Below are 65,525 nucleotides of genomic sequence, written 5' to 3' on the forward strand. Positions count from 1 at the left end.
TGAAAATTATATTAATTTCTAAACTGTAAAATTTAAACTTAAACGAAAGATATGTTCTCCACAAGTTCCCTACTCTCGCCCTTTTGACCCCTAATCAAGCTGGGCTTCGGGCTCTACAAATCCAACCCAAAATAAAAGGAAACAAAACAGAAGTAATGGCTCTGGGCCTCATGTACATTGGGTTCAAAAGTATAACTTAAGTCCAAACGTCAAAATAAATTTCCAGCAAAACAAGTCCATCTTGGGCTCCAGTTTCGACCATCTTCCCGTCCGAATTGGGCTTCAGTAGCTGAAATATCGATTGTAGCCCGATTTGTTAGCTGCAAAATGCAACAAGAATGGAGTCAATCGGACATTGAGATATGGTCAAAATATGAAAGTAGTGTAAATCTGGAAAATTATGACGTAAATCAATTAAACCCAATTAAAATCTAGAATTCTAATTTGACCCAAAAGACCTTTATTTAATTCAAATAAATCATAAAAATACCACCCAAGAATAATAAATAAGTGTAACAAAATATGTGTTATCACACATCCTCAGCCTACATAAACCCTCCTCCCTCCCCCTATTCCCCCCACCCCAGACTTCTCTCCCTCTCACTCTAACTCTCACTCTTTTCTTTTTCCCTCTCATTCTCTATCTCTCTCTACATTAGCAGGTTTAGTAATTTAAATATTATTTTTTTGCAATTTTTTAATGTTAGTTATTTGATTTTACTTATTTATAAGATGAAACCTTAGGTTAGAAGATTAATTTTATTATTGAGACAATCGGATAGAATATATATGTTAATGTTATTAGGTTTAGTATTTTATATTTATACATTATTTAATAATATTAATTGTTGAATATTATTTATAGGTAGAAAATTTAGGTTATAAGAATTTTATGTTAATCTTGTTAAATTTAGTATTAAATAATTTTTTAATTAAGAATTATTTAGTAATATTAATTGTGCCATTTTATTTAGTTATAGGTTGAAAACTTAGGTTAGAAGAATTTTATATTGATGTTGTTAAAGTTTGTATTTAATAATTTTTTGATTATGCATTATTTAATAATATTAATTGTGCCATATTATTTAGTTATAAGTTGAAAACTTAGGTTAGAAGAATTTTATATTAATGTTGTTAAAGCTTGTATTTAATAATTTATTGATTATACGTTATTTAATAATATTAATTGTGTCATCTTATTTATTTATAGGTAGACAACTTATGTTAGAAGAATTATTAATTTTTTCAGACCGTAGGTTAGAAGCTATGTATATTAATGTTGTTATTTCTTAGTGTTTAATATTTATTTATTTATGCATTATATAGTAATATTAATTTTTTGATATTTTTTAATTTATAGGTATAAACTTTAGGTTAGAAAAATTTTGTTTTTATTTTAATAATTACGATTTTAGGTCTCTTAGGTAATAGAATATGTTTAAAATATTGTTCTCATCTCTTACGATACCGTCTATGTTTACATATAATCTTATTGTAATTTATAAGGTTAAAATGTTGTAACTGTAATGTAACTTTTTTATACTGTTTGTGTAATATTTAGATAAAAAAAAATTAGTGAACAGTGACATTTTGGTCACTATTCCAAAAAATTATACACTCTGAAAATATAAAGCAAGATAGAGCCATTCATGTATATATTTTTAAAAGTAGAATGTCATATAAATAAGTATTTATTATCTATTTTTTTTCTGAATCCATGTTGTCTGTAATGCAATCGCATGCATCTTAATTGATCTGTAGCCCTTTAGTATTCAGTATAAGTATAACGCGAATGCAGCGGCTGGAATCGTTCAATTTTCGGTGCGAGCGGCAATAAAATTTTGTGGCTAATAAAATTATATATTTCTTTGAAATTATGGAGCAAGATAGATAGCAATATAATTCATGTGTATATATTTAAAAGTAGTATGTCATATGAATAAGTATTTAATATCAAAACTTTTATTCTGATCACTGAATCCGTACGTCTTTAATGCAATCGCATGCGTAGTGTAAGTGTAATTAACGCGGATGCAGCGACTGGTATCGTTCAATGTACCATTGGTTTTCGGTGCGAGCTGCTTGTTTTGCGCTAGAGTTTTTCAATGGGCGTCGTTTGTTCTTGTTGTACAAATTGGACTGTTACTGCACACGTAAGGAAATATGAACTTTTTTCACAAATAACTTTACACAAAAATATTTATGCAATTATTACAGATAAGTTATTTATATTTATTTTCAAAATGATATTATTTAGAGATTGAAAGATTAAAAATTATAGTTATAAAGACTATAATAATCTTGAAATAAATTAAAATTACAAAAATACCATAATTTTTGTCCAAAATGATGCTGTATAATAACTTATCTACGGTGACGGCAGAAAAAAAACAACCCATAACTTTATCATAGAAGGCACAACTCAACTTGTGTTTTTTTAAGTAATTTATTTTGAAATTAAAACTTTTTTTTATATTTATCTAAAAGGAGTTTTAAAAATAATTTATTTTATGGAATAAGATATTATGCCTATCTTTTTTAATATATATTTTAGTTACTCATCTCTAATATAGTTAGATTTAAAAAAAAAAAAATCAATATCATTAGATATAATCTCAATTAATCTTCACCATTTATCTCACCTCTTGAGATTCAAAATAATAATATCAAAAAGGAATATGTAGACTAGTCATAAAAAACGATAGATATAAATACTACTAATTAATTAGTTTATTATATGGGATTAGTGTGTCATAAGAAATAATTTTATTTCATACACACATTTTTCTCTTTTTTCTTTTCATATGGATCCACATAGTCCTTGCTATTTAATATGTATATAAGAAATAATTTTATCTCCTGAGATATATTAAACGCTTACTATATATCACATTATCTGATGAGAACAGTTTAGAGCCTTTTTTGAGTTTTTCTTCTTCTTGAAAAAGTTTTATGTTTTAAAAACGTTTATTACTTTTATCACCAATTTAATTATCGTTGATTTTTGTTAATTTAACGATTACAATTTATTGAACTTATTAGGAATTAATAATTAATTAATAAATGAAATCCAATAATTTTCAATAAATTATAATCGTTAGATTGACGAAAATCAACGTTAATTAAGTTAGTTGGAACGGTGATAAACTTTTGTGGTGGTAAGTATATCCTTCTCCTTTTTATATAATTGTTTATAAAATTTAGTCTGCATACTTTATTTTTAGAATAGAAAAATAAAAATACAATTCAGTTTTTTTTTCTTTTCTTTTCTTTATTTTAAGTAATTTTCTATCCTCAATTTAAACCACTATCGTCACGAACCTTGCCCCCAAAACCGCCTCCATCACCACTACTGTTAATAAAGTATCATGAATCAAATATTTAAAACTTTCTCAAAATAAAGTCTATCAAACAAGGTTTTTTATATTTTTGTTCTTTAAAATAATTTTCAAAAACAATTTTACTAAATAATGAAAAAAATCAAATATGACCTTAATTTCCTGTGAGACATCTACGTCTCTTTCTTTATCCCTCATTCTCTCCTTTTGAAAGAGAAAAAAAAAATACTGTTTTGTACTTTGCCTTCTATATATAATGTTTACACTGTTTTATTACAGGAAGAATATACTTACCACCAAAAAGTTTATCACATTTACAACTAATTTAATCACCATTGATTTTCGTCAATCTATCGGTTATAATTTATAGAAATTAATAATTAATTAATAAACACGACTCAATAATTTCTAATAAATTATAACTGTTAAATTGATGAAAATCAATGATGATTAGATTAATTGTAAAGATTATAAACTTTTTTGGTGACAAGTATATAATTCATTTTATTATATAAAAAAACTAATAATTAAATATGAATACCGCTTGAAATTTGAATGCAACGTGGCAGAAACCCTCTGCGAAAGAGTCGGCATAGGATGTCGGCCACGTGGAGAAATTTTATTTTCTAGTCGGAAAAGAATAGTTTGAGAGATAATACTTTATGAATGAAAAAATTTATGACTAATACTTTATGAATGAAAAATTTATGACTGGCTGCTATGCCTTTGTTGAGTGAGTTGGCGTTTAGAATTAGGACCTGAGATTAAATTGCATAGCAGTTTGAAGATGTGAGAGACAGTGTAGTGTGGTACGTGGGGGGGGGGGGGGGGGGGGGGACCTCAAGGATATCGGGGATGCAAAGTTGTGGGGGCCTCATTCTTTTCCAAACGTGGGTCCTACCTAAGAGAGTTTTGGTCCTTTTGGAGCTTCTGCTTTGTAATTGTAACTATAAATCAAAGCCAGGGGCTGTGTCTCTTCCCCCACACATACTCTCTCTCTCTCTCTCTCTCGATCTCTCCATTTCTATTATTCCTTTCTTTTCTTCTTTTTTTCTCCCTTCTTGTTATGCTCTGATCTATTGCTTCTCTGCTCCTTCATTTTGTTCTGTTCTTTCTCTTCAATAAAACCACGCAACTATAACAAATCATAATTAGTTTGCTTTACTCCTTCGGGATCCTTAAGGTTTAATATCTTACCTTTTCCTTAACATTCTCGGATTATGTATATGCCTACTCTGTATGCCTCGATAACATGATAACCGTTAGATTGGGTTTGTTCTGCAGCGAAGATGACTCAGCAGAATGTGGTAGTGTCCGAGACGAAATCTGGGATCAACTGGGCTATAACTGCTGCACAAAAGCCACCGGCGGGGCCAGGTGGGTACATTCTCATTCCAAGGAGGAGGATTTTGAAGAACCTTGAAATCAATGGAGGACAAAGAATCAATGCATGGATTGACTCCATGAAAGCCTCTTCTCCAACCCATGTCAAATCCACTCCTTCTTTGGCCGAAGAACAAAACTCTTGGATTGTGAGAACCATTCTCAGTCTCGTACATCTCATCAATCAATAAAAACTATACAAATTTTGAACAAGTAATGGATCTTGATTTTGCTCTAACGTATAAGCAACTTATGTTCTTTGTCAAACAGCTTCGCCACCCATCAGCATTAGACATGTTTGAGGAAATTATGGATTCATCGAAGGGAAAGAAAATTGTAATCTTCCTAGACTACGATGGTACCTTGTCGCCTATAGTAGAGGACCCCGACCGTGCTTTCATGTCGGATTCGGTTAGTGTACTAATGCTTACAATTATGTCATATCATATCATAAATATAATATATTGGTTGCTAACATATTCTAATGTCCCACATATCAGATGAGAAAAACAGTAAGGAAACTCGCAAGGTGTTTTCCCACTGCAATAGTTAGCGGCAGAAGCAGAGACAAGGTACACTTTCAATTTAAATTCTGCCCTTTTCATTCATTTTTTATTCTTTCAAAATGAAAAAAGGATTAAATTCATGTGTTATTTTGCAAACTATAGGTATACAATTTTGTTCGCCTGGCAGAGCTATATTATGCTGGAAGCCATGGTATGGATATTAAAGGCCCAACAAGAAGCTCAAAATACAACAAAGTGAGTGAACTAGTTATATAGTGTATTAGTAAGGCCGTAACGTTTTCTAATTCTAAGAAATATATTAATATTACATCGATTATGCTCTGCAGAACAATAAAGCAGAGGCAGTTCTTTTTCAACCTGCCAGTGAATTTCTTCCCATGATAGATGAGGTTCGTCAATTTTTCCCTTTACACGCCCTCCTCATCTTAATATATATTTTTATTTTAAAAATTATAATAAGTAAAAATAAACGTTTTTTTATTTTCTTTGTACCAATTTTCAGGTGTACCAACAATTAGTTGAGAAAACGAAATCAACTCCTGGAGCCAGGGTCGAGAACAACAAGTTCTGCGTGTCTGTTCATTTTCGCTGCGTCGATGAAAAGGTACATAAAACAAGCCATCCATGTTTTTGCTGCCACAAAATTCTTATTTAGATTATTGCTACTTTCGTGAAAAGAGTTTAACTCAGTCTCCAATGCACGATTCCCAGAAATGGAGTGAACTGGCACACCAAGTGAGATCAGTGTTAAAGGAATACCCGAAGCTTCGTCTTAGCCAAGGAAGAAAGGTGGGCCTTGGTTCTTTTGTTATCTTCTTTATCTCTCTGGTGGGGTATTTGATTCAGTTTGAAGGTGCCTCTGGGAGGAAGATTAAGAATAACAAATGAGAGATATCTCACATTTAATGCCATTTGTTTAATACAGGTACTAGAGATTCGTCCCACTATTAAATGGGACAAAGGGAAGGCCCTGGAATTTTTGTTAGAGTCACTCGGTGAGTTTTAATCTAATACATTCGATTTTGGTTCTTGGTTTTATCTGTCACAGTTAAACATGCAATATATATATATATATATATCATTGAACAAAATAATTTCACTAAGTCATGTATAAGTCACTACTCATGATCAGTTAGTTGTTGGATAACTCTTCCAAGTGTTTGACCATTTCAAACAATTAAGAGGAAACCCACGCCCTGTGGGATTAATTTATTCAATGAAGATTTTTTATATCTGTGGGATTCTCAATATATAGTAATTTTTTAATTATCCATCGATATCTAAATCATAAATCGTTTTCAACAGGATTTGCCAACTGTAATGATGTCTTTCCTGTTTATATTGGTGATGACAGAACCGATGAAGATGCATTCAAGGTATCCAATGATCTTAATTGATATATATATATATATTCCAATTGTTATTTCTCTAAAAAATTACTGCTCCGTTAATTTGGAGACCAAGTATGTTTGTTAGTTGATTGTCCGGGATAATTTGAACTAACTAATTGTTTTATTATAAGCAGAAATTAAGAGACAGAGGACAAGGTTTTGGTATTCTTGTCTCGAAATTTCCGAAGGAAACAACTGCATCATACTCTTTACAGGAACCCAATGAGGCAAGTATAATTTCATCTATTTTTGCACCGTTGTATTGTATTTGTATGCCTAAAATATATCTGTTTATTTATTTATTTATATATTTATTTTATGCAGGTTATGGACTTCCTTCAACGTTTGGTGGAGTGGAAACAAGTATCCCTGCGAGCACGTTCCTGGGTGTAAATGAATAGAATGACATTATACATACCTACGCTGCCGTAAAAATGAAATTCGCTAGGGTAGGATATAGGACCCTTTTTTTTCTCTGTTTTGTTCAGATTAGAACAAAGAACAAAAATGTATGGAAAAAAGAAAGAGAAAAGTGCCTTTCTGAGTTTGAAAGCAAGTCCGCGTTTCTGTAATTAGCCAAGTAGTACATGTAGTACAGGGAAAAGTCTATGTAACATCAGATTTAATTCTGATTAAATCCATGCTCTTCCTATTATAATTAAATATTTTAAGTTACGCGTATCAAAAAATGTATATTATAATTAAGTTCTCAGTCGTGACATGCTTAGTGTCTTACCATCTACTTTGGGAGCTCGTACGAACTTTATTTTATTTTATTTTATATAAATATGAATTGAATACATAAGTTAATATAATTTACCCAAACTCTTCACCAATGGATCAAAATTAGGGGGAAAATTTTAGTGTTCCAAGGCCCATGTGATTCTTTTATTCAGGAGGCAACATTTCCATAAATTTTTCTTTTTCATTTCTCTCTCCTCAATAGTTGGTGGATTTTGATTGATCGAACCATCGAAATTCTTCTCCAAATCTAGTTGCTTTGCTCGTACGAATTGGCTTCTTGTTTTGTGGTAAAGAGAACATTGAAAACACCGTCGTTAACACTGCTGCTTGTTCCAGAACTAAGAAAAAACTTGGCTGTACTTTTACGATACACTACATGGGCAAAGAACTAAATGGATTATGACATCTTGAATAAGCGTATGAAGTGATATTGTTTTGGCCTTTGGGAAAAGAAGTGTTCGTTTCACATCTATCATATCAGCTGATTTTATTATATTTTAGTTTTTAAAAAAAATATAGGAAGGGAGAAGAGGCATAAGTAAATCGAAGCTGCTCTTTTATTGGCAATTAATTGTTCAGCCTATAATGCTGTTTGTAATTCTTGATTTAATTGCAATAATTGGTTTCCTTCTCTGCTTTATATCTGGTTTCTTGGTGAAGGTTACACAAATATTAATAGACATTCTTCTTTTGGATAACAATTAATTATGCTAATTATATTTATTGTGGATAAAAGTCTATAATATTTGATTCATTGTATAGGCTATAATATGCACACCCATGTCAGAAAGAAAGCCTCTACCCCTACAATCATCCACTTGTATGGTGCTTAGGCCCACTGGTTATATGCAATAACAGGGAAAACGGAATTCCCATCTCAGTAAAATATCCTTAATGTTGAGATAAGATCATCATAACCATCAACGATCGGATACTTTAAGATTCGGGTAATATGACTAACAGGACCCCTTATGGACTGGTTTATTAGAATATTTCTATCCTGAATCTGAAGCTGACTCAAAAGTAATAGTTGTGGGCAAGAATTTTTTGGTGCTCAAAAATCTCAATCCTATGCTATGTCATTATTCAACGTGTGAATCAATGTTTCTTTGTCCATGCCTGATGCACTCCCACAGCTTTCGCTCTGTCATGCAGTATACTGACATTTCTACACTCCTTTTGAGCATTGGAAAATTACATCATGGATTCATATATTGCCATAAACCCAAACAGAGAGATAAGCTTCAGAAAAGGGACAAAAAATGGTATAGTCAGAAAGTTGAAAACCTCTTGTTACGCCACCAAGATGTCTGTACACTAAATATATATGTTCTTTGATTCTGTATCAATAATTGTTGAAGCAAGAGAATATTTAAGCAATGATTTAGAAATTTTGGTTAGTTTAGCTATAACACCAATAAAGAAAGATCTTTGATTGATTCTAAATCAATAATTTTTTACTATATATGTAGTATATATGTTGAATGTGAGCAAGTAGGCATTTACTGATTATTAATTTATATATAGATGGTAGGTTAGATAAAGTAGGCATTTACTGATTATTTATACATAGATGGAAGGTTAGATAATTAAGTTCTATAATCACATGCAACATGGCGATATATAAAATATGAAAGGAGGTTTCCAGTCCCATGCATAGAAAAGGAGTTTCATATTGAAAAATGAAACAGATGCTCATCTTTTCTAAAGGAAAGGGAAGAAAGGTTTTAGATATTTCCATTATAATTCTGTGTCCACTTTCTTGTGAACCAAATGCCTGCTTTGTTTAAGTAGAAACGTGAGGGGGCGCCATATATAATATTACATGGCCGAGTCTAATATAAAAATCTCAAACACTTACAAATCATGTGAAATGACCACAGATATTATACACATCCAAAAAGCTGTGCCCCGTGTTCTTGAAACAAGAAACATACACAAAAGCTACTAGTCCATAATGTAATGATCGAGACTGTAAGGTTATTGCTTAGATTCTGCGTGTTATGCACATAGCAAAGTTGGCAAAAGAAAAAGAAGAGATAAACAGGGACTGGCAGAATAATGGGTGCTTAAGTTCGAAGGAACCCACTTCTCTCTCTCTCTCTCTCTTTTGGGCCATGAAGTAACCCTCCTCTTCAGGTAGAAAGCGAATCTGCTAAATGAGAGAGGGCTTTCAAATTAAATTTTGTGTTTGTAATGAGGACGAGGAAGGTTAAACTTTTGGTTAGGTTAGTGAAAGTGAAACTCAACACTGGGTTAGGGAATCTATATGGTTGAATAAGGAGTTGGAATCCACTCAAAAGGAGATGTTTGATGTGAGGAATAACATAGATATTTGGAATAGAGACACCAACATGGCTCCAACCTTTGACAACACTCAGCTGTTAATTTGTGTCGGACGTGGAAAGATGAGTCCACCAGATTTATCTATGAATTAAACTAAGCTTTTTAAAGTTTCAATTATTGGCGAGAAGGAAAAGTCGAACACCATTTCTCTGCCAATTGTCTTCTTTCTTTTACACTAACCATAGCTTTGTAATATATTCCCCTTCTCCATCTCCTCTCATTGTACAATGTTCATTGGCTCGTGATCTTAGGTGGATAAAAAGAAAATGGGTAGAATATTTCTATTGAATATGCTCCCATTTTAATAAATTATTTTTTGAAAAAAACTACATATATTACTTTGAGGTAGCTGGCAGTCTCACTATTCACTCTTGGTCACCCATCATATAAGCTGCTCCTCTTGCTCCCACCAAACCCAACCTTGGAATTAAAAATTGTAAAAATTAATGCCGAAGTACTATAATCATGGGAACAAAATCTACAAGAGGATCATATCAAACCCATATATATGACCAATTATTGTAAATCCGGATCGCACGTTGTAATGGGACTCATAAAGAGCATGGTGAAGATTAGGAAATAATAGGAACCTCTTACCTTAATCTTTGGCATTGGCATTTAAGGTGTCAGAAGCTGTGTAGGTTATTAATGGTCCTTAAGTACACGTGTATGGTTCTTGACAAAGGAGAGATGCAAAGTTGTTACACGTGTGTTGGTTTGGGAAATCGGTCCCCACTTTGAGGGTCGAGCCCACAGAAGAGTGCTGCCATGGTTTTGTGTTAGGAATCCTAGAGCATGTAAATGTACATGCACTATATTGTATATTAGGAATAAATTAAGCTACAGAGTAGGTTTTATAGGTTGTGGAGTGAGGACTGCACTTGTTAGATACGCTAAACTCCTTGGCCACATGGGTCTCCATGTGACCCCAAGATGCCCTGGTATTGGGGAGCAAGGAAATAATAATGTTGTTTTTGTTGATGGGTCAGTACCGGTTATGAACTAGTTAACATGTTCTGAAGTCTGTCAGATACTTATGGTTGAGGTGGATTGGTGGTGTACCAATACCTTGTATCTCGTGCACGAAACATTTCTCTTACCCCCCCCTCCCCTCCTTCCCCTCTTATGACACGTGTTTGATTATAACATGAACAACGCATATATATATACAATGTTTCTCTACCCTTAACCACGAATAAATTTGAGAAGAGAAAACAAATCAAGTTAAACGGGAGCGTGGGGAGACCACCAACTCACGGTTTGGGAGAAAAAGAAAATGCATGTGTATATGCACTGTATTAATATTTGTGGTAATAATAAGCCCATAATTGATGGCAACAAGTGTGCTGATGCCATACTGTTTTCCGGGGACCACACATTTTTTTTCATCATAGTCTTAAGTAGCTACAATTACAACATGTTGCATAACACTCAAAACAGAAAATAAGGGATATCATTAAACAGGACTTGTATTTATTTTTTTCGTGGTAATATAACTTGTATCCTTTGTGATTGATAAAATTTGCATTTCTGCTGTGAAAGATCATCCAATTATCGTAACTCGGAATGATATTATATATTAAATATATAAACATATATATAATGGAACTGGATACAAATGTGAAGCCAAGAGGAGGGTTGAACAATAATTCCAAGGGAAAAGGAAAAAACATTGGACATGTTTGATTGATTGTGTTTTTTTCTTAAAATTATTTTGTAGAGTAATCAATGAAATGAGTGTTTCCTATATATATATATATATATATTTTAAAAAAATTAAAAATTAAAAATAATACAAAACAGAAATAACTTAAATATGTTCTTTAAATTTGATTCAAAAAATCAAGAAGTAGATATAATTTTCAATTTTTTTTTTTACAGAATAGATATAATCAAACAGATTTTTTTAAAGAAAAAATAAAAATTATTTTTAAAAACAGAATTTAAACATACTCATTATTCCAAGTTCGCTTCCGATCACTATCAATTATCCTTCTTAATTGAGAGAAGGGGGAAAAAAAAGTTTTTCCCAACTAATTATATGTGCTTGTTCTAGTAGTGCACATAACCAAAAAGGTATATAGGAGGTCCCTTTGCCAGAAGAAAGCAGGTCTATTTTAATTAAAGTTTTAATTAATAGCTCAACTTTCAAAATAATTACAGTAATTTAAACTTTAAAGTGCTCCCCCTTTTGCGATTTACTGGCCTGCCCGGAAGGAAACTAAATATTTCTTTATAATCAAAACTCCCCCACCTCATTTATGTGCTTTGGCCTACGGCCCTTTTCCTTTTTGTTTTTTCGAGTACACATACATGCAATTAAATTCATGCTTATAACTTATAAGTAACCACCAAAAAAAAAAAAAAAACATGCTCATAAGTTATAATGATGTTGATGCTTGCATTAAAAGAGGGTATAATGCTTTGGTGGTTTTTATTTTTTGGGATTACCATTATGAAATCAAATAATAACTAAAGAAATTACAACTTGTGAACAATGGTAGTAAATTTTAATAGGTTAGTGCAAATTAAAAGTGAACTGCATTAGTTTCAAATAAATATATTTAATTGTACATATTGTTTTGCACAGATGGTAAAAATATTTGGGATCAAATTTCACCTTTATCATTAAAAATGATTAAAATAATATATAAAAGGTTCTATATAAAAAGAAAAAAAAGAATAATTAGTGCATTGTGTGTTTAGAAAAATTGCATTGCGTTTTATTTATTTTTATAATATAATGGAACTATACAGCAGGAGATAAGCTGAAAGGGAAAAGAAATAAAAAAAAGAGGAAAGCTACCTTCTTCTTTATTTGAAAAAGAGAAAAATGTTTGTCCTTTTAAATGACACAACTTATATCTTTTCACTCTCACAAAGAGGTGAGACCCATACCTTTATATTTTTCTGTCCACTCTCTCTCCTCCTTTATCTATCTCTTTCTCTCACTTAAAATGACACAACATTACATCCTTTAAAATGATTCACATTTTTTCCTTTGAAAAATGATCAAAGCAACTAAACAGAACCTTGTAAGGTAATTCAACAACAACAAACCCCCTACCCCTCCCCCTCTTCTATATATATATATATATATATATATATATATAACAAATGATTTCTTTACAAAAAAAATTTATAAATTTTTAATATAGTTTGTAAGAGTTTATAAACAAAAAATTTGTAAATATAACTCTCCGGCCCCTATATATATATATATATATATATATATATATATATATATATATATATATACTTTACTTTTCTCCAACCGCTTAACTGTTGAGATATTCAAGTGTGATGAGTCTCACATTGGTTGGTAATGAGCTAAGTGAAGAGTATATAAGTGAAAGGACCCATGAACCCAATACCTTAAGGTTTTGGGTTGAGACATGGTGTCGGATCCACTTGCTACGGTTGGTGTAGCCTTAGCTCATTGATGGTGGCCCCCCGCCACGAGCTTCCCCTGGACCCGCTTGACATTGGAGTTTGAGGGAACGAATTTTCCAACAGTGGTATCAGAGTCGGATTGGGCTCGAGCTAGCCTAATGATTGGCTAGGAGGCGGGTCGAGTACTTTGCGCTTCGGGTACTCGGTTGAGGGGGAGCATACCAATGGTGGGTTTCACACTTGAGGGGGAGATTGTTGAGATATTCAAGTGTGATGAGTCCCACATTGGTTGGTAATGAGCTAAGTGAAGAGTATATAAGTGAAAGGACCCATGAACCCAATGCCTTAAGGTTTTGGGTTGAGACATGGTGTCGGATCCACTTGCTATGGTTGGTGTAGCCTTAGCTCATTGGTGGTGGCCCCCCGCGACGAGCACCCGCTTGACATTGGAGTTTGAGGGAACGAATTTCCCAACATTAACGTCCTGTAAATAAATTCTAAGAATCATAATCATACAAAAGTGGGTGAAAATATTAAATGCGAGAATCATAATCAATTTTACCTATATACATGAGAAGTTATATTTACAAATTTTTTGTTTATAAATATATATATATATATATATATATAGACACACACACACGCCAATTATATATGGGATATATTTTCTTATGTTGTAGGAAAAAAGTTACCTAATGTTGTAGAAATAAAAGTATAAGTGTGATTCACAGGTAAGAGGAGAGAGAAAAAAGAGTGGTAGGACCCAATCTCTTTTTGTGTGTGTAGAAAAATTGTTTATCTCATGTAAAATGAGATAAACATAACCCATTATCTCAAGTTTCAAAATAAATTCTTCCTGAACTTTGGTCGAAAAATGTATAAGATATACCTTAGAAAGTTTAACTATTTTTATTTATTTTTTTGGTTTTTCTAGGGAAGTTATGCATATGATTTTGATCAATTTTAATTCTACAAAACAAATTAACGGCTTAAAAAATCCCTACATTTCTAAAAGCTACTAAAATGGAACTGAAATTATCTATTTATTTTTACACGTGATATTTCAAGTTCATAAAAATATTATTTGTTTGACAAACAAGCTAGCGTCTTTATATGTGCCTAAGATTATCCTCTTTTTAGTGTTTCAACGGAGGGCTTCAGTCTTATGTTAAATTAGAAAAAAAATCTTATGTCATAAACATATAATAGTGGGGTTTATTATCTAAAAAAAAAAAATATTTGCACAATTATCGAAAAAAATATAGGAAGAAAAATTTATCTCAGGAGAATAATTGTTTCCTTTAATAAAATGTTCTCAGATGTACTAGAGCGAGATTAACTCCATATATACGGTCGCAACTGGTTACTGATTTGGATGTCCTCTCGAAAAATTTCAAATTTTATGCATTTATTTTTATGGAAAAACACATGTCCTTTTAAAAGATATAACCATATATATTTATTTTTAGGGTTATGTTTATCTCATTTTACATGAGATAAACATCTCTCCTACACACACAAAAGAGGTTGGGTCCCACCACTTTTTTTTTCTCTCTCCTCTTACACGTGGGTCTCACTTATACTTTTATTTCTACAACATGAGGTAATTCTTTTCCTACAACATAAGAAAAATATATCCCTTATTTTTATTATGAAAATAGTAGTGCTTGTTGAAAACGACAATTGGATGTTGAACTTTCGGCATGATGAAAATGACGCTGATTTGTTTTTGAATTAATTAAATGGATGTACTCTCATGTCCCTGTTTGACAAATGCATTTCAATTAAGAAAAAGTTCCAAAAAGCATCATGAACAATATCGTCTAATATATCCATTACCCTGAACAAAAAGAAAGGGGGAATAAAAACAAAACAAATCTTGCTAGTGATTTGTTGAAGAAGTGTCCGCACAAAATCTTTACTTAATGTAGTATATCTAACCTTTTATGGTTTTAATTCTTGATTTGGATTATTCTTCAGTGAAGGGCCAAATTTTTCCAGGTCTGGCAATTCTCGCAGACTATGGTCTTGGCAGCCCCTGCTTCAATTTACGTCAAATTCAGTCGAGTATCATGACACACACCTTGTATCCTTAGATTGATTTGGACTAATTAAAATAGTTTTAGTGAGGAATATGTTATGACTGAAAAAAACATATACATTTAAAATAGCAGATCAATTACGTCATCCAAGTTTTCAGAATGTTCATCAAATAAGACAGTCTTCTTCACAACACAAACTTAATCTGAACATTTTTCTTCGTTTGCGGCTTATTTAGTAGTTGGATGAGTTTTAAATATTCAACACTATTTGTTATGAACATATGGTTTATATCGAAAAATAAATAAAAAGGAACCGGCCACATAAGGGAAGGAGCAAAATTCCCACTAAAATGATGCAGCAAGTTGGCCTTTGATCATTAATGCCACATATAAAGTTGATGGAGCAGTAGCCATATCTCTCAAGAAACATATTCTATGGGACCACAATACTAATCGATCTTTGCTAATTTTAATCTTAGCAACTAAATAGCAAGTGAGAGTTTAATCAATGGGATGCGCCATCTCTAAGTTTCTGTCATTTTATGGAAAGTACTGTAACCGGGTAACTTTTTAAGGAATATGCCATACCATATAACTATTCCTCAATTTTAAAAATTAGGATAAAGATGGGAAACTATAACATGGCTTGTTGCATATTCATATATATACTACGTAGATATCATGTCATGATATCACTAATCTGTTTAATATATACGATTTCTGTAAGTTTGGGCAAGGTGAGGTGACTCTGATAGCATTTATCATGTATTCATCACCGGGAATTAATTACTAAAATAACAGTTAGACCTAAATCACTATAATATTTTGTACTTTACATTATTATATCCTTGAAATCATTCATTATTCTTTCCAGAATTAACATATATGCAGGATTTCTACGTACATATACTTCGTCAATTTTGCACATTCCTTCAGCCGAAGTTCTGCAATGACATCAAACAATATTATGATGTTTATTTTAATTATGGGCCCAAGCCCAAAGAAAAATTACTTTTCTCGTGCAGCATATCTGTCACAAAAAAGTATGAAAATTGTGATCGCTTGCAATACTGTAACACAATTTTTTTTTTTTTCAAAAAGTCTAAATAATAGTAATATTAATATAGTTTGGCCATTCTAAGACTTAATAAACTGATTGTATAATTTCTTTTGGGTTTAATATTTTTCATATTGTAGTAAATAAAATTATCTCTTGTACAAAAATATATAGGGCCCAGTCATAAGAAACATTAATCTCTTTGTTTTTAACTCATTAATTAACAAAAACAAAACCAGAACCACGATGACCGTAATACTAATAAATAATAACTGTGTATTGCTTGAACGGGCTTGGCCCAGTTTTATTTAAACATGCTTAGCCCATTTATTTTCTAAAACAGGGCCTACTCTAAGCATTCGCTATAACTTGTGGGCCGTATTGCATCCGAGAAGGAATTTAACGCTCTTGCCTCTTGAATATTAGATCGAGTCTTCCATGTATTAATCCGTATATTCTATCTATATATAATATAAAAATTCTTTCAGGCCAAACATATATATATATATGGGAAAAGTGTGTATAATTTTGAAGGATGTAAAGTTGTGTCATTTTAAGAGAGAGAAAGAGATAGATAAAGGAGGAGAGAGAGTTGACAAAAAAAAATAAAGTTGTGGGTCCCACCTCTTTGTGAGAGTGAAAGGATGTAAGTTGTGTAATTTAAAAGTATAGACATTTTTCCCTATATATATATATATATATATGAATAGCTACTTTTATGTATTATCAACCAAGTGAAATTTAGCTTGCAGCACTAATGTTTTATCTAAATTTTAATATGTATCATAATATTCTTGTGACATGTTGTGCACAGTAATTTATTATAAAAATGGAAAGATTTATTATTATCTTATTACGAATAATTAAAATTCAAAATATTTATTAATATCTCATTTATGTAAGTAATTCTTTAATATTTTATTACATAAATCAAATTTTCAAATTAAAGTTGTGCAGTTTCATAATTTCATTTTGTTCAACTTACACGTGCATGGCTTAAGCTTAGAGACAAGCATATGACTACTGGTAGGATCAACCAGATAGAATCTGTTCATGACATTGTACCACGAGTCAATTAATCGATCCTACTCCTGCCTCCGATTCATGGAATAAGTAAAATAACATTAAAAATAGTGGCATTTACCCAAGAGTGGTGGCTCAGTTGGTAGCATGGGGACTGAGTGGTGGAGAGGACCTCGGTTCGAATACCACCAACACTATCTGGGGAGGGGCATAAGTACCGTAATCCTTGGACTCGCACCCGAACTCTGGATTAGTCTCATAGGCGGATCCGTGGGGATACCGGAGGGTTCTGATTCGCCTCAAAGAGGTAATTATCACCAGTTTCAAAAAAAAAAAAATAGTGACATTTCACTTTAGGTGTTTCCAACTTTCACTTATCCAAGTAATTGAAAATTTAAATATTTGTTAGTATTTTTTATGAAAAAAACTCATTAATATTTTATTACACGGCTTGAATTTTAAAATTCTTAATTCTCTTTTTTATACAATTATGTTCATCGCATTATTGTTAATCTAATAGATATAAAATTATGATGATGGATTAAAAAAATGAACTCGTCAACATGGCGTGGGAGGAAGACAGACATCCACCTAATTCCACTATCATAAAAATTTAAAACAAACCGGAAATAAAAAGAAAAAAGAAAAAAGAAACGAAACAATCTTTAGGTGGCCAAGACTACAGTCTACAGGCATCAACCTAGTCCTTCAATTCTTTTTTATTTAAAACTTTAGACAAAAAAAAAAGGCTGGGAAAAATGGGATAATCACGCCATAAAAAATGCAGCTTCTGGATATCATATATACTTGTCGCAGGTGAGATTTTCACATAGGCTAATTTGTCACTGTACATTATCGGGTCAAGATCGTGTCCAACGAATCTGCAATAACTGGTGCGTGTGTTCATGACTTCATGTGATGTTCTTTGATTATTCTCTAACAGTATACTGCACAGGCTGATCGTTCTCTTGGTCAAAAGATAGTATCTCATCTGAACTTGAGGCCAAGCATCTAAAAGTATATACGGCACAAATGTCCCTAGCTTAATTGTAAGAGTTGCAGTTGTGTTAGGAATGTGATAAGTCTGTGGGTCTGGACCAATTGACAGGATTAATATATGTAATTTGGCCGTTTGCATTTGGTAGTTCTTCATTTGGCTTCTTATCCTCTGTTGTCACTCAAAGTGATGTTGTTTATGTAGGAACGCGTGTTTCGTCCTTTTACTTATTTTCAAACATTTAAATATATGGTTTATCCTTTTATATAAAAGTAAATTTAAAAACTAACAATATATGAGGAAATCTCATTGGAGCTTTTAATTTTACTTTATTTCTTATTTCTTCATACTTAATTTTCGAGCTAATTGTAAAACTTTTTTTCTTATTTGATTTCTCACACTAACACATGTCATTATATTTATTTGTACACTTCATTAACATCTTTAATTATATATTTTATTCAACTATTTAATTTCTGGCCTCATCAAGTTCTGGTGAAATAATATTTTGATGAAATTAACAAGTAATCTTGACATCTTGAATTCTTTATTATTCTGGATCACGTTGCCTTTTTTTTTTTTTTTTTTTGCATCACATTGCCTTCCTTTTTTTCCCCTTCTTTGTCACAATACAATTTAATTTTCATTTCTATGTTTAAAATGAAGAAATACAACAGCTAGAACTGGAGCCCGTAAGGCTTTAGGTTAAAAGAATTCAATAAGAAAAGACACCGAGCTGGGAAGAAGAGATCAAGCAATAATCGAAACGACCCAAAATTAGAGAAAGAAAAGAAAAGAGGGATCGATCACTTTAAAGTTTAATTGATGTGGTTGCCATGATTTCATCACCCAATCACTGCATCGACGACAATAATATATTATATACCATCCCATCCTAATCAATCTTCAATATTGCTTGAATTTGGCATCGCATTCTTGTGACAAGACTCGCGTGTTGTTCACGAGACTGTTGACCTCAACCTTACACATCACATGAGACTTCATAACCCATGACTTGAGTCCCGCAGCTTCGATCCTCATCCCAAGTTTCATATCCAAATCCAAAGCAACGCGTGTGTTGGCTTTCTCCTTAGGCAATGGTCCATTAGATCCTGTTAGCTCAACCTTGACCTGCTTCGAAGAATCTCGACCTTGTTCCAACATTGGGAACATGCCCGTTGCAACCTTTTTTTCCTCGAACAGCAGGGAAACCTCAGCCTTCTCGTATTCAATTCCCAACCTTTCATTAGGGTTCCTCGCCCTCAACCCAATTTGGTACTGTGGTCGCGGGTTCCTATTCCCAGGCCCAGGTTTCACAACCACAACATCGGTGACAGAGAATGAAGGTGCCGTAGGGTTGAAGATGAAGAACAAGATGGCAAAAGTAATGCCAAGTATAGCAATGATGGAAACGAGAATTAGAGCAATGGTGAGCAAGAGGCGAGAGCCACAACAACAGGAACCATTGCTTCTTTTCACGTCTGGTGGTTTGCGGTATCTTTCCATGATCAAGGCATTCTCACGTGGTGGCACACGGTAGACTTGGTCCTTTGGGAATTGGATGATGTACATTTCATTGCGGGCGTGGCCAGGAGGAGGCGGCAACGCTGGTACTGTCTCGGAGGAGGCGGTGCGGTCGACGTCTTTGACCTCGCTGGTGCCGTTCTGTGGGGCCCGCCCTTCCATGGGCGATCGCAGAAGGGGCTGCAGCTACGTTCACGGAGAATGTGAACGAGGCAGCTTCAACTTCTACAATTGCATGCATGGGAATAGGAGTTAGTTTGGGAGGATTAGATAACGTTAGAAGGAGATAGATAATAGGGTGGTGACAGCTTGGATAACACAAGAAAACAGCTCATTGGGTCGTTGTTTTGGTATTGGTTTCATGCATGCAGTGTCGTTTTGGAGGGGGATATTATTATTACTGTAAGACCCCTAATTCAAGATTGTTAAAGTTGTTATTAGAAACACTGACACAATTAGTTTTTTTAACTCGTCTATTATTAGTGTGTTTAAAGAATTACTTGGCTCAACTCTACTTCGGGTAGAATAATGACATATTATTCCTTGGGCCATTAGAATTATTTGGGGTTGAGAAATGTTTTTACTATTAACTAAGAGATATAGTTTTAAGAAAATTAAAATAGGGTTTTCCATACAAAAAAAAAATAGAGTTTTATTTATCTTATGTCACTTAAAGAGAAATCTTGTCTCCTACACATAAAACAAATGGTTGGAGTGTGGGACCCATATATTTTACTTACAAAATAATTCTTCAGCCGCTTGAGATAAGTTTATCTTAAGCTATCCATTTTAACTATGTATGTACTACAATAAGTATATACTTATAATGTTAAAGTTACTTTTTTCTCTCTCTCCATGTTAGTAGACAAGTTCTAAAAAGCGACAGAGGAGAGACAAAAAAAAATTTTAACGTTATAATTATATACTACTCATGGTACATAGTTAAAAGCAGTGTTTTAAAACACGAATTGACCCGGCTAGGTCGACCCGGGTCACAGTGGCGCGATGAGGGAATCGATTCAAATGGCAATTTGGACTTATCATGCACTTGACTCGGTTTAGACCGGTGGACCTATTTAGTTGAAATCGTGGTCCCTTACAAATTTTAAAAAGATCCATATTAGTCCTCAAAATAACTAAAATGGGTCCATTTTGAATTTCTTAGGGACCACGATGGGCCTTTTTATTTGATAGGGACTAAAGCGGGCATCGTAAAATTTGCTGAGGACCAAAAATGATATTTGCTCCATTTCTTTATTGTGCAATTCTTGTCCACTATTTTGTGGATCACGATGATGTCAACCACAAAATAAAATTGACTTATAACCAAAAAATATTATATATAAATTTATCAAATACGAGCCGTTGATCACAACTGCACGTGCGAGACGATCCATTTTTAGAACAGTGATCAAAATATCACTGTTTATTAAGTTTTTTATCCAAATGTCACGTGAACAGTGTTATTTTCTAATATGCCACGCGGGTAAGTTCGCTACAGTGCCCAGCGAACTTGGTAGCCAATGATTTCGTTACACGTGGCACATTTTCGTAAGAAAAGTTGATTGCCACGCGCGTGTCCAATTTCGCTACGACGGGTAGCGAACTTGGTAGCCAATGATTTCATGACACGTGTAGCGAACTTGGTGTGCTATCCAGCACAATCTCGTTGCCCGATCAGAATTAATGTTCCAATCATAATAAAAAAATAGAATACGAAAGAAAATGACAATTAATTGTAATGAATGTATTAATCACAATTAATTTATCAATCATCAATCATAATTAATGTATCAATCACCATTCACAATCAATTTTGATCACAATTAATGTATCAATCATCAATCACAACTAATGTATCAATCGCAATTGTCATTGAGTAGATAAAATATGTCAAATGATGTGTCATTAAGTAAATCTCAAAAAATTATGTAAAATAAAATAAAAATATCTTATTTGGATAACCGAATTAAAAGTTATGGCCCTCCGAAGTGATTGGTGATTTCTACATTAATTATGATTGATACAGTCAAAAGTTAATCCCATTGGTATGCTAATTGTGATTAGTGATTGGTACATTAATTGTGATTGGTGATTAGTACATTAATTTTGATTGGTACATTAATTAAAGAAAAATAATGTTTCTGCAGTTAATGCAGATAAGTTATCTGCATTTATTTCCAAAACGATATCGTTTTGGTATTGAAATCTTAAAAAATTATAAATATAAAGACTATTATCTGAAATAAATTAAAATTACAAAAACACCATGATTTTCGCCCCCAAAACGACATCGTATTGGGCTTACTGCAGATAAATTATATGCAGTAACTGCAGAAAAAGCGAACCCTTAATTAAATAGCCATTTTCCTTCGTTTTCTTTTTTTGACTGTGATTGGTACATTAATTCTGATCGGGCAACGAGATTGTGCCACTTAGCGCACCAAGTTCGCTGCCCCGGTAGCGAACTTCGTCCAATCAGCTTTTTCTGCAAAAGTGTGTCACGTGTCACGAAATTATTGGGTACCAAGTTCGCTACTAATAGTAGCGAACTTGGACACGTGGCAATCAACTTTTTCTGCGAAAATGTGCCACGTGTAACGAAATTATTGACTACCAAGTTTGTTGGGCATTGTAACGAACTTATACCCGTGTGGCATATTGAAAATACACTGTTCGAGTGGTATTTGGATAAAAAACTTAATAAACAGTGATATTTTGGTCACTGTTCCTCCATTTCCTTATTTTATAACTAACACGTGTTCTATAACGCGTTCTGTCTTGATCTGCTCATTCGCTGTTCCTGACCCCAGATCAACCATGAACACATGCTCTATCTAAAGTGTGTCGCTGCAAATATATATATATATATATATATATATATATATATATATATATATATATATATATATATATTTTAATTTAAACTGAGTTAAAATCAAACTTTTTGTATTGGTACAAGTGGTAAGAAATTTATATACCTTAATCAATAATTTTAAATTCGAATCTTATGAATGAAAAAAATAATCTTAGAAGAGCTACTCCACATAATAGGTTTTTTGACCCTTATAACCTTTTATTAATAATTAATTATCAAATTGACCTTCATTCTAAACTATTTCAAAAATTTAACCCCCTCCAAAAACATAACACCAATCTGTCCCTGTTTGACCGTTGACCACCAAGCCTACCCGGGTATTTTTTGAAATTTTTTGCCTACCCGGATAAGGAGGGGTGTACCCGGGTATTTTTCTTGGCACCTGAGAAATTGTTTGAATTATTTACCTGGGTAGGGAGGGGTGTACCCGGGTAAATAATTGAAATACCGGACTGTTGTTCTTAAAGGAGTAGACATCTCCAGTAAGCTTAGTATACAGAATTAAGGAATCCCAGATAGGAGTATGAATTCTTGATCACTTATACCCACATAGGAAACTCGTCTTTAGTAAAACACCAAGGATTGTTAATCTGAATGAACATTACCAATATATCATTTCTCTAGCATAAGAACGAAACTTTGATATACAAATCAACTATGAGAAAAATAATGGATCTTTCTGTCTATGTTCATTGAAGGTATTATTGACATTTAATAAGCCAAAGAGAAACTTATTTCAAAAGTTCGCCAACTTTTAATGTTTTGTTTAGGACAGGAAGACTTTCTGATGTCTATTTGAAGTAAAACCTCGAGCCTATTATGCATCTTTTCCTTTTCTTTGCAAGGTAGAGGGGATATGTTTTTATGAGTGTATGAGATAAAACCACTTGTGGATCTCCACCTAAATACTTAAACAGTTAGGATGACTGGTTCCTTGACAAGGTAACAAAGCCTTGATCACTTTGTGATAAAGGGTTCAATGCTTGGTTGAATTTCACTATTTAAGGTTTCAGCACAAGTTATTGACAACTTCTATTTTATCCACCCTTCAAGCCATTAGGGTTTTCATGTGAGGGGCGTGAGAGCTAAAGAATAAAAATCATTGTTGAACCTCAACTCAACAAGTTCAGCTTTTAGAATGACTGAAATAGTAAACATTATTAGGATAGAAAGTCATTCAAAATTCCTAAACGAAGAAGAACAATAGTGCAGTCCATATTTCAATTATTTACCCGGATACACCCCTCCCTACCCGGGTAAATAATTCAAACAATTTCTCAGGTGTCAAGAAAAATACCCGGGTACACACCTCCCTACCCGGGTAGGCAAAAATTTCAAAAAATACCCGGGTAAGGAGGGGTGTACCCGGGTAGGCTTGGTGGTCAACGGTCAAACATGGGCAGATTGGTGTTATGTTTTTGGAGGGGGTTAAATTTTTGAAATGGTTTAAAATGAAGGTCAATTTGATAATTAATTATTAATAAAAGGTTATAAGGGTCAAAAAGCTCCACATAATATATAAAATATTATTCAATTATATATACACAATCAAATCAAGGGACATTATTATTTAAGTAAGAGATTACTACTCACCTAAAAATAATAATAATAAATTAAGACATTACAAGTTAAGGGAATGTGATAATTGTATAAAAAAGTACAACACAAAAAAGTTAAAGGTTGTTTATCAAAATAAAAATAAAAATTCACTTCCTTATTTTTCCTAAGTTAAATTACCATGAAAGCCTCTCTACTTGACCTTTTTATTTATTTATTTTTTCATTCCTTCACGGGTACGTGCTGTATTTTATTAGTTTGGCAAGGAAAAGGTGGCCAAAAAGATAATCAAAATAAGAATAAACAACATAAAGTACATCTCTAATTTTTTTTTAAAAAGTCAGATATTCTGTTTTTTTAAAAAGATCTATTTGAGTATTGAGTATTATTTTAAAGGAAATAGTTGTGTTATGTCACATAAGACAACTATCTTTTGTTGTACACTCATGAAATCTTGAGCCCATTTTTTCTTTTTCTTTTTTATTTTTTAAAAGTATGGACTCTACAATTTTATTTCACCCACGTAAAATATCTATCTTATGCAAAGTAAAATTAATAATTCCCTTTTAACAATTACCATAAGGTGAATCCAGCAACCATGTGTCCCTCGCCCTATTTATCAATGTCTATGGCACTGACCTTCCCTCACTCCCAGTTTGATGCAAATGGCAACCACAACAGTGTTTCTCTCTCTCATCTTTCTGCTCTCGCTCTGCTTCATCGGAAACGTTAGATCTGTAAGAATGCTCTTCTCTCTCTCTCTCTGCTACTCCTCCATCTTCAAATCATTACTCATGAATTTCTTAATCTCATTTGTATCTCACTCAACTCTGAAATTCAATGCAGGAACCTGATTGCGTGTACACGGTCTACGCTCGAACCGGTTCGGTCTTGAAGGGCGGAACCGACTCGAAGATCGGGCTCAAGTTATTCGACAAGTACGGCTACTACATCTACATCAAGGACCTCGAGTCATGGGGCGGGTTAATGGGTCCCCGTTACGACTACTTCGAGCGTGGCAACCTTGACATCTTCAGCGGAAGGGGACCCTGTCTTGACGGATCCGTTTGCGCCGTCAACGTTACTTCGGACGGGTTGGGTTCCCATCATGGCTGGTACTGCAACTACGTGGAGGTCACCACCACTGGGCCCCACCAATCATGCGACAAGGAGCAGTTCACGGTGGAGCAGTGGCTCGCTCTTGACACTTCACCCTACAAGCTATGGGCCGTCAGTAACCACTGCCGTTACAGCTTGGATCAGGCCCGGCCCATTTCCGGCCCTAAATCTGAGTTCTCTATTTTGAATGCCCACGCGTGAGAAAGGTTTCGAGTTAGTGGTGTTTGTTGAATCTACTATAATGTGTTAGTGTGGCGTGGTTCGATTGTTGTTGTTAACCTATTTGTTATGGTTAATAGCATTTAGTATCGAGTTAGGGTTGGGGCGTGTTCCATGCCTTGGCTTGGTTGTTCCAGATCGCCAAACTTTTAATTGGGCATTGGGTTCCGGCGTCAATGAACCTTTTGTCTTTGTAGTATTTAATAATAATCAGGGCTATATGTATCAATGCCTAGGTGTTCTGGATAATTCCATGGTTAATGGTACCCGACTATTTATTCTCCTATTATATCTTTTCCAAAATATTAAACACTTTTATGGTCTTATTGATATTAAATTGGTTGCTCGATGATAATTATTAATTATTGCCATCGATTAATTCGTTGTTTTAAGGTTAATCTGATTAATTTGATGTTGTATATTTATTTGTAAGATTAATTTCATGCTCTTACAATTGGAGGGTGATCTCGCTTATATATTTGAAGGATGAAAATAAATATATAGTTTTTCTTCATAAAATATTATGATTACCTTTTTAAGCATAACTAGGAGAGATTGCAGTTAATGAACTTAAATGACGAGTTACAACAAATGAATTTGACATTGCATTTTATATATTCTTGCTTAGTTTATTTTTAATTATCACTCACATATAAATTTTTAATAGGTTTGAAAGGAAATGGAAAACAAAGAAAGCCAATTTTTATGCTTTCTCATTTGAAATTATTAATAGCAAAATTCAAATAATAATGGGCTATAAAAATTTTATGTTGAAGGAAGAATAATGATTTTCCTGCAGAGATAAAGACATGTGATTCACACATTATTTTTTTCTTTCCTCATCTTATTTTCTCTTCTTTTCACTGTATCTATAGGAAAATTATATTGTGGTCCTTCAACATAAGATTTATATAACTCAATACTAATAATAATAATAATATTTTTCTCATTATATTATTATTAATAATATAGGTAATGAAAATTAACTTAATTAATATAATCAAACATAGATTGATATTTTGTTGTGGATAAGTTATTAAAAAAGTACTATGCTCGATTTTTTCTATATCAAAATAAATGCATATAACAGGAAGAATGATAATGCATTCTGGAGAAATAATATAGTAGCAACATAAATAAAAATAATTTAATTTTTCCTTAGAATGGCTAACACAAATTTAGGCAGGACTATGTAAAAAATTTTGGCATAATTTGCATAAAATTTATTAACTTTGTATAGAAATCGTCTTTTCTTCTTATTACAGCGTTGGTGTATTTAGTATTTTTTTTTCCTTTTTTTTTTTAGCTATTCCAATAATTTTATCATTTTGTGATTAGTTTGATTTAAAGCGGGTCTTGAAATTAAGATTTTAAATTTCTCTTAAAAATAATAAAAAAGAAAATTGAATATATATTTTCAGCTCACCTTATCACTTGCCGGTATTTCTTTGATTAAAACTTGTTACAACCCTAATATAGTAGCCGCATAGTTTATTCATTTAAGTAGACTTTCATCATTTCATGATAAGTCACGTGACGAGCTCAGGTATTTCTGGCAACATTGAAGGGATATGCCTTCCGTGACTCTATGAAAGAACAAAAGAGGAGAGAGACATAAAAATTAGGATTTTATTAATCGAGAGAAAATAGATGGGTCCTACCATTATAAAAAAGAAGAAGATGTGATATGAAAATCGAAGTGAGAGAACAATGAGGCCTAGTGTATCATAATATTTTTAAGCGATAGGATGAAAGTAGATATCTTATGTAAAAGAAAAATAATATTTGCCTAAAAAACATCTGTACAAAGTACAAACTATTGTAGATGCACAAGCTCGATTATTATTAAAAAATTTACAATGAGATCAAAATACTATCTAATAATTTATGGGAAAAATAAGAATTATGTTACATGAAAAAAATTGACATCATGCAATCACTACGACAACACAAAGTCAAACACAAAGTCTTTCAATTCAATGTATTTGTCACTTTCTTTATTATCATCTAGTTTGTCGTTTTCTTTGTAGGAATTTTTTTTTTTTATTTCGATAACAGGACAAAACCAAAGCCCACAATTTATATGTTAAAAGATTGCATTAGTGTAGTGAAATTTTTTTTTATTTCATATCACTCTCTCAGCACGTGTATGCACAAATCTGATGTGCACTTAAGCTCTTTACAAACAAGTTCCATTATGTTTCTTCTAAAAGAAAATAAAAAGAAGAAAAGAGATTAAGAGTAAACGCATACAAAGTTTTACTATACATTACCGTAGGACTTTCTTTTTGCCCACAAACAATGGGGCCTAGTGTTTCTGAAGTGGACATCAATCATCCTCCACACAATTCCTCCATAACATGCTTTATCTTCTTTTTCAAAGGAATTGATCATTGATCATTGACCATTCCATGTGTTTGTCGTCTTTGTTAGCGCAGATAAGACTTAAGAGCTCTTTTCCCTGTTCTCACCTTTGTCACATTTAAATTTTTTATTTTTTATTTTTTTTATTCTTCACCATATTCCGTGTCTAACTATAAGTTAACTCCACCATACTTTTGTGTCCTTAATTCACCTCACTATTTTTGAAGCTGTTCTTTGGCCTCCAACAGAGCTCTGCTTACTTCTTCATCATCTGGTGTCTCTTTTAGCAAGATTTCATAGTCTTGTATTGATGCTTCCCATCTTTTCAACTACAATTTTATCATAAATATAACACAAATCACATAACTAGAAAATGCAAACAACATTTTGAGTTCTACCACATATATTTACCAAATTGCATCATGAAGTAGATATTATAAAAATGTACAAAATTTCTCTTCTTTGTTCAAAATGCGTTGCATTATGTAAAGCAAACAAAGTAAGCTTAGGTGGTTCACCTTGGCATTACAATCGGCTCTTCTCAATCTAGCCTTGCTGTAAGATGGGCGCAAGTTAAGAGCAGCAGTGCAATCTTCCACAGCTTTCTCAAATTGGCCTAATTTTGATCTACATGCAGCTCGGTTGCATAACAAAACCGAGTTATATGGATCATGCTCAAGACCCTCTCCATAGGCAACACATGCCTCAGAGAATTTCGATGCCTTGAAAAGCTCATTTCCATTTGATCTAGCACTGGCCACAGCTCTAGCCTTCCTCATCATCTTGTTCACCTCTTTATTATTAGAGTCTAGCCTAGTTGCTCTCTGAAGTGCATCCAAAGCATCTTCATATCTGCCAACAGTAAACAATGTATATAAAGCATACATTAAAAAATAAATTCAACCCAAAACCTTAAACGGTTAGGTGAAGGTGAAAATTATATTAATGATTTTATATTTTATTTAAGAAAAAAGTATTTCTTCAGTCATTGGAGATAAAGTTATCTCTAGTGAGTTCAAAACGACGTCATTTCGGGTTATAAGATTAAAAAATTATAATGATAAAGACTAAAATAACCCTGCAATATATTATAATTACAAAAATACCTTGATTTTCGTCCTAAAAATGTTGTTTTGGACTCACTGGAGATAACTTATCTCGAGAAATCCTTTACCCTTTATTTAAATTGGAAACTAGGCACTAACCTGCCAGCAGCCAAATGAACCTGAGCCCGAGTCACCAACAAATTTGCATTACCTATAGGCCCAAAGAACTTAGTGCACTCATCCACATCAAAATTAGGTCCCTTTGACATTGCTTCGTCTGCATCTTGGTGCTTTCGGAGCTTTAAAAATGCTTCGGCTTGCAATGCAAATATCTTCAAGTAAGACCACAACTAGAGTCATATCAGTGAAATTGGCATGCATATGTGTGAATTTTGTAAAAGGGGCCACTAGCTCACCTGTGGAGCAGAATCTGCACCAGATGATATAGCATAGTTGGTCTCCATGATGAGGGTGTTCCAATCTCCTAACCTACGAGCCTCGGTGCACTTGTTTAGATGTAACTGAATATTCTTTACTTTAGCAATCTCATCCGGGTCTGCCTCTGGTCCTGCATTTTTACAATGATATAGGGCCTTATCTGTTTCTCCTAATCTGTAGGCAAAGGTACAGTGACAGTAACATAGAAACAATTAGTGACTACACCCAAAAAAGAAAGAAAGAAAAGAAAAGAAAAAGATACAAGAGTAAGAGATTCAAGTTGATCTCTACCTCATGTTCAAGTTTCCCAATCGATGATGAGCTCTGTGATAATGAGGCTCTATTCGAATGGCTTCTCTGCATTCGAACACAGCCTCAAGAAGCCTTCCGAGAGCAGTTAACGCTGCACTTCTGTTGCTCCTAAAGGAAGCTTTATTAGGATCAAGTGCAATTGCAGCATCATAAAGAGCCAAGGCTTCAGCAAATCTTCCATTCTTATAATCCTCATTGCCCATTATCTTCAATTGCTCGGGGTCCATTCTAGTAGACAGTGCCCTGCATAGAGAACCTGATTCTTCGTTGCTTCCTTTATCTACATGTTCCACCTTATGGTTTGTGTATCTTCCATTTGCAACTGGGTTTTCCTCCCTTTGTTTGGCATGGTAATCCACCACGTTGTGAGAATTGGTATTCCCTCCTTGCCTCAGGTTACCTAAATTACCATACAGCATCACGTTGCTGGATGAAGCTCGAACAAGGGTGCTGCTTCCCTTGGATTTTTGGTGATCGGCGATCATGCTTTCAAGCTCACCAGAAATGCTAACGGCTTCTTTAGGAACCCTTCTAACATGGTTGGCATAACCCACGGTTGGTGACACTTTGGACGTGCCTCCTGCTGTTTCTCTGGGATGGTTCATTTGCTGGTTTTGGTTCACAATAGGGGTTGGCTTGTGGATAGGCTTGGAGTTAGAATGAGATGAAGAATCTTTGGCTTTATTAGATGAAGCTGTTCCTAAAGAAGCTGCATCTTCAGATTCACCTTTTAATCTTTTTGTGTCAGGGGTGTTTGAAGCCTTTCCAAAATCATTGCCATTGTTGTTGTTGGGAGCAGAACTTGCCAATGTCCCTCTGCGTGGCCGGAATACTGCAGCTATTAAGCCACAGCCACATTTTGCATGTGGCGAATTGTTTTCCATCTTCTAATTTTTTTTATTTATTTATTTATTTCTGCTTATGTTGAAGGATGATTTATTATGTTGTTGTTGATGATGAAAACAATAAATGACTGCTATTTTCCTAAGCTAACCAAAACAAGATTGTACGGGCTGCTTAAATCTCTTGGTTTACAAGTCCAGAAATGAAAATTCATGGAATATGAACAATGGTACAAATAAAGATTGATTCTATAGAATGATGACTTCAAACATCTCCAACCAAACCATGTGAAATCGAACATCACAAATTGAAACACACCACCACCTAGGAGCCCAAACGAGGGTGAATGCCTAAACTAGGAAACAAAAATCTCTTGCTTTTCTGTTCCTTGCAGTTGGAGAGGTCAAATGAAATGGCATTATCAAGAGAGGAAATTGCAGGAAATGAGAAAAGTGATGGAAAAATAAGTTGTTTTTGTTGAAAAACAATATTGCAATAGTTGGCTTTCAGTTTTTTTTTCTCTTCCATATTCTTTTTTGTTTCAGTTTTTGTTTGATAGAAACAGGAAGCCAGAGACCCGGTCATGGGTGGAATAAGGATCTCTACAATTTTGGAAATTACGAGACTTCCATATGTACCCTTCTTTGTTTCTTACATATCCTTCTTAACTGCCAAGACACTTAAGCATCGCATGTTACACGCTAGCTGTAACATATTTGCAAACAAATGTATAACCTTGTTTTTGTTATCAACGATGGCACTGGAAGAACTGCGGCATGTCAAGTTATTTAATTTTATACAAATAATTAAGATTAAAAATAATTAATCTTAATTATTACATGATCATTGAAAAAATTCATATGGGTTTGTGCTCTATTCTTATATTTATATTATAAGATTTATGTGCCTCTTTCATTCAGATAATAAATCAGGCCTTACTTGATATGCTCCTTTAAAAAATTTACAAATATATTTCACCTTTCTTTTCCTCAAGTATAATTATTTTAAAAATATTACAATAAGGAGAAAATATTTAAATCTAAGCCCTTCTCTAAATTATTGACATCCCTCACTACTAGCGTGCTTAATGGCTTTGTCAAATATGGATTCACCACCAACAAAGTCCAGTACAGTTGGTAGATAGCTGAGTCCTTTAAGCATATTGATAGGGATTCAATTCCTGGCCGTGTATATAGAAAAGGCTTTGTTAGGAGATGTTGTACCCACGGTCGCGTAATTTATCCTAATCGAGGGGATTAGTCCTTGACTTTTGGCTGGGAGATACCTTTGGAACAATTTTCAAAAAAAAAAATATGGATTCACCTTCTTCACAAAAAATATTAAGGAAAGGAAAATCCAAGTTATATGACGTAGACTAGCTTGGTTAATCAGACACAAAAAACCGCATTGTGACACACAGGAGTTGATATGATACTCTCCTCTCTCTAACAAGTTTTTTCACCAACTCAATTAAAATCAAGTTTTTTCACCAAGCTATAGTATGCAATTTTATCATAATTTTACAAAATAAAAAATGTTCCAAATATGTAAGCAATAAATTTGTATAATTGTATAAAATCTAAAATTTTAATATGTGGTATATACGAAGTGCAGGAGAGGCACTAGCAACGAGAGAGGTAACAGCAAGAATTAAATCACAGTGTTATATATATATATATATATATATATATATATATAAACACAGAGTGCTTGTAGATGAAGGCGGATATGAAAACATCCAGGTATAAATTTTTTATCCAAAATGGTACCCAACAAAGAAAATTATCCAGGAAACCTCAAATGAAGCTCAGATTGCAAATACATTTTTCCGCATGCTACTCTAATTGATAATAAAGCAAAGCTCAAATCAATCCTCCAACGCCAAAGTTACTTCGTCATACATAAATGATTATGTGACCCCACCAGAAAAAAAAAAAATATTGAGTATAGATAAATAGTAATGTGGGGCTGCATTCTGCAATCTAAAGCATCAAGAGGCGTTTCTGTTCAGCTCTTTCCATATTGCTTCTGATAACTCCTCCGCATTATACTCGGTTCCAAAGCATCTCACAACCTCCATTTTAGGGTTCAACAAATACCTGATTGTTTTAACACAGCTTATATCCATGTTAAGTGCAACCACGCAGAACTACACAAGAATACATAAAGGTAAAACAAGGGCTTACATGTTATGGGAACAGTCAACAAGATAATCACTACCATCCTCTTCTACTTTTTTAAAATAAACACGGTACTCTTGTGCCATCTGTCTAATAGCTGCAACAGGTCCAGTTAATCCTATGATTCTTGAGTCAAACTCTGCAGAACATCACAGGGAAAGAGAGAAGAGAAAATTTAATAGGGCAAAATTCACTGACGGGGAAGGCAAGGGTATCACATAAAGTATTATTGACCAAAGCCAAAAGTTTCAGTAATTACAATCTAACCTTGAAGGTATGCACGAAGTTGTGAGGGAGTATCACGCTGAGGATCAATGGTAACAAACACGGGTAGAATCTTAAGTTTCTGTTTTGATTCTTGATGCAAATAAAATACATAATGTTAAGACTGATCCAAGAAAGAAACTTGTAATACAGTAAACTGAGATAGAGGTGTCAAACCTAATGTATCAATTGCCTTGGCCATAATTTGGACTTGCTCAGGCCCAAGATCAGGGGATGAGGTATAGCCAAAGTAGAGGAGGACCCAATTTCCAAGAAAATTACATTCTGTAACTGTTTGTTTATCAGAATTAATTAGTGTAAAGGGACCCCCAATTATGGGTCCATTGACAACATTTCTACTGCAGTCATTACCCAGATGACCTGAGCCAACAAATAGAGAAATTAGGATAATGAAAATACAACACTCTTTCATATCAGGAAGCATCACAACATAAAGCAGTGGAACTCATATTTATCCCTAGCTCTAGTTTCAAGCCCTGAATAGGAGTGCATATTTTGTAAAGTAGTAGATTCAAGAAAAGAAATGATAGAATTTTAGGGAAAAAAAAATGGATCTACAATATGGAGTAGCAACTAATGATGTCATGGACACTTCCTGTATGTATATTTGATTATACTATGTCATAATCCCTAGGAATAATCTAATAACGAAAATGCAACAGATTAAGATATGCACCTGACATTCTACTTTAATGATTTGTTCTTCATATACTAGATATTGTCATCAAAGCATATGCAGATCATTGATAACTGGCTGCTACATATGAAGAACAAAAGTAACAACATTTTATTTATTTTTTTATTTTTGATATACCGACTCTAATTACCTCTTTGAGGTTAGTCGGTCCCCCAATATCCCCACAAACTTCAACTCTTTGAGCCGGTTATGAGACTAATCCCGAGTCGAGGCTTAATCACATTTAAAACTCTTCGCCCCTCCCCAAATGTTTATTTGATGGGAATCGAATCCAAGTTCTCTCCCTTCCTATTCATCCTGTGTTGCCAATTAAGCTACACCCATTGGATAAGAACATTTTATTTCTGAGACCTAAATTTGAAGTTTCTTCGACAGCAAGAAACCAAGCTGTATTACACTAATAAACCAAGTAATGTGTTTGTCTAGAAAATTAGCAAAAGAAAAAAAAAAAAAAACCCTCCTCGAACACATATATAGGCTCACTTTAGTAATCATCACATGGACTAAAAGTGAATAGAGTAGATTTGGCACATTGTCATGATTCAAAACTTAATGTTTGTAACATAACTAAATGAAGAATGAACCAAATTGCAGACACTTTTGCCACTCAACGTCTGTAATGCCAAAGATGTACTGTGAAAGTTTTCCATCTGCAAAGTGTTTGGCATGCTTGTATGGATGGCTTTAATAGAGAGACGTAATTCCAAAACAATTGGGCCATACTTTCAAAATTAGTTTCAACAACCTATGAACTCCACCGTTACAAGTTGATGCAGGAGCAAAATATTAAGTTTGATTAGAGAAGATCATATGTTAAACCTTTATGTGACTTTTAATGCATGCACGCGTCATGCGTACACATCATTTTAAGTTATACAGATTCATGATGCAGGAGCAAAAATAATAAGTTTGATTAGAAAAGATCAAATGTTAAGCCTTTTTATTTGTGCGTGTATCGTGCGAGTGTGCACTGTTTTAAACTCAAGTTATACAAATTTGTGCGGCAGTTTCAAGACTGAATTTCAATTGGGTTCTGAGTTGTTCTGGAACAAATTATGCTTAACTGGCTCCCTTAATTGGTTAACTATAAAGGAATATCAAAATTTGAAGTTTCCCATGTCTAGCAACAAACTAACCTGACAAAATTTTCAACATAATAAATCATATAGTCTAACCATATTCATCCTTTAATCAAACTTTACCAGATTCTTAGTATAAGAAAAGAATAAGATATATCTAACTTTACTCGTGATGCAGAAGAATAAGGACAATGTTACAACAATTCAACGAGGCTATAGTGAAAACAAATACTTCAAACTCTTTTAAAGCAGATCAATTGAGATTACTAGATCTCAAATACCTTTTGGAACAGCTCTTCTCTCATCATTATAATGAAAAAAAGCTGCAATCCCAGCAAATCCTAGAACAGCAGCTGTCTGCAGTAAAATCAAAAGTGAGAACGATACACTAGAATTCAATCCATTTTTCATGCAATTATTGCATAACAATGTAATAATAATAAAAAATAAAAAATAAAAATAAAAGAGAGATACAGGAGCATACAACAGCATAAGTTCCCCCAGAGCGAGAAACCTGGGAGTGAGAGTGCGATTCTGCAGGTAATACAGGATGAACATCATGCTTTTTGTTACTGTGTCTTGTAGAGTTTGTATAGCTAACAGATTGAGTTGACTTAGAGGGAACAGACCTATCAAGAAAATGCATGACAAAATCAGAATAACATCAACTGCTCATTAAACAGTACCAGTGTGTGCACACTGATTGCACGTTCAGGCATGAACCAAGATTCGAAACGCCTAGAACCCGTAGCAATTTCGTCATATTATTTCAATGTTATTGAATCAAATTAATTAATTTGAGGAGAAAATAAAATCCCCAAATTTAAACTAAGAAGAATAAACTGGTGAGATATTAGAGAATGACCTTCGAAGAAAACCAAGAGCTTCCCTGGTGGAGCGATGCTTGGATGATGAAAAGAGCATAAACCTAGAAATGGGCATGGCTAAGAAAAAAAGGTTAGCTAAGTTCTAAGAAAATAATGAGAAATGGGTTTGGACTTGGAATGGCAAAAAAAAAAAAAGTAGAACACATGCCATGCCGCGCTTATTTATTTCCGCTGCTGGCTGCAATATTGCCTTGCTCTCCAAGTTGATCCAAGTTTACACCCAGTTTGTTTGTCAAAACTTCATTTTAATAATCTTTTGGGAGGGGCTGGTTTGGATAGATCCAGTTTTCTATGTGCTAAGCAAACAAACATAGATATATCCCTCTGACCTTTATCAGGAAATCCGCCACTTCATCTTTAGATGAGTGTTTAATTCTTTATCGCAATATTTTTTATTTTTTTTAATTTTGCATTTGGGTTGAAGAGGACAAGAATGAATTTTCATTTTTGTTTCCATTTCATCAAATTTCAGTTATCAATTATACTGTTCAGTCTAGTCGTTTGACTCGATTTTTTCATTTTTGATAATTTCATTTTCACCTACTATTATTGTTATATAATTTAGGATTTTATCAGAGTTATGTTGTACGAAAAATGATTGTATTATGTTATAGAGATTCGTTTTGTGTGCTTTAGTTTTTTTTTTCTTCAAAACATGCGGGTCTCACAAAATATTGTGTGTATATGAAACTTTGAATGGTCATGTTAAATGATAAATACAAACCCCTATAATTTATCATTTGGTCACGTGATTACAAAAATATATGATTTAGCTCGCTATGATTTCAAAGTATCATTTATATCAACTGTGGTTATAAAAATGTATCACTTAAACCCTTGTGGTCTTAATACATACATGAAACTTTTTATTTTTTTTTCACTTTTCTTTTATATTATTAGCATGTTATAAATTAAAATTATAATAATATTAAATATTATGTCTATAAATTAGTATCCTTTGATATCAATGTCAAATTTAAAATTTGACACCTCATGTGAGAGTCATTAGATAAAAAAAATCAATAACATTGATTTGTAAATATGTGACACATATTGATCTAACGACTTTCAGATGATGTGTCAAACTTTAAATTTAACACTGGTGTCAAAAGATCCTACCTTATATATATATATATATATATATATATATATATATATATATATATGGCAAAATGATTTCTGCAGCTGCTGTACCTACAGCAAGCAAGGATCCGCGTCCGAATCCTAGGATACGGCAACGGATCCTGAGTTTTTTTTTTTTTTTAAAGTCGTGGACTCATTTTTCTATGTCAGCTGTAGATAACACTATCTACGGCTGCTGCAGAAATGTTAAGCCCTATATATATATATATATATATATATATATATATATATATATAAAGGGTTTGGTGTTTGTCATTTTAAATGACATAAGTTATGTCATTTTAGGAGAGAGACAGACACACAAAAATAGAAATCATGGAAGAGAGAAATTGAGTGATTTTTTTAATTTAAAATTTAAATAAATAAAAAAATTGTGTCTATCTCTCTCTTAAAATGACATAACTTTATGTCATTTAAAATGACAAACATTTTTTCCATATATAAAAGGAGGTGTTTGGTAGAGGGAAAAAAAAATTATTCAAAAATCACGATTTTAAAAAATATGATGAAAATATTCAATTTACAATAATATCTGAAAATAAAAAATTTAAAAATATTCAATTTTTCGAAGATCTTAAAAAATACCTCGTACCAAACGCCGAGTGACTAACTTCACCACAGAGAGAAACTTGTACGGAGGGTTGAATTTTGGAGGGGCAAAAGGCTTCAATGGGTTTTTTTCAGTAGTTAAGGAGGGGCAAAAGCCCAAGTCAATGGGCTTTTCAGAACCGCGATGTTTGTCCCATCTAAGTTTATTGCACTTGACCCACATATTCGCTCCCTGCATCCCTGCAGATGTCTTGTGGCCCAAACTTAAATCTCTACCTTTATCAGTTTGTAACAGATCCATAAGTACCAGAGACTAGAGTTTGATACATTCGTAAGTTGTCATTGTGTCATAAGCCTCAACATAGGATTGTTCTAACTTCTAATTCCTACGTACAAGGTTTGATAGTATATCTTTTTTTTTTTTTAAAAAGGTTTGATAGTATAAATTTAGGATTTATTAATCTCATATTAAAAAAGATAAGTTATCTTATATCATAGAGACAAATATATGGGTCTCGTCACCTAAAAAAATAAAAAGGCTACATAGTTATCAAATGATATGTAGGAGAGAAAATTAATCTCATGTAATATGAGAATAGTTTTTCCCATAAATTTATACTATATATTATGAGATTTATATTTATTTGGTGTCACTATCATATACTATAAAATTATATAACAGAATCCCTTAATACATCAAAGTGATATATAACTTAATTAGACCTAAGGAAGTAGGATTATGCTTGATAAAAGGTTGATATATTAATATTACGGACAAGTGCAATTATCAAAAATCAATATATCATTTTAACATTAATGTATTAAAATTAAAAATATTTTTTCAATATATTATTTTTTTAAACATTAGTATTTTTTATAAAAATTAATATATTTTTTGGACACACTAATCAATATAATTTTATAAAAAATAATATTATATGACATATTTGGAAGAATATAATTTTTTTATTAAAGTGTACTTTTATAAAAAAAAATACTTATTTTTATCATATCTAGTATTATACAGTACATTACTAAACAATAAATGATATTATCTTATACAATATCATGCCAAGTATCAGATATTATTACAATTTAATAAAGTCTTATACTATCAGACTTTATGCTATATTAAGTATCAAACATGTCTTTAATAATCTTGCACCACAAACTGCCTTCCAATATAGAGGAAAGCTAGGAAGAAGAGAATGAAAATGCGTCAAAGAGGAGAACAGCTTTTTGAAAATTGGTTTAATTAGAGCAACCAACATTAAAACTTCAATTGACCAATCGATCGAAGGCTACATTTATTAATATAAGTGATCGCGTACTTTTCATAAAAAAAAAAATTATTATTATGGATTGATTAATTTCGTTAGTTAACTATTTCATTAAGTAAAATATACTTTATCATTTCTCACTTTCTTTTAAGGCATGTTTGGTGTGACGTATAAAGCATGATAGTATAAGCTTATACTATATACGTTATGACATTTTCAGTGTTATTTGATGTGACCATCGTATAGTATAAGTTTATATAGCATAATCCCTTAATACATCAAAACGATGTATAACTTAATCCGGCCTAAGGATGATGGATAAGGCCTGATAAGAGATTGATGTATTAACATCGTTGACCAATGTAATTCTCAAAAATTAATATATTATTTTAATATTAATCTATTAAAATAAAAATTAATTTTTCAATATATTAATTTTTAAAATATTGAATATTTTATTTTTATAAAAATTAATTTATATTTTGGACACACTATTCAATAAATTTTTATAAAAATTAATATCATATGACATTTTTTGAAGAATTATATAAATTCTTTATTAAAGGATATTTTTATTAAAAATATTTATTTTTATCATATATAGTATTATACAGTGCATTACTAAATACTAGATGATATTATCTTATATAATATATTATTTTATACAATATCGTGCCAAACGCTGGATAATATTAAAATTCAATAAGGTTTTATACAATTAAGTCTTATATTATCAGGTCTTATACTGTCAGGTCTTATCCTATACTATGTACCAAAGATATCCTTACTCTCTTATAAAGGTCAGCTTGAGATGCTATTTTGTAAGAAAACTCTCATTTAAAACAGAACATCTCTTATAAAGGTCCTTTTAAGATGCTATCTCTCCAATTGAAAGGTGAAAAAAAGTAATAACTTTCTGTTTTCCTTTATTTTTGATATTAATCTTAAAACATTTACTTTCAATTTTTTCCACAAATAATGTGATAATTCATGAACAATAAAATTAAAACACGCAAACAGTGGTTCGGCTGATCTAACATTGATAAAGCCATGAATTATTTTGACAAAAGCAGTTAAAAAAAACATTAAACTCTCAAAATTTCGATTAAATTAATGACATAAGCAATACGCGAATTATATGAATGTTTTTGTTAAATTGCTCACTATTACAAATAGTCATTGGTCAGAGCCTGGGATCGGGTGCAGATTGCTGAACCCAAAATAACGAAGACAAGTCCATCATCAATTTCTCTGGGCTAGTTTCCTGCCATATATGCCCCCCCTCCTACAAACAGACTCCACCATATCCTAATTGTTGGACCACATGACCACCCCACACCCACTACGTAGACTTGTGATATGCCTTTGACTCAGTCCTTTCTTTAATTTTCTATCAATTACAATCAAGTATCTAAACCTAAATTGCTAAAAATCTCGAGACCCTCGTTGAATACAGCAAGCGTTTGAATCAAACAAAATGGGAATATATTAACGTGCCCCATAAGAAAAGGCTAATAGTGCTAACCAAAAAAAAAAGAGGAAAATTGTTAGGTGGCATTGGACTTGTCAAAATGGCGACTGGTATCAACTTCTTAAAATTTCAGTCACATTAGATCCCGACTTGAAAATTATGTTTGTCTATTCACATCACTATCTTCATATCAAATCTATAGATCAAGATCAAATCAAGAAAGTAGCTGTTGCCTCTTGTGCATCGTTATTAAGGTATCTCTACCACTACCCCTGCAGCCAGAGGGAGAGAGTCTCTCTTTTACTCTTCTTTTTCTCGTGCTTTCGTATTTTACGACTTTACTAAAAGGAATATACTTAACACTTTGAAATGCACTCCCTGAAAATGGACTTAAAGGAATAACAGGAAATTCAATAGTTTGGAACTCTCTGGACTATTGTTTTACGAGAACAAATGATGGGAAGGGGGAGACCAAACATTCTATGTACAATGAATAATCAGTACATGCAAAGCTTCATTTATGATTTGTTTGAGAGTTAATTTTAATAAGAGGAAAAAGGAAGAAAGGGAAGGGTTTTATTAATTTCTTTTAGGGTTCTCTTTTTTTACAAGATAATTATCTACGTTGAGACCAAAACGACATCGTTTTGATGCGAAAATCAAAGTATTTTTATAATTATAATTTATTTCAAGATTATAATAGTTTTTTTATTATAATTTTTTAATTTTTTAACCCAAAACAATGCTATTTTGGAAACGAATGTAGATAACTTATATACATTCACTGTATAAACATTAAAGTCTTTCTTGTTTGTGAGTTGAAAGAAGTAAGGAGAATGATTTAGGAATTTTCACAGAACCTTCCAAAATCATTCTTGTTCTTAAAATCAAAATTCCCTCAATTTGAGGGGTTTTAACTCTCAAATTTCTTTCTTTCCCCTTTCTCTCTCTCTCCGTTGAATTTCTTTTCTCCCCTTCCCCTCTAAACTCTCAAGCAAAGCTTTGGAGTGTGTTTAGGAATTTGGAAGAGAGGGGAAGGAAGAGAAAGAAAATAAAATGTATTCTCCTCTTCTTATTTCGGAGTTAAAAATCCTCCCTCAAACTTCACAAATTAGGGAAACTCTAATTTTAAAAGTGTAAAGAGTATTAAAGGGATTTACAAAAATCTCTCATTCCCTTCCTCCATTCTTTGTAAACTATAAAGGGGAGGGTATATAAGTAAAACATTCTCCTTTTTTTTCCTTTTCCTTTTAATAATGACTCTCAAACACACCCTTGTGATTTTTTTCAGTCAAAGTTTCGTTCCTTTAGAAATATTTATTGATATTCCTAATCTCACTATTGGAGGCTTTTCTTATCACAAGCATAATTAACTAGCTCCTATAACCCAAAATATATTAGGGTTGTAAGTTCATTCTTTTTTCTTTTTTTTTGGTGTGGGTTCATTCTTTTTTTTTTTTTGAATATCTGTTCATTCTTTTTTTTAACTCAATAAATCGTCGGTTTGTAAGTTGACATTTTGATTTCTTTTTTCTAAGCTTAATTGATCATGTAGCTAGCCCGTGAACCTGCAACTAGCTGACTTAAATTCAATGATGTTATTAGACTTAATTTAAAATGTAATTGTTATTATTTTTTTACTGTAAAACAATGCTAAATAATAATAAAAGATAGTTAGTGTTGTCTAATCATATGTTTAAGAAGCATTTTGAAATTTCAAGTTGTTTCTGTGGTTAGGTTAGGTAAAGGTCATTAATTAGAAATTTGGCGTGATCTCTAAATATCTGTCCTGTACATCGCCATGACAAAATATCCTTATCGGGAACAAAATTGAAGAAAAAGTGAAGAAATTAAATTGAGGAAATAAAATAACTATCTTTCAAATATAAAGAATAATTATTATTTTTTATACAAACTGGTTTAATCCGACTCAAGAACTGTGAATTCTGATTACAAAAAAAAAAAAACAAAAAACTGTGAATTCATATTGGGAGCGGATATCCCATATTATTTTTTCCTTTAATTTAAAATTTATCACTTAAATAATAATTATTAGTGTAAATAATAACATTTAATTTCAAATAAGAATATGGGAAGATTCGAACGGTTGCTTGTTTGGTTGTCTTAATTTTTCTACATCTATCCAACTTGGCTGTAGTAACAGCTTGATACGCTTCAGAAAACACCAAGACATGAATAAAAATAAAATATTGACCATTTCATTGACCAAATATTTGTTGTTTTTTCTTTTTCTTTCTCCGGGGTATTATTTTTCAATTTCTTTTTAATATTTGATTTGTCTCGTGTTCTCATCTATTTTATCTTTTTCAGCTATTCTGGTATCCATCACTTAGTTGTTTTGATTGATTCATGACCGATGATGAAGAATAATTCTAGAGAGGACAATCTAAATAATAATAATAGGAAACCCCACAAAAAGAGAATTTTTTAATATGATACAGGACCACTATGATCTTTCCATTCAAAAATTGATATTGTATTAATTTCTTTTTTCTTTTTTCTCTCCACAGTCCCACCTGATTTATTTTGGTACTCGACCACAATAACTTTGCTCCACAAAAAGGACACGAGGCGTACTAAAAGGAATAACCACTCTTAAATTTTATCAAATTTTTAACTTTTTTGGGTGTAATATTATTCAATTTAAAAATTATTAAAGAGATATAATATAAATTATTGAAATTTTATTACTTACCAACTTGAGTTGTTGGGTGATATACTTATTTCTCATGTATCAAAGCCAAAGTAATCATAAAGTTAAGAGTTTGATTTTTTGTGCTCCCACTTTATGGTATAATTAAGTCAATACGAGATAAAATAAGATAAAAATGAGTTTGTATAATATTCATTTTTCAAGCCCAAATTAAAGACCCATCACTTACTCGTTTAAGCTGTTGAATGAGATGGTTAGATGATTGTTTATCCGAAGTTGAGGCAGGAAAAAAACTATTCTCACACTATTATTTTCACATCTTTTTAAATTTAATTATTTTTATTACATAGCTATTATTTTCATTTTACTTTTCATTTTTTATTTACATCATTTTAACTTTTTCATCTTCTATAATCTTTTATTTTATTTTTTTAAATCTCAACTAAACTGCTTTTTTTATATAATAAAAAATATTTTTTGTAAAGTTATACATTATTAAAATAACTTAAAAATACTATTATATTACATATTTACTTATCAATGATTTATCAATGAAATTACGCAACTGAAATTGGCATATAACTTTATTGTTTTTACAATATTGGTATTTTGGAATTAATCTTATGTTACTGAAATTAAATTATTTGTTACAAAAAAATTCAAATGCACATCTCAACTATACTTATTATATATATATATATTGAGGGTCTATGAACTTTTCAATGAAGAAAATAATGTAATTCAAATATTAAAAAGAAGAGTATAATTTATTTAAGGGGATTGTTTTTCTTATGTTGTATAAGACAAAATAATCTTCCAGTAGACACAAATTTTATGTGAGTTCCACTTTAAATTTTTTTCTCTTCCTTATATGTCTGCTGATTTTGTTTTTATGCAATATAAAAAAAATAATCCCCTAGTTTATTCAAAATCATAAGCTAGCATAGCTTTGTTTATTGACTTAGATACAGCAGTTCGCGTATTAGAAATCTTTAATCTGCCCAGTGCCCTTTTCTGAAACAAAAAGCCGCACCATTATTTTATTAATTACGCATATTACCTTTCTCATATCTATCTGCTATTAATTAAGGAGTTTGCATTCATCATGCAACATGACAAAAGAAAGTTTCCTACACATACAATATTTTGTGGATCTCGCATGTTTTGAAGTAAAAAAAAAAAAAAAACTAAAAATTAAGGCACGAAAAAAGAATCTGTATAACATGACACAATCATTTTTCCTATAACATAATTCTTATAAAACACGTTAATTAAATATATGTTTCTATCTATAATACTGGTATGGTCCCCTCAATATGCGGGATCATGCGAAATTATTACGTTAAAACAATTAATAATATCCGACACACACATTTTCAGGATTCAATATTTTTTATATTGTAAAAGATAAGATTATCTCATATATACATAAAAATGTGTAGGATCATCGTGAAATGACATTTAGAAAGTTCAAAACTTATACGATGGGGTGTTGGCGAATGGCGAGAACATATATAAATATATATATTATTCAAATATAGCTCCCCAATATCCACACATGTCGTTATTTTATTATTTTAGTAACAGATTAATTTTTGGAGGAATAGTTAAAGGAAAAAACGAGTGTCATTTTAAATGATATAATTCATGTCTATTCACTCTTACAAAAAGGTGTGGGTCCTACATTTTTAGTTTTCTTTTTCTTTATTTTTTTCCAGTGGATTCCATCTCTTTACGAAAATGAAAGAACACAAGTTGTATTGTTTAAAATGACACATCTTTTTCCCTTAATTAAATATGGATGAATTGGAACATAAAGGGAGAGATTACTAGCAATTTCTTCTTCTCCTTATTGTTCATTAAGTGTATTTTATTAGGGTGACAATTTACGTTGAAACGATATGATACGATTTTGACACGAATGTAAATACATTTAACACGAACACGATACAAATTTTAAAATGGATCAAATATTTTGACACAAAGACGACTCACTTATTTTGTAAGTTGATATGATACAACATGAATAACCTGCTAATCTCAAAGTGTTGTACTTATTATGCGAGTCGACATGATATGAATAACATGTCAACCTCAAAGTGTGTCACTTGTTACGGGGATTGACACAATACAACACGAATAACCTATAAAAAGATTAATGCGAGTCAATTTCGTATTTGCGGATTATCACACGATGAGACACAAAAATTAGTATGTCAATTTTGTTGGATATGACTTATACTTTGCTTGTTGATGAGGGCCCTTGTTGTCGGGAAAGGCAAAATCGAGTGACGATGAGATGAATATAATACAGACAAGCTGGACGTAGCCTAAATTGGATGAGACAAGTTGGACGTAGCCTAAATTGGATGAACCAAGGTAAATCACCGTATCAAAATTCTTTTTTTTTCTCTTTTATTTTTTGATTTGTGTGTGATTGTCAATTTCCAACAAATCTTTACCAACATGAACACAACATGAATTTGAAAATAAATCAATCCTAATACGAATTTTTCTTATCATGTTCGTATCTTGCCAGGTAGTAGTGTTAAAAATTATCTCGTATATATTTATAGACGTTATACAATACAGCTCATTAAACGGATTATCAAAGTATGTGGCCCGTTATCTCAAAAAAAAAAAAAAAAAGTATGTGGCCCGAGATTACTTCATTGCCTCGTGCATATGAGGAAAAACAAGCCACGTGAGATTTATAAACAGGAATTGATGGAAATAAATGAAGGCATATATGCCCCCGCATACGTAAATTATGTGCCGGCATTTACAGAATGCAGGAGTATGAAGGTATATTGCACACGCAAAAGTTACATCTGCAACAGATCATAGATAAATATGTTCATCAAGGATCAATAAGATGCTCAATCGTACGGCCAGCATCATCATCAGACAACCATGGGTATGTCCAAGACTCAATTACTATCCATTTGACAATTAGGGGGTGTTATGGACAATAGATTAGAAGTCCCATCAATATCATTTCCAAGCCTTTCTATGATTCCTCACTTATCTTTGTAAATGGACGATGACCACATACAGTAATACAAATTAAAGTAGTTTTACATGTTCAAGCAACATAAACAAGACATAATTAGTTCAACAGCTTTGGGCATATTAATGGAGGGTCATGTTTGCACAAGTGTATACTTCAAGGAATAAATAAATCCATCAACGGCTTGTATATGTAATTTATTTGGAGCCTTTTATGTTAGCGATGTGTAACATATCAATAGCGTGGTTGAAAGAAACTTTTGGGGTAGGGAACTGGACAATGACGGCATCTAACACAAATATTAAAGAAAAGAAAACAGAATAAAGGGGAACATAAAATAGAAATGGCGTCTGGCATCCCACTTCTATACTTACAGTTCTTTCATATTTGACTAATTAAGGTGATAGAATAAGATAATCTATCTTTGGTAGAGAAAATATTTTTTTATATATACTATGAAAAAGTAAAAATATCATGTATCAGACGATATTTTTATTTAGGAATATGAAGTGTAATATCGAATGATGGGAAAAAAAGTTTTTTGAGATTATTTTCAGTTTCCTCATATCAAACGTTAGGAAAAAAAAATTTCCTTATCCCACTTTCTTAGAATTTTAAAAAAAATTATCGTACCAAACAGCCTCATAATGTGTGTCTTAGCTTTCGATTACAGAACTTCCAAAAAATTTAATTACAGTTATAATACTAATAATAATATTAAAATTTGAATATTAAAAAAAGGACGAGTTGAGGGCCCATGTTTATCACGTTAAAGGAAACTACAAGGCTTTCCAATGGTTAGAACTCAAAAGGGTCAATATGTAAATAACAGTTTAAAATAATTACATTGCGGGAGTTATTAAAAAGTTGAGATGAAATTCGAACCTAATTGTAGATGAGGTGAACAATTCATTGAACATGAAAAGGGGTAAAAACAGTTGTAGGAACGGAACTGTAAACATATCACACGAGTAGACCAAGAAAACTTGAGAAATGGGTTGTGCATATTTTTGCTTAGTGGATTTGGTATTGTAGGGGGCAAATACAGAGCATAGGTATATATCAAAAAGGAAAAAGCGTATGAATATTTAGACACAGAAAAGATATGGACCGCTATATTAATTATTATGCATATTTTGAAGATTATTTAACGCTCATTTATTATAATGGAATGGCTTCCCCCTTTACAACAACAAAAACAAAAAGAATTAGTTTCAAGTTCCGTTGGTTGGAGCGAACTTTAATGTCGTTGAACTGATTCATCCATCGGGCACCTGGTAATATAATTGAAAATTTTCCCATACTTCCTAATAGATAGTATCAGCAAACTAACATAGACGAATCATTAGCACCAACAACATAAAATTGCAGGAAAAACAATCATATAAAAATAGGGTTTTATAAGAGTTATGTTCTAAGAAAAGTGATTGTGTAATGTTATAGAGATTCATTTTGCGTGCCGTAATTTCTTTTTCTTTTTTCTTTTTTCTTCAAAAAATATGGGTCCCACAAAATATTGTGTGTGTAGAAAAGTTTGTTATGTCATGTTAAATGACAAATGCAAACTCCATAAAAATATAAGATAATTGAAAAAGATTATATTTACAAATTTTTTGTTCATAATTTTGTGGAATACAAAACTATTAGTGTATTCCCTAAAATACATAGTTGAGTTTGTAATCAAAAAATTTATAAATATAACTCTACTCTAAATCATTATGTTTACAATTTTTTTGTTTACAAACTGCACTACGTATTGTCGGGAATGAATTCTTAATCGAATCTACTCTTGGGAATATATATTTCAGTTTTAAACAAAAAAATTTGTAGATTTTCCTTAGGTTAAATATTATGATTTTTCTTCTACATCTTTTAGTAGAGAAAAGGCTGTGCGGAGGCGTTTGATATTAGAAAAAAATTTGAATTCCAAAAAACTGATATTGGTAATTTTATTTAGAGATAAATTATTCTACCTACTAATTTTTTTGTCTACCACTCTTTAACATCATTAGATTAGAATTTCAACAGGAGAGAGAAATGATAAATGTAGTTGAGATTCTGATCTAATAGTATTTGAGAGTGGTAAACAAAAGTAGACAGAAAAAATGATAAGTAGAATAATCTATCCCTTTTATTTATCCACGTTTGGTATAAGAATTGTTAAAAAAATTTGGAAAAATCATATTCCCACCAAATTTTTTTTTGAAGTTTTTTAAACCAAAATGCTATCCAAGAATAACAGGAGAGTGATATTTTTGGATTTCTATGATATAAAAAAAATTTACAAATTTTTTTAATAATATTTCTGATAATATTTTAGCCTACTAAATAATTTTTTATAATATTTCCCAAAAAATTATTTTTCCAACGTATTCATGATAATCATACATAAATTTTTTTTCCTCTGTCATACACTTCTGAAAAGATTCCCTTAGATTTTATATCAGATTTTCTTTCCTACAAATAATTTATAAATCACGGTTTCTGACTGCGTCAAAGCCATTGAAATAAAGAAGACACACATTTCTTCATTTTCTTTTTTATTTTGAATATCAACCGCATATATTAAAAGGGAATAAATATTCTCCCATCACAGACATCATTATCCCCTTCATGCATATACATTTTAGGGATTTGTATTCATCATTTAATATGACACAAATTTTTTTTCTACACTTACAATATTTTGTGGGGTCCGCATTAAAAAAAAATTACAACACACAAAATAAATCTCTATAATATTACACAATCATTTTTCCTACCACATAACTCTCATAAAACCCAACATTTTATCGGTGAGTCTTTTAAAAAAATATATATCTCTCTTAAATTCTTCTTTATTGTTCTCTAGTAACAGGAGAATAGTACTGAAAAGACTCAAAACAATATTTACTTCTTGCTAAAAACACTTCTCATATTATATGAATAGTGTTTTTTGTTTTTTTTTTAATATGAATAGTGTTTTTTTACATTGCGATCTTTTGATTTTCATACTTGTTTTTTTAAAATAATAAGTGTTTAACTCTTAGGTGGTGTTTGGTTGGGAGCTTTTCAGCGGATATCTATCTTTCTCAAGTATGGCTTTTAGAAATACCATGTTTGTTTCAATGTTTTTCACCAAAAACCCATCTATCCAATTTGTCTGGATTTATGAGAAACATAGATATCCGCACTGTTTAGAAACCCAATTTGAAGGTGGGATTTTTCGGAAAACCGGTTATCTGCCTTTTAATGCACTGTTGATTTCATAAAGTTACCTAATTTTCCCAGTAAAGTTTTTCCCCACCAAACAACTTTTTTTTACATCTTTCTACCTATCTCACTTTATCTATCTTTCCAATCATTTCTCTATCTATCTCATTTCCCTACTATTCCAAAAAAATTTCTTGAACCAAAGGCCCCCTTACTTTTTTTGGGCATAAATTCACGGGACTCTATTTTCTCCTATAATAGGAGTTATCTTATCTGCGTTAAATATACAAATATGATAAGTCCTGCTGTTGAGATATATAGTCTCACATTAGTTATATGTGCAACTAATGTGGCCTTTATAAGGCCTTGGGCACTCCCGCTCTTTGAGCTAGCTTTTAAGGTGGTGTATCCCAAGGTTCTTTACATGGTATCAGAGCCTCGTCGCCCTCCACTTTCTCTTGTGGCGTTTCTTAGCATAGGTAGGCTGGGCCTGTTGCATTGTCCACTCTTCAAGCCCAATGGGCTCTCGTGTGAGGGGGCGTGTTGAGATATATAGTCTCACATTGGTTGTATGTGCAACTAATGTGGCCTTTACCCAAAAGCTAGCTCAAAGGGTGTGAGTGTCCAAGGCCTTATAAAGGCCACATTAGTTGAACATACAACCAATGTGAGACTATATATCTCAACACGTCCCTCCACGCAAGAGCCCTTTGGGCTTGAAGCGTGGAATTGCACAGGCCCAATTTTTTGATTTACCTTTTGTGCTTTTTTATTTTTAATTCCACTTTTAAAGTGGGGAACGGTGAAGATCGAACTTGTGACCTTATAGTCACTCAAGCTCTAATACCATGTAAAGAACCTTGGAATACATCACTCCAAAAGCTAGCTCAAAGGGTGAGAGTGTCCAAGGCCTTATAAACTCCACATTAGTTGCTCATACAACCAATGTGGGACTACTATATATCTCAACACCTGCCACCTATAAAAAAAGACAAAAGCATTTTTTCAAATACCAGAGATAAAGTTATCTCCAGTGAGCTCAAAACGACGTCGTTTTGGATTATAAGATTATAAAATTATAATGACAAAAACTAATATAACCCTGTAATATATTATAATTACAAAAACACCTTAATTTTTGCCCAAAAACAACGTCGTTTTTGACTCACGGGAGATAACTTTATTTCCGGTGACGAAAAAAATCCTTTACCCATAAAAAAAAATTATTGCACAGAAATTGATGACTCACGACAGGTGAAAACAACTCTCCAGCAATATGAGAGTTGTTTCCCCCTAAATACATATAGGGTTTGTTTTTTCTGATGTTACTTTAGATAACTTTATCTAATGTTCATCAAAACGACGTCGTTTTGGGACGGAAATCATGGTATTTTTGTAATTTCAATTTATTTCAGGGTTATAATAGTCTTTATCACTCTAATTTTTTAATTTTTCAACTCCAAAACGACGTCGTTTCGATGAACATTAGATAAAGTTATCTAAAGTAACATCGGAAACTTTTTTCCCATATATATAACATAATAATCTAGAATTAATATTTTTATATTGTAGGAGATAATTATATTTCCTATACATATATTAAAGTATATTGAATTCATATTATTATTTTTTCTCTTTCTTCTTTTTATATGACCTCATATAGACTTTATATACTTTTATATATAGATAGGAGATAAAGTTATCTCCTATAATATTAGAAGTATTAACCCCTAATAATTTATGGAAAATATTTTTCTTATGTTGTAGAAAAATAGTTATTTCATGTTGTAGAAACAAAATTATAAGTGGAACCCACAGGTAAGAAAAGAGAAAATAAATGATGAAATTCATCCCTCTTTTGAGTGTATAGAAAAATTATTTCTTTTATATAAAATAAGATAAATATAACCCATGTTTTATATACGCAAGTATTTATATTCGTTTCTTGAAGCAATATGAAAAGCTAAATAGTGAATAAGGTTGTTCTCTTTCCTTTATGCAATTCAACAACCCCCACTCTAATTTGGTTGCTTGCACACTATAATTATTCCGAAAATATAAGACGAACCAGAAGAAATTAACATTCTCAATTAATAAATAACTTTTTCAATGAATTCTTTTGAATTGTTTAAAATAATATCTTCCTTAACGTCGTCGCGTCTTTCATCCATTTCACGCTGCAAATCAAAACCACAAATCTCACATACTTTGACCACTAAAAGCCTGCCATCACAAAACCTGTCTCCCCACTGATATTTTCCTGGTGAAACCACATCGATCAGAAGCAGCCTCTTTTTTTTTTTTACTTTTTTTGGAAATAAGAAGCAGCCTCTCTTCTTATACAAGAAAAATGCTTTAGAACTATTTCTCTTTCTCTCTCTTCCTTTTTCCATTTCACTTGAAACCCTAATACAGGATCTTTTTCTCAATCTTTAGTAATCCAAAATCTAGGACAAAGAGGTAAGAAAAAAGAGAGGACAAAGACTTCTCTCACCCTCCCAACTCCCAAGTCCTAACCCAAACACAGTAACCTATGTTCATAACATCTGTGCAGGTATTAAATACATGATCATTCGTAGCTGTTTACGTAATACCCTTTTGCTCGATCAAAGACAGATTAAGAAAACGTGAGCCAAGCACCGTGTACTGGTTGGAGCAGATCAGAGCCATAAAGAAGTGAGCGGTGAGTACTTTCTGAAGAAGAAAAAAAAAACACTTTCTCTGTTGTTTTTCTCTTGTCTTTCTTCTCCCATACCTTATTCTGTACCATCTCTTAAATATGGAGTATGTGTAAGTAAGCAAAATCTCTCTGAACCAGCCCAAATCACTGTCTCCCTCACGTCTTTCCATTTTCTGCTCTCATGGATTCGGGTAACAGTAGTGGGAGTATACAATCCACCAGCGGTGATGATGAAGAGTACGATTCACGCGCGGAATCATCATTCTCTGCGTTCTTAAACAATTCACCATCACTAACCCATGTTGGTCCCTTCAGTAATAGTACCACTACTAACCTCCCAAACGCAAACCCACACCCACTACCACCACAACACCACCATAATAACAATACCCACATGTTTGACCCTTTATCAAATTACTTGGATCCAATACAAAGACATACATCATTTCCCAACCCAAACTCACTGTTGAACCTTGACGTGATGTGGTCCAAACCTGCTAGATCAGAACCAAACCCCACCGATCTTGGTAGCTTGATACCTTGTTCATCATCCTCAACCTCACCACAGAACCAAGCTTTTGTTCAAACGAGAGGCAATAATACTGCTGCTTTTCTTGCGACACACAACAACTTGGCTTCAGAAAGTGGTTCCCGAGGATTACTTTCGGTGTCAGCCGCCAACAATGATCAAGCCAACAACACCAACATGGTTCGAAACCCAAAGAAACGGTCCAGGGCTTCTAGGCGGGCACCTACCACAGTTCTCACTACAGACACCACAAATTTCCGAGCCATGGTTCAGGAATTCACTGGTATCCCTGCACCACCTTTCCCATCCTCGTCTTTCCCAAGAAGCAGATTTGATCTCTTTGGTTCTGCTTCTACTTCAACTATGAGATCCACCCATTTGGACCCTCCTTATCTTCTTCGCCCTTTTGCTCATAAACTTCCTCATCTTCACCCGTTTCCTCCTTCCTCTTCCATGATGGACACTTTATTAGTAGCTTCCAATAACTCAACTAATTCTACTACTAATTCCACTTCCATTGATCACTTAGGCCTTCTAAAGCAGCCTCATCAGCCTCTCAACTTTAACATGCACAACCCAGTTCTCAACTTCCAAACACCCCCAAAGTACCCTCTTGACAAATCTTCTGTTCTTGTCTCCAAGACACAAACTTCCTTGGAAATTCCGCCAAGTTCTGATTCATTTCTCAAAATGGGGGTATTTGAGGAATTAGGATTGAGGCATGACCGTGTCAACGCCAACGTTAGTGGCCTTCATCAAAACATGGTATCGTCACCTTCGGTTCGAGTTGGATCATTGTCAAGTGGCAACAATAACTTGAGTAATGCCTCAACAGCATGGGCCCAAAGAACGGACACCATTACCAACAATGATTGTGGTCACGGAGGAGGAGCTATGATGTCTCTCAGTGGCACTGACAACTACAGTAATGTTACAGAGCGAGACACAAATGGCAAAGTACACTATTCAGCTTCTTCATCGGATTTTCATGGAGAGAAGGGGCCAGAGTGTACTGTAGCTGCAAGAAGCGAAGGTATGGTGGAATCATGGATTAATTGTTCTTCTGATTAAGTGCCTCCACCGAAAGATCAAAATGATCGACTAATTAAGAAACGGAATAAGAAGAAAGTAGATTTTATGTTTGTGATTTCATAAAGTTTAAAGCAACTGATGGCAGTATAATTCTAATGCATGAAAGAGAGAATCTTGAAATTGTCATCTTAACTATGACCATCAATTTTATTTTTATTTTTTTAATTTTCTTTTTCGTTGTACTTTGGGTCCCTCAAATTATGTGTAAATAATTTGAAGCTAGTTTGTCTTTCTCTCTCTCGTTTTCTTTCTATTATTTTGCCCCCCCTCAAATTTTGAAGTGTGTTTTTAATCGTATATACACTCATATACAAAAGGATGCTGGTGGTTACGAACTTTGAGTGTTTATTACTTAATTTGTGTCTGTGTTTGAGGTTATTATATATGGATCTTGGTTTTGAGTTGCGTGAGTTTATTAAAGAATTTATATAATGTGCTGCGTTGATTGAATACAAGCAAACCGTGTATGTATACATCACTCTCTAATGTCTGCAAAGCTCTCCTCTCTTCTTTTATTTTTTGTAGTCTTTAATTTAACACCGATTACACAGTTGAAGGTTCTGGGAGTAAATAGTGGCGAGATTTAGGGAATTCTTAGCCGCCACAATCTTGCTTTATCGAATCAGAGACATCTTCATGTGTTTTTAACTTTTTCAAAACAAGAAGATATAAAGCACATTACACATGGGCATGTATCAATGGGTCCATGCATTCTCGTCTTCATTTATGATTTGTCTTTTAAAACAATAGAAAGACAACAATTGACGAAACATGTCACGGTTGTGCCTTCACAACTAAACCAACGCTTTTTTTTAATGATATTAATGTTTTTTATGTCACAAGGGAATAAAATTATATTATATATACATATAAAAGTGTGTGATATTTATATATTTTCTCTCTCTTTTTTATGTGAGTCCATATTAGAAGATAAAATTATTTTTTATAATATAAAAAATATTAATCTATATATATATATATATATATATTTCTCTACGATCTATTTTTCCGTATTTAAGGTATAGCTATTAGCCACAATATAGAGGCATACGTATACGTCATCACTCCAAAATTAGCTCACATCATCTATACTAGCGAGTATAATGCCATCCATGATGTATCATAATTAATGAGATTTTGAAATCACCAGTTGAGCCAATTATCTGGCTACACATTTAAATTAAAATCATTATACGCTGAAAAATAGAAAAAGGAAAAAGTGTGGATTGAATTTGAATCATTAAATTAGCTGTCCCTCACATTTGTCTGATTTCGATTGCGCACCATATATTCCTCCTCTGAAGAAAAGGGAAAAATAAAGGAAAGTGCTACGCGTGCATGTTCTATTACGCTCATAAATGAAACTTTTTATCTTAAGGGATTTGACAATTGTACGGTCTCCAAAGTCTATAATGTGGTTGAGAAGTGCTAATCGAAGAACGAAAACCACACAGGATGAAAAAATGCCAGGGGCAGGGTGGATGAGGAGATGGAATGAGACTTTCAACAAGAAACATATATTTGGTAGGAAACTTTTTTTTTATTCTAAAATTATAATTTTCAGGAATATGGCGACATAATGATTTTTCTGCAAATATTACTAAAAAACTATTTAGCAGGCTAAAGAAATATTGGATCAATTTTTCTAATTTTATGTTAGGTTGATTGTAAATTATTGCTGGGAATATGGACCGAATTTTCAAAATTAATCTTAAGTGTCTTTTTTTATTATTCAGTGTCATTTTTTTCTTCTTTATGCCTGTCTCCCTCTCTTTCTCTCTGTCTCAACTTGAGTTTGCCGCCGAAACCAAGGCGATCAAGGTTGATTCCAGTGAGGTCATCGCAGAGGATTCCCTCGTATGAGCGAGGGCAAGCAATGTATACTAGTGAGTGAAGAAGGGTAACCGTGAGTCCAACACTCTCTCAAGCGGATCTGTTGTTATCCCTTTTTTGAATTCTAATAGAGATCGGAGCTATGATTGGGAGAAAGAAGAAACCGAAACGAAAAGTGAAAGAAGAAGAAGAATAAGAGTGAAGGGTATTTTTGTCTAAAAATTAGTCAACATTTTCCTACCGTGTGAGATTTCTAAAATACCACCTATTTAATGGTATTTTGATTTGGGATTTTTGTGTGTAAAGTAAAATCCTGATATTGTGATTTTTCTAGAAAAATTTTTACACTTCCTTGTATCCAACGTGGGTAAATCAAATATCCAATATCACTTTTATAAGAATCGTAAATTTTTTCATATACCAAACACCCCCTAAAATTCGTAATGGGACACAGATATAATATAAGGACATAAGACTTTGAATTTTTTTCCAAAATCTTACAAAACGGTTAGATTATAATATACAAAATTAACATAATATAAAAACAAAAATTATAAACTAAAATATAAACATTAATATTTTTTAAAGTTAATGTTAATTATCATCATTTATTTATTATTATGACCTTTTATCTAAATTGAAACAAAAATTCTAACAAAAAATTGAAAAAAATTATAAAATACAAGTTAGGAGTACTCTTCAAGAAGTAGCGGACATCAGTACAATAATTATTGGGAAAAACTACTCTTATGCAACATAAGAGTAGTTTTATCTCCTACACAACCATCGAAAACCGTGACACTCTTTTTTTTTTTTTTTCTTTAAATGGCGGACCCCAGCATATGTATCTCTATAACATGAGAGAAGATCTTTCATGTAACATAAGATTAAATGAGCCCATAATTATTTTGAAGTCTTCATGGTTCATTGGACTTTGCTGGTGTGGTTTGTTCATGTGAATGGCAACTTAGTATTGAAAGAGACACATTTTTTTAGTAAAGTTAAAATTATTCAATTTTGCTAGTCATATATAGAGAAACATCACGATTGCGTCTAATGTGTCTATCAATATATGGTCCTCCTACGTCCAGTCATATTAGAAGAAGGGAAATTCTAGTTCAAAATCAGACTTTTCATAAGAGTGTATTTGCAACATCTAAATCAAAGTGTTCCACAAAGGCAATAAAATTTGTAGGTTCAAAATTCAAGTGTGAACGAGTATCATATTGTTAGGGAAAAGAGTAAATGAGTATCGTATAAATAAAAATTATAGATTCATTCATTGAGATTTTGGATCATGATAAAATGTCTGAATCATTTATTGTGGTTGGGCTAGCAGTTTAGTCAGTTAGGACTTAGAAATACCAGTACTATATTTATTTATTTTAATTGATGCGTTAGTGGAGCAATCACCTGGGCGGGAGAGGGATATACTTATTATAGCGGAAAATTAAATATATGACATTATCTTCATGTTTTAATCTTCAGCTACAAGCTAGTTTGCAAATTTGTACAATCAACGTGGCCACAATGTTCACATTACACCCTATTTTCTGCATAATAATTTTCATAGGTTGAAAGTAGCCTATGAGCTGCGGGATAAGAAATCAGCACATTACACGCATTGCTGATGCAGCTACGTACGTAACATTCTACATGGTTTAATGAGTTATAGGGGGATCTAATTTTGCGGCTCTAATCTACCTAATAAACTGGTTATATTTATAATGAATTTGAAAAAACAAGATCTAATTAATTGCTATGCCACAAAGCAGCCGCTATATAGGTTCAATTAATTTATTTAATTTCCGAAGCACTTGCCCAAAAAAGGGAGGATTAAATTAACGGAAGCGTTAAAACTAATTTATTTTATTTATCTAAGGATTAAAATTATGATAACAAATACAACAAAAAGGGGGAAAGGGAGGGAAAGGACATCTGCTTTAAGCACTCCTGAGCTGGAGTCGTTATAATTTGTCGAAGTGGCTTGTCTTTTGCATGAAATGGCCCGGGATATATATAATCCATTCCAAAAGTTAAAAATCTTTTTCGATTTCTTTGATTGATAGATCAATGATTCTTTTTCATTTCGCTTTTTGGGTTTAAATTTAGAAGGATGAGAGGGAGATAAATGGGATGGCATTCAAAAAAATTTGAATTATTTTTAAAGGAAAGGCACATGAATCAATAAGAATCATAGTAAACCATGGGGGTGCTTTCACAAAAGGGAAGCAGTTTTCACATTAACTTTTAATAAACTAGCAAAGACTATTATGAAGTAAAATTCAAATGATTACAGGGATAGGATATGGGAGATTTTTCAGGAGTGAGATTGGATGGCACTACCTTTGACATTTCATTTTTTTTATGATGCATGGTGGCCCATTGCCACTGAATAAGACTTCGCAGCTTTTGTGCACTTCAACAGTGATGGCTTTCTCCCACACCCTCCCAGCCCTATCCCAACCTACAGTTCCCTATAATTTTGAGCCTAAACTAAAAAAGATGAACACCTTTTCCCGTCCTCATGAAAAAGGCTGTACTCCGTCGGAATAAATTTTTTATGCATCATATGTATTTAATGGAGTGTTTTTTTTTTCACATTTGAAAAAAAATTCACCATTTTTTTTTTGGATATTTTTAAAATATCCAAAAAATATATTTTTAAAATATCTTTTTTCTGCCACATTGAAAAAAAATATACCCAATTCAATATATTTGATACACCAAAATTTTGTTCCTTCGCTTGAATTCATTCCATGATTCCATCACTAGGGAAAGTATAACTTCAAAGTACCTGATACTATAGAAAAAGACAAAGCTATATAAATTACAGGAAACCTTATTTTAGTTCTCTGGTCATCACTTTAGTCGTTTTTTTTTTTTTTGTTAAAAAAGTATTAATATTTATATTTTTCAAAATAAAAATAAAGATTTGACTTTAAGTATATAATCATATTGTATGGCCAGGTTAGCAATCCAATAAAGAACCATGAGGCCTAAGGGACAATGACCATACTGCCACTTTTTAGGCAAAATTTTACTTGATTGTCACTTCTGAAAAAAATTTTGCCAAAATGCCACGCCTGAATCCCGCTGGTCTGACAAGCGGGAATGGACTGGACACGTGCCAGCGTCTGAATGGTCAACCATTCTCGCTGGGCTACTCAGCTAGAATGTCAGAATGATGACACGTGGCAAAAGCACAGGCATTCTCTGGATGTCTGTACTTTTGCCACGTGTCAGCATTCTGTCATTCTAGCTGGGCAGCCCAGCGAGAATGGTTCACCATTCAGACGCTGGCACGTGTCCAGTCCATTCCCGCTTGTCAGACCAGCGGGATTCAGGCGTGGCATTTTGGCAAATTTTTTTTCAGAAGTGGCAATCAAGTAAAATTTTGCCTAAAAAGTGGCAGTATGGTCATTGTCCCTGAGGCCTAACATGGAGAAAGCCTAATTTATTCCAGGAAAATATTTTCGGTATTGCGGAAGTATTAAAGACTCAGTACATTTTTTATTAAATATGAAAAAAAAAATTAATATACTTAACTTTCTCATTTTACCCACCCTTGGTTATTTTTCCCTAAGTCAATACCCACATTTTTCTATTTTTAGTAAAAAAAGTACATAAATTAATATATTTAAATTTTCCAATTTACCCTCTCTTTTATGGTCATTCTTTCCTAAGTCATCACTTTTTTTCTATTTTTAATAAAAGAGTACATATTCCTTCATCAATCAATCCAAACCGATTCAAACCGCGGTGGTTAAGTCAAAAAATCGATAACCGAGTTAATAAAAAAAATACATATTTTAATTGGATTATATCGGTTTTCGATTTGGTTGGTGAAAACCAATTCAATCCAAACTAATCCAATGCATCGTGTATTTATTATTTTTGAAAGATGATGACTTAAAATCTTGTTGTTTTGTAGACTTGGAATCTAGGATGTTATTGATAGCAAACTATCCTGTTTAAGTTTTTTTTTGTCTATTAATCTATTTTAACTTTTCATGAGTTTTAAGACTTATTTTAGTTTGAAAACTTGAATTTTTCAGTGATTTGTAACTTTGTATGACTTTATTTTTAATATAGCTAGTGATTTGTATAACTGAAATTATTGGACTTTTCGAAAAACCGAAAACCAATCTAATACAAACCGAATAAAATAGGATTGAATTGGATCGAATTTAAAAAAAAAAAAAAAGAGAAAACTTCATTTTCATCCACTGTGATTTTGTGATTTATCATTTGACTCCCTGTGGTTTTAAACTTACCACTTAGACCCATTGTGCTTAAATAATTTATCATTTAACCCATCTGGTTCCAAACTTTCACTTAGACACCTGGTTAAAAAGTTTTTCTCTTAGATCACTTGTGGTTACAAAAATAAAAAATTTTAAAAAAATGTTTAAAATAAATATTCTCTCTTTTCTATTTTATATCCTCACTTAATGCATTTAGGGTTTTAAAAATAAATATAATTTTTTTAAAAATTCACCTATTTTTGTCAAGAAAATAAATTCAAGTCAAATATTATTTTATTTTATCTATTTTTTACGCAATATCATTATAAAATTATATAAAGAAAGTAAATATCTTTTTTTAATAAAACATATTTAATTTATCTTAAATAATATTTTTTAATTTCAAATATATTTAAAAAAATTAAGATAATTTATAAATTAATTTCAGAATAAATAACTTGAAATATTTTTAAACCATAAATGCATTACATGAGGATATAAAATAAAAAAGAGAGAATTTTTTTTTTAAATATTTATTTTTTAAACCACAAGGTGTCTAAATGAAATTTTTTATAACCACAATGGATGTAAGTGAAAATTTGAAACCATAGGAGGTTAAATGACAAAATAACCAAGCACAGTGGGTTTAACTAATAAGTTTAAAATCACAAAGGGTCAAATGATAAATCACAACATCACAATAGGTGAAAATGAGTTTTCTCTAAAAAAATTTCAAACCAAACGAATGATTAAACCAAATGAATTGGATCGGATAATTTTTGCTTCAAAATCGATCCAATTCAAATTACAAACACTCTCTTAGCACCAAAGATATGCTCCCACTCTAGAGCCTAGAAATACCATATTCTCCTAAGCTTATTCTTATTTTCGGACTCTTGTTCGAGCAATTATCACTATTCCACGACTTTTCTGCTCATTTTTCTCTATTATATGGAGTCACATCTTTAGATCCGATAATTTGGAGAGGAGATGTTAAACTATGTAGCGGAAAAAAATATATAAAGGGCTAAAAGATAATTTTGATAATGGATATAAAAAGTTATGAAGAATAAAATAATAATTTGATGAAAGCAGTTATAAGGGAATAACGTTTGTTTCTACATAAGAGAAATATAAATCTAAATATTGCATTTCTTATTATCTAACTAAAAAATATCTTTAGATTTTCTTAAGGGGGCGTTTGGTCGGAGCTATCTGATGAGATAGATAGACATTGAAGAAGTGAGATTCTTCATTAACCATGTTTGGTTGAAGAGTTTGGAATATTTGGTTAGCGAAATCACTTCCCCAGCCACCCACTTTCCATGTCTATTCAACCCAAATGCAAGGCAACAGATTTCCAATTCAGATGTGATATTGGAGGTTGTCTACCTAAACGGAGAAATGGGTGAAAAATTAGATGACGAATATACTCACAACTTTTGCTAATTGCTACTTATTTTCGTAAAGGTAAAGGGTAGGTGATTCAAAAAAATTTAAAAATAGGATTATTTTCTTAATTGCTATTTATTTTCTTATCTATATTTTACCTCAAATCAAGCATAGACTTTATAAAATTTACCTAATTTTCCCCGTAAATTTTTTTCCAACCAAACAACTTTTTAAATATTTTCCTATCAAACTCATTTTCCAATCATTTTCCTACTAATTATATTTTCCTAGTATTCAAAAAAAAATTCTCAACCAAACACCCCTTAAGAGTTAAAAAGGAACGGTAAATCGAAACGAGGAATAAAATTAAAAAAATATTTCGCAATCAAAGGTTACTATCAATAATTATGAACGTTAGTATCCCTAATTTCAAATTTATGATTATAAAAATTATGGATTTTTAAATCTCAATTGTATCTTTATATGATAAATCTTGAAGTCGATGATACAACATCATATGAGAGAGGACGCAAGTCGCTTTTATCTTGTATGCAACGGTAATATACTAGCGGTGTTCGCGGTTTGAATTGAATCAATTTTGAAAATAAAAATCATCTGATCCAATTCTTTCGGTTTGATCATGTAATCATCTATTCGGTTTGGATTTTTTTTCAAATCCAATCTGATCTAATCCAATTTTTTTTGGTTTGGATTGGATCGGTTTTTAATTTTTTAAAAATCTTAAAATTTGTTTCATGATTATTGTGCAACTAACATCTTTTGTATATATATTGGCTTTGTAATTTTTTTTTTTAAATACAAAAGTATCAGTAAACGATAATATAGTTTTTTTTGTGGGCAATGAGATATGAAGCTCTGCACAGATGAAATTTTGTTGATGAGATGTGACTAGATTCTTTCTTGGGTTTAGTTGACGGGTTAATGGATCTTAAGTTAAGAAATTTTTGGGCTATGATTGGGGAAATTCCCAAGTAGGTAGATGGAAATTAATATATTGGGTTTGGATTGGATCAGTTTTCATCAATCAATCCGAAAACCAATCCAATCCAATTAAAATTTGCGGGTTTTTTTTTCGGTTTTCGATTTATTCAGATATCGATTTTTCGGTTCGGTTACCACGGTTTGAATCGGTTTGGATCGGTTGATGAACACCTTTATAACGTACACATATACTCATGACACTGTTTCAATTACATGGTAATAATTAGGGGGAGGTTATATTTATAAACTTTTTTTTTATAAACTCTTACAAATTACATTATGTTCTCCCTGGAGAACACCAGGTTACACTATGTACTCCCGGGAGTAAATAGTATAATTTGCAAAAATTTATAAAAAATATGATAAGAACCAACTCAACCCCAAACCTTGAGGTGATAGGTGATGATTTTTTAATATTCTATATTTTATTCTCTAACACACTCCCTCACGCAAGAGTCCTTTGGGCTTGAAGTATAAATTATCACCTTAAGGTTTTGGGTTGAGTTGTTTTTATCATGGTATCAGAGCTTGAACTCGCCTCCCACTTTAAAGTGGAATTAAAATAAAAATAAAAAGCACAAAAAATCCAAAATTTGGGCCTGTGCAATTCCACGCTTCTAGCCCAAAGGGCTCTTGCGTGAGGAGGCGTGTTGAGATATATAGTCTCACATTGATTGTATGAGCAAGGCCTTTATAAGGTCTTGGGCACTCTTACCCTTTGAGCTAGCTTTTCGGATGATGTATCCTAAAGTTCTTTACAAAAAATTTTGTAAACGGATCTCATGTAACAATTATGGGTTTTATAAGAGTTATGTTGTAGGAAAAGTGATTGTGTAATGTTATAGAGATTCGTTTTGCGTGCCTTAATTTTTTATTTATTTTTTTGTTTTAAAAAGTGTGGGCCCCACAAAATATTGTGAGGGTAGAAAAGTTTATTGTGTTATGTTAAAAGATAAAACGATGTTATCAAAAAAAAAAAAAAAAGATAAAACGAAAATCCAACAATTATCCCCACAATTCTTGTTTTAGATTTTGTTACTCGTGGTTGGAATATTCGCGCGCGCAACTGTAATCTGATTTGTTGAATTATTTTCTTATTTTGGTTCTCCTTTTCTTGCTTCCTATCAGCAAGTATTCTTTGTAGACATATAGCATATGTCCAGTCCAGCCTCTAAAGCTTTTTTCGATAGCTAGATCGAATTGATGCATCGTAGATTCTCGTTTCACATTCAAGATAGTCCACTGTGAATGGATATAAGTTAAAGTGAGACGTCAGCACTGATTATTATTTTTCTCATTAAATCGAGAAATTTTGGATAATTTTGATATACTTAAATTGAGTTTATATAACTAGTAAATTTTTGAGACATCATTATTAAAGTAACGAATTATTAATTGTGTTAGTTAGATGTTGCTACTATAAACTCAGGCGTGTGAAACCTTATATGCGTTTGATTAGCTAAAAAAATAAGGAATAATAAATCAAAAAAATTGTACTTTTATTTTATTTATAAAATAATTCATTCTTACAGATTACCAAATAATAATAATAATTCATTCTTAATTTTCATTACTTACTAAGTTAATAATAGGTATGACTTATGACTTGAGTATGAATTAATTCGTAGATATGACTTTATGGGTGTGCATGATAACTATTCTATTTCCTAGCGCTATTTCTAAAAAGAAATAATTCTTTTCTATTTCTGAAAAAAAAAAATGCATTTGATAACATATTCAATTTTTATTCCGAGAATGAGAATTGCGTTTGACAACACAACAAATAATATAATAAAAATAATTCCTATTAAATATAAAAAAAAAAATTGGATCATCACTTTCTTATTCCATATGGTGTGGTTGTGGTGGTGATGGTGGCGGAGGGTGGCATGGCGGTGGCGGCGGCGGCGGCGGCGGCGGCAGTGACGTGATGATGATAGTGGTGCTGGTTGTGATGACAGTGGCTGCGACGATGGCGGTGGTAGTGGTGGGGATGGTGGTGGTGGAGGTGACGGCAGTGACTGCGACAATGGTGGTGGGGATGGTGGTTGGTGGCATTAGTGACGGCGACAATGATAGCGGTGGCATGGTGGTGGTGGTTGTGATGGCATCATGGAGATGGTGGTGGTGGTGACAGTAGTGGCTGTGACGATGGTGGTGGTGGCGGCGGCGACAACGGTGTCGATGGTGGCTGCAGCAATGATAGTGGTGGTTGGTGACAGTGGTGATAATAGTAGCGGTGGCGTTGTGGTGGTGGGGTGACAGCAGTGGTTGCGACAATGGTGGTTGGTGACATTGGTGGCGGCAACAATGGTAGCGGTGACATGGCGGTGGTGGTTGTGATGACATCATGGAGATGGTGGTGGTGGTGGCGGTGGCTGCGGTGGTGGTTGGTGGCGGCGGCGATGGCGATGTCGATGGTGGCTGCAACAATGATAGTGGTAGTTGGTGACAATGGTGGTGGTGGTAATGGTGGCGATGGTGGTAGTGGCAGTGGCGTTGTGATGGTGATGGCGGTGGTGGCGGTGGTGGCGGCAGTGGTTGCGATAATGGTGGTGGTGGTTGATGGCGGTAGTGGTGATGGTGGTGGTTGCAGCGGTGGTAGTTGTGGTGGTGGTGATGGTGGCATGGTGGTAGTGATGGGTGGAGGTGGTGGTGATGGTGGGGGTGGCATCGTGGTGGTGGGGGTGGGGGTGATCACCACAGCAGTAGTGGTACAACGGCAGTGACGACGATGGTGGCAGTGATCGTGTTGGGATGATGGTGGTGGTGGTGATTATGGTAGAGATGGAAAGTGATTAAGAGATATAAGTGTTTTTCATTTTGTTCTCGGGAACAAAAAAGCAGAAATATTTTTATTCTTTTTTCTGTTCCCCAGCATAGAAATTAATCTGGTTCATCCCGAAAATAAAAAAATAAACCGATTTTACCAAATGAGTTTTCTATCCATATCTGTTTCCAGTAACAGAAATTAAAAAAATAAAAAATAAAAAATATTTTCATGCGCACCCTATTTCAAAACAATTTGAAGCATAGAGCGCAATTGCTCCAACTCCAATATGCTCCCAATAAATCAGAAGCAATGTGGTAATGGGAGTCCTATAAACAAAGAGGATTCCATACAATGGTAATGCCGTAAAGGCCCGTGTTTATGGGCCATTTCTGATGCCATACGGTCCAATCTCCCTCCCTCCTCATTGTGCCTATTCCCTAAGGCTTGAGCTCATATTTATAATATCATAACGATGGACCCAGTGATGGATCAATGCTACTTTCCTGCGATTCACTAGGAGCCCATTTGTTTAGTTTTTTTATTTAAAAATACATCTTACAAATTTGATTTTGTGAAATAAATATATGTTTTTAAAAAAATTAGAAAAAAAGCGAATTTGATGCTTTGTTTTCAAAAGCTAATGAGTAACTTAAGAAAAAAAAAAAAACTCTGAAAGTATATCATCGATAAAAGTCCTTATTTAAATAAATAAATAAATTCAAACACCCCTTAGATTTCATTATATAATTCTATCTACCCCCCCCCCCCCCCCCCAACCAACTTTAAAATCTCGAATTCATTAGTTAGATATGGTAATCAATATGATTAACACATGGTAAGCCTATTCTTCTAATAGGAAAAAAAAAACACATGGCAAGCTGAATATTTTTTTTTGACTAAATATTTATAAAAAATATCTTTATTGAATTACAAATTTAAGTTTATTAAGATTAAACAGTGATCAATCCAATAACAATTGAATTGGATCA

General features: G+C 32.6%; 6 protein-coding genes across 7 annotated transcripts; 3 read left to right on the forward strand and 3 right to left on the reverse strand.

The window, feature by feature from the left end:
* Window positions 1-4,380: 4,380 nt before the first annotated feature.
* LOC133289772 (probable trehalose-phosphate phosphatase J) lies at window positions 4,381-7,243 on the forward strand. The gene is made up of 12 exons (XM_061487772.1): window positions 4,381-4,521; window positions 4,623-4,870; window positions 4,992-5,132; window positions 5,222-5,293; window positions 5,390-5,482; window positions 5,575-5,637; window positions 5,751-5,852; window positions 5,960-6,037; window positions 6,174-6,243; window positions 6,554-6,624; window positions 6,774-6,866; window positions 6,964-7,243. Exons 2-12 carry the CDS (start codon window positions 4,628-4,630, stop codon window positions 7,030-7,032), a joined length of 1,095 nt encoding a protein of 364 aa, XP_061343756.1. The 5' UTR covers window positions 4,381-4,521; window positions 4,623-4,627; the 3' UTR covers window positions 7,033-7,243.
* Window positions 7,244-19,147: 11,904 nt separating this feature from the next.
* Window positions 19,148-19,927, reverse strand: LOC133290056 (NDR1/HIN1-like protein 13). Its single transcript, XM_061488110.1, has one exon. The coding sequence runs from the start codon at window positions 19,925-19,927 to the stop codon at window positions 19,148-19,150; it is 780 nt and encodes a 259-aa protein (XP_061344094.1).
* A 4,938-nt stretch (window positions 19,928-24,865) lies between these two features.
* LOC133291068 (PLAT domain-containing protein 3-like) lies at window positions 24,866-25,541 on the forward strand. Its single transcript, XM_061489253.1, has 2 exons — window positions 24,866-24,937; window positions 25,047-25,541. Exons 1-2 carry the CDS (start codon window positions 24,866-24,868, stop codon window positions 25,518-25,520), a joined length of 546 nt encoding a protein of 181 aa, XP_061345237.1. The 3' UTR covers window positions 25,521-25,541.
* Window positions 25,542-28,117: 2,576 nt separating this feature from the next.
* LOC133290064 (inactive TPR repeat-containing thioredoxin TTL3-like) lies at window positions 28,118-30,582 on the reverse strand. The gene is made up of 5 exons (XM_061488122.1): window positions 29,678-30,582; window positions 29,365-29,560; window positions 29,108-29,280; window positions 28,421-28,754; window positions 28,118-28,231 (listed from the first exon to the last, which is right to left on the reverse strand). The coding sequence occupies exons 1-5, from the start codon at window positions 30,580-30,582 to the stop codon at window positions 28,118-28,120; spliced, it is 1,722 nt and encodes a 573-aa protein (XP_061344106.1).
* A 1,705-nt stretch (window positions 30,583-32,287) lies between these two features.
* Window positions 32,288-35,999, reverse strand: LOC133290986 (protein SCO1 homolog 2, mitochondrial). Of its 2 annotated transcripts, XM_061489154.1 has the most exons (8): window positions 35,818-35,999; window positions 35,648-35,710; window positions 35,267-35,411; window positions 35,064-35,139; window positions 33,163-33,366; window positions 32,989-33,078; window positions 32,728-32,860; window positions 32,288-32,640 (listed from the first exon to the last, which is right to left on the reverse strand). In XM_061489154.1, the coding sequence occupies exons 2-8, from the start codon at window positions 35,704-35,706 to the stop codon at window positions 32,532-32,534; spliced, it is 816 nt and encodes a 271-aa protein (XP_061345138.1). In that variant the 5' UTR covers window positions 35,707-35,710; window positions 35,818-35,999; the 3' UTR covers window positions 32,288-32,531. The 2 variants fall into 2 exon arrangements, with proteins under 2 accessions (XP_061345138.1, XP_061345132.1); XM_061489148.1 differs by having other exon boundaries at window positions 35,648-35,999.
* A 15,403-nt stretch (window positions 36,000-51,402) lies between these two features.
* Window positions 51,403-53,610, forward strand: LOC133291000 (uncharacterized). The gene is made up of 2 exons (XM_061489166.1): window positions 51,403-51,448; window positions 51,543-53,610. The coding sequence occupies exon 2, from the start codon at window positions 51,850-51,852 to the stop codon at window positions 53,266-53,268; it is 1,419 nt and encodes a 472-aa protein (XP_061345150.1). The 5' UTR covers window positions 51,403-51,448; window positions 51,543-51,849; the 3' UTR covers window positions 53,269-53,610.
* The last annotated feature ends 11,915 nt before the right edge of the window (window positions 53,611-65,525 follow it).

Source organism: Gastrolobium bilobum, unplaced genomic scaffold (assembly GCF_033153095.1).
Source record: "Gastrolobium bilobum isolate Gb01-03AN ecotype WA unplaced genomic scaffold, APGP_CSIRO_Gbil_v1 utg4377, whole genome shotgun sequence".
NCBI lineage: Eukaryota > Viridiplantae > Streptophyta > Magnoliopsida > Fabales > Fabaceae > Gastrolobium > Gastrolobium bilobum.

Bases quoted from the DNA above. Each gene is read 5' to 3' on its own strand.
- LOC133289772 (XM_061487772.1), top strand. From the start codon at position 4,628: ATGACTCAGCAGAATGTGGTAGTGTCCGAGACGAAATCTGGGATCAAC. The intron at 5,133-5,221 runs GTTAGTGTACTA...CCCACATATCAG, and splicing joins GTGCTTTCATGTCGGATTCG to ATGAGAAAAACAGTAAGGAA. The intron at 5,294-5,389 runs GTACACTTTCAA...TGCAAACTATAG, and splicing joins GCGGCAGAAGCAGAGACAAG to GTATACAATTTTGTTCGCCT.
- LOC133290056 (XM_061488110.1), bottom strand. From the start codon at position 19,927: ATGGAAGGGCGGGCCCCACAGAACGGCACCAGCGAGGTCAAAGACGTC.
- LOC133291068 (XM_061489253.1), top strand. From the start codon at position 24,866: ATGGCAACCACAACAGTGTTTCTCTCTCTCATCTTTCTGCTCTCGCTC. The intron at 24,938-25,046 runs GTAAGAATGCTC...AATTCAATGCAG, and splicing joins TCATCGGAAACGTTAGATCT to GAACCTGATTGCGTGTACAC.
- LOC133290064 (XM_061488122.1), bottom strand. From the start codon at position 30,582: ATGGAAAACAATTCGCCACATGCAAAATGTGGCTGTGGCTTAATAGCT. The intron at 29,561-29,677 runs GTAGAGATCAAC...CTTTGCCTACAG, and splicing joins TTGGGAAACTTGAACATGAG to ATTAGGAGAAACAGATAAGG. The intron at 28,232-28,420 runs GTGAACCACCTA...ATAAAATTGTAG, and splicing joins GAGCCGATTGTAATGCCAAG to TTGAAAAGATGGGAAGCATC.
- LOC133290986 (XM_061489148.1), bottom strand. From the start codon at position 35,724: ATGCCCATTTCTAGGTTTATGCTCTTTTCATCATCCAAGCATCGCTCC. The intron at 35,140-35,266 runs GTATGCTCCTGT...ATTTTACTGCAG, and splicing joins CTGGGGGAACTTATGCTGTT to ACAGCTGCTGTTCTAGGATT. The intron at 32,861-32,988 runs GTTAGATTGTAA...GATGTTCTGCAG, and splicing joins ACTTCGTGCATACCTTCAAG to AGTTTGACTCAAGAATCATA.
- LOC133291000 (XM_061489166.1), top strand. From the start codon at position 51,850: ATGGATTCGGGTAACAGTAGTGGGAGTATACAATCCACCAGCGGTGAT.